Source organism: Lithobates pipiens, unplaced genomic scaffold, assembly GCF_037356315.1.
Source record: "Lithobates pipiens isolate NorthernLeopardFrog02 unplaced genomic scaffold, aLitPip1_a1.2 Scaffold_19, whole genome shotgun sequence".
Taxonomy (NCBI): Eukaryota; Metazoa; Chordata; class Amphibia; order Anura; family Ranidae; genus Lithobates; species Lithobates pipiens.
Genome location: NW_027507764.1, coordinates 134,130,954 through 134,203,042, shown reverse-complemented (window position 1 = coordinate 134,203,042; position 72,089 = coordinate 134,130,954). Strand labels below are relative to the sequence as shown.

Genomic DNA, 72,089 nt, shown 5'->3' with positions numbered 1-72,089 from the left:
CCTGACAGCTGATGTAAACATTAGCTGCGCTGCCGACATCGCTGGACTCAAGGACAGGTAAGTATCCGATTATTAAGGCCTCATGCACACTGGACGTTTTTTGATGTTTTTACAGCAGCTGTTTTTGGCTGTAGACGTTTTTTTTTCTACGGTCATTAAACTCTCCATCATGTTATCCTATGTGTCCATGAACACATAGGCTGTTATCAGCAGTTTTGGGCAGTGGCGTTTTTGAGCAGTAAAAAATAAAATAAAAGAGTGGGTTCTGAGAGACATTTTTGAGCTGTAAAAACGCTCTAACGCTGATAAACGCTAAACGACACTCGCCAGCGGTTTTTAAGCCATGGAAAAAGATCAGAAAAATGCTAAAAAACGCCATTGCAAAAACGTTGAGAAGTTGAAAACTCACTGCAAAGCTACTGACATTTTTATAACGTTATTTTAACGTCCAGTGTGCATGAGGCCTAAAAATCAGCAGCTGCTGGCTTTTCATTTTTGCAGCAGTGAGCTGACCTCCGCTTTAAGAGGAACCTCCTCAGAAGAGCTTACAGTCTAATAGGTTGGAGCAAGTGGTACAAAAGGTTGTAACTATGGGGAATGAGCTGATGGAAGTGAAAGATTAGTTGGAGGCATGATATTAGTTGGAGATGAGTAGAGGTAGAGAGTTCCAGAGGATAGGAGAGGCTTTCACAAAGTCCTGGAGATGAACATAGGAGGAGAAAAGGGAGCCTTAAAGCCCTTTCACACTGAGGCACTTTGCAGGCGCTACAGCGCTAAAAATAGCACCTGCAAAGCGCCCTGAAAGAGTCTCTGCTGTCTCTCCACTCTGAAACCCCCGACGGCTTTCACACTGGAGTGGTGTGCTGGCAAGAAAGTCCTGCTAGCAGCATCTTTGGAGGGGTGAAGGAGCAATGTATACACAGCTCCTGCCCATTGAAATCAATGGGGCAGTGCGCCTATACCGCCAGCATAGCGCTGCTGCAGCAGTGCTTTGCGGTGTTTTTTTGTTTTGTTTTTTTACCCTTCTGCGGCTGTTTTTTTTTTTTTAACCCTTTCTTGCCCGCTAGCAGGGGGGTAAAAGCTCCCTGCTAGCAGGCAAATAGCGCCGCAAAATTGACGGTAAATTGTGCTAAAAATAGCGGTGCTTTACCGCCTACGCACCCACCGCCCCAGTGTGAAAGGGGCCTAAGAGCAGGAGGTCTTGAGAGGAGCAGAGAGGATGGTTTGGGTGATATTTGGAGATAAGATTTGTGATGTACAGCAGCTCGGGGAAGAGTTGTGAATGGCTTTGTATGTTGTAGTTAGTATTTTAACAACATACTGTAAATATGTATATGCGTTTTCAGCAAATGCTTCTAATGGAAAAAAAAAAAAACTTGAGATCAGCCCCGATCCGATCCTCTCCACTAAAACCAGACGAATGCAAACCCTATTTTTCATCCGTTTGGTGGATCGGATGAAAACGGACAGGCGGTCCGTAATCGTCCGATCCCCTATAGGGGAGAGCGGGGCTCGGACTAGTCCGTCCCTGCACAGAGTGCACCGGTGGACTTGTCTTCTGCCGGCTCGGCGGGGATCAATGGAGCAATCCCCACTGAGCTATTTACGGGCTCAATGCGGACAGCCTTGTGTGAAAGGGCCTAAGGGGCCAGAAGAAGGCAGGATGGGTGAAGGGGAGCCGTGCTGTGCATTACAGAAATGATTTCATAGCTTCTGCTGTTCTCGTGTCACTGAGCTCAGATATTGAGCTTTTTACTGCCACCTCTGGCTACTATGTGCACATTGCATGCGCTTGTGTGATTTGTACTGAGCTTCTCAGGAACATGTCAGCTTTGTGAAAATGGGCTGGGACTAGGTAGGAAGACCTTCTTTACAAGTAGAGGCTGTGTGGGAAAGGGAGGGGGGCTGTTTGTGTACAGGGAGGGGCCAGAGCCTTGTGTGTTTATGGATTTGTGTATGGGCTGCCATAGGGGTGAGGGGCTGCAATATACAGGTTTGTGTATGTGGGGGTCTGTATCGCTGGCTCCTGACAAGCATGTGCTATATGTTTTTCAAAGTTAATTCTCCTGAAACCACAGTTGAGTTTTGGGGCTAATTTTATTAAATTATGGTTTCAGTACCAGTCCAGCTAGGTTGCACTGGGTTCTCCTTGACCGCAGGTGTCGCTGTCACCGCCGGCAAGTGTAAGAACGCGGGCTAGCTGGGTGTATTGAATGTCACGTTTCTTTTGGAACCAGCCCAGTGGTAGTGTTCTGCTGTGCATTCTGGGAAGTGGTATTTAACCACTTACAGACCGGACCATTTTGCTGGTCAAAGACCAGACCACTTTTTGCGATTCGGCACTGCGTCGCTTTAACTGACAATTGCGCGGTCGTGCGAAGTGGCTCCCAAACAAAATTGATGACCTTTTTTTCCCCACAAATAGAGCTTTCTTTTGGTGGTATTTGATCACCCCTGCGGTTTTTATTTTTTGCGCTATAAACAAAAATAGAGCGACAATTTTAAAAAAAACGCATTATTTTTTACTTTTTGTTATAATAAAAATCCCCCAAAAATATATAAAAAACCTTTTTTTTCCCTCAGTTTAGGTCGATACGTATTCTTCTACATATTTTTGGTAAAAAAAATCGCAATAAGCGATTATTGATTGGTTTGCGCAAAAGTTATAGCGTTTACAAAATAGGGATAGTTTTATAGCATTTTTATTAATAATTTTTTATTATTTTTTTTTTTACTAGTAATGGCGGCGATCAGCGATTTTTGTGACTGCGACATTGTGGGGGACCCATCGGACATTTTTGGGACCATTGTCATTTATACAGTAATCACTGCTATATAAATGCAGTGATTCCTGTGTAAATGACACTGGCAGTGAAGGGGTTAACCAGTGGGTGGCAGTGTAGGGGTTAAGTGTTCCTAGGGGTGTGTTACTAACTGTGGGGGGGGTTGGGCTTTCATTTAGTGAACACTGATCTCTGCTCCAATCACATGGAGCAGAGATCAGCGTCACTAGTTGCTAGGCAGAATAGAGAAATTGTGTTTTACACGGCATTTCCTCCATTCAGCCGTCCCGTGAGACGATCGCGGGGATGCCCGCGGCGATCGAGTCCGCGGGTCCCGCGACCGGACACACGGGGGTCCCGACCAGCGCAGGAGCGCGACGCCGGCGGCGCGCTCCCGATGGCAGGGCGGCATTGAATATTGGACGTACCTGTACGCCAATATGCCTGCCCGTGCCATTCTGTCGACGTACATCGTCGTGCGCTGGTAGGACTCTTCGGGAGAAGGCTGTGCGCAAGGCTGGCGTCTTTGATGGAGGCTCAGTTGAAGGACACTTCATGGATCTACACTCATACGGTATTGCTGGACCAGCTGAGAGATACTGATAGCTCTTTAAATTTGTCTATGTCCCTCAGTTACATTCAAGTCTGTGGCAGAGACTTTACTTAACACCCTGCCAGCTGCTAGGCCTAGTGAGAGGAGGTCTATCCGGGGGTTGTAAAATCCAGCTGTGAAACGGTTATTCTCTGGATTTTCCTTATAAGAGACTTTCCATTTTTACAGTCCAAAGTACCTGGACTTTATCCTAACCCTTTACCTTAAACTGAGAGACTCTGTTTCTACTTCAAATAAATAACCCAAAAGAAGATTCAGTGTCATTTTCTACATTTCTTTGGGCCATTTCCCACGAGAAACCCTAGACGGAGAAGCAGTCAAGAAGGTAACGGTAAGCCCAATAAAACCAGCAGCTCCTTCGGGGGTCAGATATTTTATATATATATATATATATATATATATATATATATATAATATAATATTCGCAAAAGTATGCAGACATAGGATACGTACGCCCCCCTGCCACACCCCCTTAAAGGAGAATTAAACAAAAAAATGATTAGTTAAACCCACAAGTGCTTTATTTTTACCACAACTATTCCTTTATATTTGTTTTTGAAGTTTAGTAATTGGTTGAAAGATTTAGCAATGGAAAACACTTTTTTTAAAGATAAATAATGTAATTTATATAGATCAGACCAAAATGCGGGACAAATGAGGAGGAATGAGGGACATTGTTCCAAATCAGAGACCGTACCTCCAAATCCGGGACAGTTATGTATACAGGTGTGGGGGGGACCGACATATATTCAGATGTGTGTGGGGGGGATTGACATATATACAAGTGGGGGGGCGCTGACATATATAAAGGTGTGTGTGTGTGTGTGTGTGTGTGTGTGGGGAGCTGACATATATACGGGTGTGAGGGGGGGCTGGGGCGCTGACATAGGTACAGGTGTGGGGGGGAGGGGGAGCTGACATATATACAGGTGCGTGGGGGGGTGGGGCTCTGACATATATATATACAGGTGTGAGAGGGGGGTGGGGCACTGACATAAATACAGGTGTGTGTGTGTGTGTGTGTGTGTGTGTGGGGGGGGTGCTTGCATATATACAAGTGTGTACCTGTGTACCCAACACTGTACCCAAATGAATTTTTTGTCCTTTTTTTCCCCACAAATAGCGCTTTTTTTTGGTGGTATTTGATCACCTCTGGGGTTTTTATTTTTTGCGCTATAAATGAAAAAAGACTGAAAATTTTGAAAGAAAAACGCATATTTCTTTTTTTTTGTGACAAAATTATGCAAATTATTAATTTTTATTTATAAATTTTGGCCACAATTTATACTGCTACATATCTTTGGTAAAAATAACCCAAATTAGTGGATATTATTTGGTCTTTGTGAAAGTTAGAGAGTATACAAGCTGCGGTGCGAATCGCACAAAATTGATCACATCTGATGTACTGGTGGACTCTCATTTCTTGTGACCCGAACAAGCCAGGAAAGTACAAATACCCCCCAAATGACCCCTTTTTGGAAAGTAGACATTCCAAGGTATTTAGTAAGAGGCATAGTGAGCTTTTTGATGTTGTCCTTTTTTTTTTTCCCACAATTCTTTGCAAAATTAAGATTTATTCTTTTTTTCCACAAAATTGTCATTGTAATAGGTTATTTTTCTCACATGGCATGTGTATACCACAAATGACACCCCCAAAAAAATTCTGCTACTCCTCCTGAGTATTACAATACCACATGTGTGGGACTTTTTCACAGCCTGGCCACATAGAGAGGCCCAACATGCAGGGAGCGCCATCAGGTGTTCTAGGAGCATAAATTACACATCTAACTTGTTGACTACCCATTACACTTTTGAAGGCCCTGGAGCACCAGGACAATGACACGTGACACTGATGACAGATGGCACTGATACGTGGCAATGATTACACTTATACGTGGCACTGATGACACGTGGCACTGATGACAGATGGCACTAATACGTGGCACTGATGACAGATGGCACTAATACGTGGCACCGATGACGCGTGACACTGACAGATGGCACTGATAAGTGGCATTGATGACACGTGACACTGACAACAGATGGCACGTGACACTGATAGGTGGCACTGATGACAGATGGCACTGATACGTGGCACTGATGACAGATGGCACTATGTGGCACTGATGACAGATGGCACGGGGGACAAATGGCACTGACAACAGGTGGCACTGGGGACAGATAGCACTAACAGGTAGCACTGGGGCAGGATGGCACTGGGGCGGATGGCACTTTTTTAAAAAAAATTTCACTTACGGCCGCTGCAGCCGTTCATCTCTCCCCTCTCACACACTGTCTGTGTGAGGAGGGAGAGCGGCGCTGAGAGATGATCTCATATGTTTACATATGAGATCATCTCACATTGGACATGCCGATCGCGTTGTAAACGGCTGCTGTGATTGGCCGTTTACAGCGATCTGTGTTTGCCTGTCTCCGGGGGACACGGCAAATACAAATCTTCCCCGATGCGCGCCCGCGGCGGCGCGCATTGCGGAAGTAAACACGAGGATATCCAGGGACGGCCTCCCGGACGAAAGCGCCTGCTCTATAGCCGTCATTCGGCTATAGGGTGGGCGGGAAGCGGTTAATAATAATTTACTTGTTTCAGGTTCTGAGAGAGACTAAGAAAGCATTGAAGCCAAAGGATCAGCATGACAGCCAGGGAGTTGGCATTCAAAAAGGAGAGGTCAGCAATGGCAGTCCTCATATTTTTCTCATGCCCCACTCGCCTTCAAGTCTCTGGCCTGGAACAAGCATATAGCAAATTAAAGCGTATGTAAACCCATAATTTCATATCCCTAATATGTGCCTGCTGTTCCCTGTACCCTGTATGAAAATGTATACTGTTCTCTTTGTATTGCTTACGCTGTGCGAAATCCCCGGTGTTCCTGCCAGTCCCTCTGCTTTCCTATTAATTAAATACTGACCACACTAAGCAGGAGAGCACAAGGTGGTCAGTTCTCTAGCTATTCTGGGAACTGAGTCTGCTCTCCAATGATCAGACCTGTCCTGACATTTTGATTCAATTTTCAGTTTTATTGTACAATGCACAAAGGTTACAACCTTGGTGATTATTTTATTACGGTGTGTGCCTTCCCATCCTGGTGACCCCAATTCTCTTTCTTTTTTTTTGTTCTAGTGTCACAAATGTGTTACACGGTGGGGGGTAATCCTCCCAATGAAGTCCCAAAATTCAATACAAACCTGACAGAGATCTCAACCCTTTGCAGCTCTATTTGAAAAAAAATCCTGGAGTCCAAAAGAGTAAATTCCTACTTGGCATACTTGTTCCACATTAGTGGCTCAGAAAATATTTCCGGTCCATTTACTTTTTTTCAGTGTGTTAACATGTGTTTTGCGTTAGAGCCCATTGAAAAAAATGGGGTCGCCAATGTACAAAAATGTTACGAAAAATTGGACACGACACTATTTGTAACACAATACACCACAACATGGGCTCTCATTTGAAATTAATTCAAAATCACTGCTGCGCATTACTGCAATACAATGATATAACTTCCAGTGGTTCTAAAGCCTAAACAATTTTTACTTTAACGCATTCCTTGCATTAAAGTGGTTGTTAACCCACTTCTACTAAATCATGTAGTCCCCTCTCCAGGGCCGCCGATAGGGCAGTACAACCAGCCCTGTTGTACCGGGCCCGGCCAGCAGGGGGGGCCCGAGCAGCTTTTAACTTCTAGCTAAAAAAAAAAAAAAAAAAAAAAAACGAAATAACTATATTAACCTGCACCCACTTGATTACTAACATATATAAGGAATATATATTCATTTCCTGGGCCCCATCAGGTTACCAGAGGGGCCCAGGAGGTGAAAGCAGAAGAGGGACTTTTTTTCTATTTTCGGGTGCAGGGATACAATGCTGTGCCGCATGCTGTTCTCAGTATACCTGCACAAACTAAAGTTCTTCCTGCTCACTGTATGCCTCCCCGGCGGATGGATATTACTGTTATACGGCTCCCTTCATCCAGTAAGTGCTGCAGCTTGAGGGACTTATCACTGGGACGGCTGAGACAGACAGAGCAGCAGGAGTAATCTGGACAACGGCAGTGGTGCACAGGCAAGCAGTCCCCTGCACACACACACACACACTGACAGGTCACACTATTGTAGCATGTGCAGTCCCTAGACTCTGTGTGCTCATGGTTATTATCATTATGATGATCAGGGCACAGTAGGTGCTGTATGTCTCTGTCAGTGTAACATGACTGTGTGGTGCTGACTTTCCTGATATATGACTGTACTGTGTGTTACAGACTATAACTCTGCACAGCCATAACAAAGTCAGCATCACACAGTCATGTTACACTGACAGAGCCACACAGCACCTGCTGTGCACTGATCATCATAATGATAATGACCATGTGCACATAGTGAGATGCTACTTTTACACATGTGATGGGGGAAGGGACAGTAAAAATACATAGCCAAGCTGCATTTTTACCACCCCCAAACCACTCTCCTTTCATAACCTTTCACCCAAGCTTTGCAATTAGGTCCTTTTTCATGCAGACCTGATTGAAAGCTCCGCATGAAGACACAAACTGAATGGGCACAGATGTCAAAACACTGACATCTCTCCCATTCAGATGCAGTTATGATTGGTGGGGCGCTGTAAATGTTAAATGTTCCAGCTCCTGCCTCCTGCCCTGACAGCGTGGAGGCAGGGGTGGGGTTATGGGCGGAGCCAGGATGGGTTGTGGGCGGGGTCAATGGGGCCCCGTCAGGTAGGCTGTATGGGGCCCCATGATTTCTAACAGCGGCCCTGCCCCTCTCTACCATAATAACAAGTGCCCCTGTGTCTGTGTTATGTAAAAAAAACCTGAGTTAGACTTACCGGTGGCGGTATTTCTAAGAGCCTTTCAGGACAACCCCAGAGAGAGTGTAGCTCCACCTTCTTCTCAGGAAACGCATGCCCACTTTAAAAACACCTCCTCTTCCCCCATGGCTTCAGTTATTGTGGCCTTCCGACACTGGAAAATAAAGCACAGAAAGCACAACACCATGGTAGAAACTTAATGCATTTACTAAGAATAACCTAGGGAGGGAAGTAACGGTTGTCCTGAAAGGCTCTTAGAAATACCGTCACCGGTAAGTCTAACTCAGTTTTTCTCAAATCGCCTTTCGGGATGACCCCGGAAAGGATAACCGAGAAACTTACCCTAGGGTGGGACTACTGCCTGCAGTACCTTCCTGCCGAAGGCCTGATCTGCCGCAGACAGTAGATCTAACCGGTAGTGCCGGAGAAATGTTGAATAACTGGACCAAGTGGCAGCCTTGCAAATTTGTTCAGGCGTTGCACCAGCCCTCTCAGCCCAGGAAACTGCCGTGGATCTAGTAGAATGTGCGGCAATACCTGAGGGAGGTATTTCTCCTTTTGCTTTATAAGCTTCCGCTATAGCTAGCTTAAGCCACCGACCCAGCGTACTCTTAGAAGCTTTCTCTCCTCTGCGTGATCCTGAGAATATCACAAAAAGGGCGTTTGATCTTCTAAAGTCTTTGGTCATCTTCAGAAACTGCAGCAAACATCTTCTCACATCCAATGTGTGGAAAACTTCCTCTCCTGCATTAGCTGGGGTTGCAGGGAATGTAGGTAACACTATCTCCTGTGATCGATGAAAAGTTGAGGATACCTTCGGCAGGAATGGTGGATCCGTCCTCAGCACTACTCTGTCCGGATAGACCCTAAGGAAAGGTTCCGTAATAGCTAAGGCTTGCAGCTCGCTGATCCTTCTGGCCGAGGTGATAGCCACTAAAAAGATTGTTTTCAAAACTACCTTCTGTAAAGAGGCTTCTTATAAGGGCTCAAACGGTGCTCCCGAGAGACCCTGCAAAACTGTCGACAAATCCCAACTGGGAAAGTCTTTGAGGGCTACCGGTCTACTTCGAGCGAGGGCCCTAAAAAAAATCTAGAAATGAAAGTTTCTTTTGATAAAGTCTTTTCAAAGAAAACTGATAAGGCTGCCACCTGAGTCTTCAGGGTGCCGGCTGCTAGCCTCTTCTCCATTCCTTCATGGAGAAACTCCAAGACAGACACCGTGCTCTTGACCTTGAGCTTTCTAGAATTACACCAGTGTAGTAATATGGCTGAACCAGAGTGACTCCATCTTTGTAAGTTCATATGGGATTGTGCTTAGATTCTGTATCTGCAGACTGTAGCAGTTTTTCTGTAAACATGCACATAAGAAAATATAGCTTGCATAGGCAGTCTCGTTCTATGCTGTCTAAATAAAGAGATTGTGTCACAATATGTCTGGGCCACATATCCCATGACTGTGATTCAGAAGCAGATGACATGAGTAATGATATGTAATGAACGCCTCTGTATTAACCACACCCATGTTCTATACAATGATTGGCTGATAAGAGTGCATATAAAATGCAGCCCCTCCTACAATACATTAGACAACTCCTGAACTTTGGTCGTGACTTGTCTCTTATTGTCTTTGTCAGGATGTTTGTCTCCTAATGCTGCAGAATTAGTATAAAGGGTTTCGTGAGTGTGGTAATTGCGTTAGTTACACCTAGCTGGTCTTTGTCAGGTATATAGAAATACCATTTTAATCACAACAACCAGGAGTTGAATTTCTTCCAGACCTTCATGTAAATTGCCTGGGTGACTGCTTTCCTGCTAGATAGCAGGGTCTTTACCACTTTCTCTAAGAGCCCTTTCGCTTTTAAGAGGTCCTCCTCAGAAACCAGGTGGTTAGCTGTAGAAGTTCCACCTCTGGATGATTTACTGTCCCCCTCGGATAACAGATCTTTTCTGGGTGGTAACCTCCATGGGGGCTTCGAAGCTAGGTTTCGAAGTCCCACGAACCAAGGTCTTTTTGGCCAAAAGGGAGTGACTAGTATTAAGACCGTCCTTTCTTCCCCGAACTTCCTCAGCACTAGTGGAATTAGAGGAAAGGGGGGGGAAAGGCGTAGCACAGCTGGTAGTGCCAGGGATGAGCAAACGCATCCAGCCCTACTGCCGCATCTCCTCGTTGAAGAGAAAAGAATCTGTCCACCTTTTTAATTCTGCTGGCTGGCAAAAAGGTCTACCTGTGGAACCCCCCAGGCCTCTGAAATCATCAGGAACACCTCCTGATTCAGGCTCCATTCTGCCTCTGACAAATTCCATCTGCTTAGGAGATCCGCAAACAAGTGCTGAGAGCCCTTCAGATGCACCGCCGATAGCGAGGCCGTGTTCTGCTCTGCCCAGGCTAACAACAGATTGGCCAACTCCATCAGGCTCCTGGTTCCCCCCTGTTTCATTATGTAGGTAACCGCTGTTGTGTTGTCTGATAACACCTGGACCTGGTGACCTCTCAAATTCTGCTGAAAGGCCACTAAACCCAGAAAGATCGCCCTCAATTCCCTCCAGTTGGACGATCTTTGGGCTTCCTGCTTGGACCAGACCCCCTGAGATGTTTGACCATCCAGGTGGGCCCCCCAGCCCCAGGCACTTGCGTCTGTTGTCAGTCGCTTGTCCAAGGGAAAAGTCAACACCAGACCCCTTGAGAGGTTTGCCTGATCTCTCCACCACCAAAGAGCCCTTTTCGTCCTTGACGAGATCCTTAACTGCTTCTCCAACTGATCTTGATAGGACCAGCTTGACAGAATCTCCCTCTGAAGGGGTCTGAAATGGAACCTGGCCCATTGGGCAGCCGGGATTGCTGCCGTAAGCAGGTCTATCACTGCCATAGCCGTCCTGACCGAGACTGCCTGGTTGCTCTGTATCTTCTGTACCGCTAGCTGCAACTTTTCCTGCTTCTCCAGCGGCAGGAAAACTTTCTGGAGAATCGAGTTTATCATATACCCCAGAAATTTCATCTCCTGTGAGGGGATCAGGTTTGACTTCTCCAGATTTAGAAGCCACCCCAGGCCCTCGAGGCGAGACTGGGCCATCTGGAGATTGACTAGGACCTGCTCCCTGGAATCCACAAATAACAAAAGGTCGTCCAGATAAGGGACGACCGAAATCCCCTTTAATTTCAGGGGCTCCAGAGCCTCTGCCATAATCTTTGTAAAGACTCTGGGAGAGGACGAGAGTCCGAATGGCAGAGCCCTGAATTGGAGGTGCCACACCGAACTCCCCAAACTCAATGCCAGGCGCAGGAACTGCTGCGATGCCTGATGAATGGGTATATGAAGGTAGGCATTCCTTAGATCCAGGGATGTCATGAAACAGTTTGGGTCAACAGCTTCGTGATGGAAAAAATTGTATGCATCCTGAAATGCTTGTACCGTATAAACCCATTCAGAACTTTCAGATTCAGGATTAAAGGGTATTTCCCTGAGGGTTTCCTCACCAGAAAGAAATGGGAGTAAAAACCCCTGCCCTGCTGGTTTACTGGGACTTGAATTAGAACCTCTTGCTGTCTCAGCTCCTGTAATAAAAGCTTCATTGCAGAGGCCTTCTCCTGATCCCTTGGCAATGCTGTCACATAAAACCTGCTCGGGGGTGGTTCTGAAAACTCTAACCTGTACTCCTGATCGACAACGCTTTTCACAAACAGGTTTGGAGACAGCCTGTCCCATTGTTCGCGAAAAGCTGACAGTCTCCCCCCCCACTGGGGAGAGAATGTCACTTGCTCTTGGAGGTCTGCTCTGGGGGAGATCTAAAGAGGACTCCACCCCTGCCTCTGCCCTTCTGCGAACCCCATCTGCTCTTGCGATCCTGGTCTTTTTTATGGGACTGCTGAAGAGCAGAAAATTATTTTTGGTAACTTGCTTCTTCTTGGCTGGAAAAGCCTTCTTTTTATCAGCCGTCCTATCCAGCACTGACTCTAAATCGAGGAATCTAGATCCGTTCGTCTAGATACCTGCGAGAAAGCTGCATCGACTCTGGGTTTTTTTGTTCCACACCTCCGAGTCTTTATCCTCCAAGGGAAACTTCTCTTGAGAGCCTTGGAGAAAAAAGGGTCTTTTTCTGGGTCCTTCCACTCTTTTCTCACCGCATCTGAGAGGACCCTGTGGACTGGAAAAACTCTCCGTTTCGTTTCGTCCAACCCCTGGTACATTTTATCATGAACTGACAGTTGTACCTTTTCCTCTTGAATTTCTAGAGTTGTGTAGATTGCTCTAAGGATGTCATCTACCTCCTCTAGCGATAGCTTGTACCAAGAGCCCCTGCTATCTTCTTCCTCTTCATCCTCCTCAGAATCCCTGATGGGGATAAGAGTACTGCCCCCTTCGTCTCCAGAATCCTCGGTCTCCACCTGTCTGGACGACGATGCCCTAGGGCAGTGATGGCGAACCTTGGCACCCCAGATGTTATGGAACTACATTTCCCATGATGTTCATGCACTCTGCAGTGTAGTTGAGCATCATGGGAAATGTAGTTCCAAAACATCTGGGGTGCCAAGGTTTGCCATCACTGCCCTAGGGCTAGGTGGCAAGTTCTGAGGCTCGGTCTGTGCGGAAGGGTTTTGTACCAGGATGGATCTGACTGAACTCAATGAGTTTGTCAGCTCTTTAACCGAAGAAAACAACTCCTTATATTGCTGAGATGTTTCCTCTTCCAACAACTCCCTGATACAAGCTCTGCACATTGCCTTCTGCCATGATTCTCTGAGGGGGTTCTTGCAAGAAGGACATTTCCTCTGGCTTGGTTTAGCTTTTCCTAGTGACCTTTCCTGAAACGACACACAGGTTCAACTCACTAAATGTTTTTAACTACCAGCTGCTAACACCAAGCCAGTGCAGAGACCCAATACCAAACAGACCACTAGTGAGACCCCAGAACTAAGCTGCAAAGGTCAGAGCGAAGTCACCTCTGACCTGCAGCGACAGGCCCCTAAGAAGGGGGAACAAACAAAACCACAAGCATAGCCCAATAGCGAAGCAGAGGGTGCCGCTGCACCTTGCATACCTGGGCTGGACCGGTGCTAGGGGAGCCTGTCTCCGCCATAGCTGGCTTACACTCCTCCATTTCGCCGAGCAAGGCAGCAGCTTTCAGTCAGTTCCGCCATTCTTTTGAATTTTCCCGGCCGCTGCGTCATCAGGGCTGGCCGGAAGCGGAAGCACACGGTCACCTGACCCGCCCCATGGTCCCTGCGTTCCAGGCGCTTGAACCACGGCGCCACGCCCCCTCAGAGCACCTGTGCGTCACCGTAACGACGATGTCGCCGCCCGGGACCCGACGCCGAAAACAGAGCCACGCCGCTGACCCGCAGCGACCTCCGCCAGTGACAGAGCCCTCCCTGCGCTTGACCAGCGGACATCGGGCACACGACACCGGCACTTTACAGAGGGGAGGGTATAGCCAGGCAGGATCAGCCAGGTATTTCAGGTGTTGCAGAGGGCCAAATGACACAGCACAAGCACTGTGCTTTATAACATGCTTTAACTACTTGAGGACCAGCCGCCGTCATTATACTGCGGCAGGTCGGCTTGTTCCCGCGAATCGCCGTAGCTGCACGTCGGTCCACTTTATAGCTATAGCAGGCACCTGCTCGCCGCTGAGGGAGCTGATGCGTGCGCTCAACAGCCACGATGACCGCCGGCCAACCGCGATCGCTCCACAGAGAGCCAGAACAGGAATCTGTCAATGTAAACAAACAGATCCCCGTTCTGACAGGGAAGTACAGCGTAATCGTTCCTAGTGATTAGGAACAGTGATCTCTCTGTAGTCCCAGCCAGCCCCCTCCCCCCCACAGTTAGAAACACCTCCCAGGGAACACATTTAACCCCTTGAAGACCGCTAGCGTTAACCCCTTCCCTGCCAGTGTCATTTATACAGTAACCAGTGCATTTTTTATAGCACTAATCGCTATATAAATGTCACTGGTCCCACAAAAATGGCAAAAGTGGCCGATCTGTCCGCCGCAGGCCTGCTAAAAATCGTTGATCATCGCCATTACTAGTAAAAAAAATAATAATAAAAATGACATAAATCTATTCACTATTTTGTAGATGCTATAACTTTTGCACAAACCAATCAATACACGCGATTTTTTTTACCAAAAATATGTAAAAGAATACATATTGCCCTAAACTGATGAAGAAATTTGTTTTGTTTTTTATCTTTTGGGGATATTTATTATAGCAAAAAAAAAATATATATATATATAAATATTATTTTTTTCAAAATTGTCTAGTTTTTTTTGGTTATAGGCAAAAAACAAAAACCGCCGAGGTGACCAAATACCATCAAAAGAAAGCTCTATTTGGGGGGAAAAAAGGACGTAAATTTTGTATGGGTACAGCGCAACTGTCAGTTAAAACGATGCAGTGGTGTATTGCAAAAAATGTCCTGGTCATTAAGGGGGAAAATCTTCCAGTCCTCAAGTGGTTAAGGGAACAGGATCTGTTTGTTAACCCCAAAAGAAATGCTTTAAGGTAAAACATGTTTAGGCATCAGTTAACCCCCCTTTTTTAATTACCTGGGCCCTTCATTCGATCCAGCGCCATGTACGTCTTCCTCCCCTCACTTCTGGGTCTCGCTGGCTTTGCTAGTGAAAGGGGGGGTCTGTCTGTGTCAATGGACGCAGCCGAGGGACTCGGGAGCGAGCTTGCACAAGTGCCCCCATTGAAAGCGACTTCCCGTGGGGGCACTGGACATGGAGGAACCAAAAGTGCCAGCAGGGTCCTGAGGAGGTTCAGGGCTCCTCTGTGCAATTCCATTGTAGGTATAGCTATGTAAAACATTGCATATAAATGCCTATGCTGTTTAACCACTTCAATAATGGGCACTTTTACCCTCTTCCTGCCCAGGCAAATTTTCAGCTTTCAGCGCTATTGCTCTTTGATAATTGCTCGGTCATACAATGCTGTACTCAAACAAAATTTTTCAGAATTTGTTTTGAGACCAATAGAGCTTTCTTTTGGTGGTATTTAATGACTACTGTGTTTTTTTTTTTCTTCACTCATGTGCACTGATGATGCAGGACTAATATGCAGCACTGATAGGTGGCACTGATATGCACTAATTGGTGGCACTGATAGGCGGCATTGATGGGCACTAATAGATGGCACTGATATGCACCACTGATGGGCACTGATAGGCAGCACAAATAGGTGGCACTGATATGCAGCATTGATGGACACTGATTGGCATCACTGATCGCTGTGAAGAAAGCTGCTTATTGGCTCTCCTCGCCTCACACGCTGTCAGTGTGAGGAGAGGCATGATGATAACCGGCACTTTGTATTTTAACTGTGATTGGACACAGCTGATCACATGGTAAAACACCTACATCATAGGCTCTTTACCGTGATCAGTGATGTGGTGTGTCTGAGCGACACACTGCACCACGGATCGATGCATGCAAGCAGCTGTTCTGAAGGACGCCATGTGACGTCCACTCACAACAGTGAAATCTGCTATAGACCAGGTGGGAACTGGTTAAAATCCAGTAATACATTGTCCCACCCTGCTCAGCACATGCTCACTTGCTCTCTATTTTTAGGCACTGCCAAGTTTGTAGAGACCGATCTGCTGACAGCCTTAAAGGAGAAGTACTGCCAACGCTCGTTTGGCTGCACCTCTCCTATGGATCACAGGAGTGCAGTTCATTCTGCATTCCTGTGACTTGTTTTCAGCAGAGGGCGTCCTGAAGTTCGCTCTCTGCTGATGTCACAGAAGCCGGTCCAGGCTCTGCGTCATCTCGACAATGGAGTCGGGATCTGCCAGATCCCTGGACCAACACCCGGCTCAGCCTCTCAGTGAGCCCCTGAGAGGCTGTACCGCTGTAGTGGCGATACCTCACATGTGTAGTTTGAACACTTTTCATATGCAAGGGGAACTAACGCATGTGTGTTTTTTTTTTGTTGCGTGAGCTTGCGGGGATGGGGGCGCTTTAAAAAAAATTGATCACTTTTATTGCTGTCACAAAGAATGTAATTAGTAATAGGTGGTGACAGATACTCTTTATGGAGGGATCGGGTGTCTATAAGACCCCAAATTCTTCCTTTTGCACTTCAAAGTATTCAGATCACCAAAAAAGGTGATTCTGAATACTGTAATTTTTTTTTACCACTAAAATTCTTATCACTAAAAAGCCGACCGCCCGCTCTAAAAAACGGTACCGGGGTGATGCTTGCAGCTGCAGGCATCATCCTGGTATAACCCCGTCAAGCCGATGCCGCATAATGTGAGTATGGTCGGCAGGAAGGGGATAGACAAAAAAAAGACTGACAATTTATTTTTAATAAAAAACAATATTTTTTACTTTCGGCTAAAAAACATTCCCCCAAAAAATGTAAAAAATCTAATTTCTTCATCAATTTAGGTCAGTATGTATTCTGCTACATATTTTTGGTTAAAAAAAAATCTCTTATATTAATTGGTTTGGGATAGAGTTAAGGACTTTTTATTTATTTTTCATTGTTTTTACTAGTAATGACGGTGATCAGTGATTTTTAGTGGGACTGCGACATTGTGGCGGACAAAGGGTGGGCACATTTTTTTTTTTTTTTTTTTCAGGTATCCGAGCATAATGCATTATTAACATAAAGAACGATTTTATATGTTTACTAGTGGATGTTGATAATATATTTATTTTATACTCACAACTTTAGTTATCCTCTTCTGGCCATTGCCATGATGATTGTGGACATATGAAGCCCAATCGCAATCTCTTCCTGGATTACCGATAGAGAGGTGCATGCTGGGTAACCAGCATGCACCTCTCGATATCGCGCATGTGCGATGCTCCGGCGGCTGTAGCGCTGATTGTTTAGAAAATTGCTCTAACAATGGACATCGACGGAGGACGGTCCCATCCCGTTGTTCGGGCAACCGCCTTAAATTGCTTAATTTCCTGTCGGGAAATAATGCAATTTTTGCTCACAGTATTGCCCACTGACTCACATTTCCCAGGAGCACAGGCGAGGGAGGAAGTGACGAGGAGCTCAGTGGACCAGGAAGTGACAGATTAGGAGCCACTACATAGCAACAGGGCATTTCTGGTAAATAAAAAAAAAATTTCCTCCCAAATGTTTAACGGCTTCAGCCCCCAAAGATTTTACCCCCTTCCTGACCAGAGAACTTTTTGCGATTTGGCACTGCGCCGCTTTAACTGAGAATTGCACGGTCGTGCGACGTTGCACCCAAACAAAATTGACATTCTTTTTTTTCCCCCACAAATAGCTCTTTCTTTCAGTAGTATTTGATCACCTCTGCGTTTTTTATTTTTTACGCTATAAACAAAAAAAAAAGTGAGAATTTTGAAAAAAAAAAAGCAACTTTTTTGCTATAATAAATATCCCCCAAAAACTTATAAAAAAAACAAATTTTTTCATCAGTTTAGGCCGATATGTATTCTACATATTTTTGGTAAACAAAAACGCAATAAGCGTATATTGATTGGTTTGCGCAAGTTATAGCTTTTTACAAAATAGGGGATAGGTTTATATCAATTATTATTATTATTTTTTTATTACTAATGGCGGCAATCTGCTATTTTTTTTTTCCCCGTGACTGCGACATTAGGGCAGACACATCGCACACTCATGTATACAGCGATCAGTGCTATAAAAATGCACTGATTACTATGTAAATGACACTGGGGTTCAACACCAGGGGCCGATCAAGGGGTTAAGTGTGTCCTTGGGAGTGATTCTAAGGCCCCTTTCACACTGGAGGCATTTTTCAGGCACTTTAGTGCTAAAACTAGCACCTGTAAAAAGCCTCAGCTGCAAACCCAGGTGCTTTCACATTGGTGTGCTGCGCTGGCAGGGCATCACAAAAAGTCCTGTAAGCAGCTACTTTTCACTGTAAAATGGCCCTAAAACGCAGTCGCAGCGGCGTTTTGCCGCTCCTATAGCGCCCCTGACCGTTGAAATCAATGGGCAGTGCCGCCATACAGCCGGCAAAGCGCTGCTGCGGCTGCGTTTTGGGGCAGTTTTAACCCTTTAGCGCTGCTAAAACTACGGTAAAGCGGCGCTAAAAATAGCGCCGCTTTACCGCCGACGCCCGGGCGCTTTCAGTGTGAAAGGGCTATGACTGTGGGGGGCGGGCTTCCACTCACATGACAGCGATCACTGCTCCAGATGACGGGGAGCAGTGATCTCTGTCATGTCACAAGGCAGAACGGGGAAACGCATTGTTTACATAGACATAGCCTGATCTGTGGCTCAGTGACATGATCACCGAGAGACTGGTGGATATCAAGTCCGCGGGTCCCGTGGGCATGGTCATGCCAATTAAAGAACATCTCATTTCATGTTTCATGGGCTCCTGGAGGGTAGGGACCGATGTGAGTGTTCAATGTACAGGGATAGGGACAATTGTAGACACTTACTCACTCACTCACTCAGGTTGAACTGGATGGATTGGTGTCTTTATTCAACCTATGTAACGGGGATGTACATGTATGCCTGAATATGCAACAAAAATTTTCAGGTTTAATGCCTCCATAGACGTCTATGCCAAAGTTTGCTTAAAGGCTCGTCGAAGCCCTATCAAAGCCTCATCAAAGCACCAAGCTAAAGCAAAATGTAAACAGGACTGTAAGCTAACCATTTTATTTAGTGACAGGCTTTGACTGGCGTTCAGAGAGCTTTAACAAAGCCTGTCTGAAGCCTTGTTTTGAAGCAAGTGTAAATTAGTTAATGTGTGTTAAAGCCGAAACAAGTTTAAATGAGCCCTTACAGTCAATGAAGCTGCTTCTGTTTGATCTGCAACTAGTGATCAGTTATGACACCAGCCATTGGGTGGTTTGACAGTTTGGTTGAGAAAACAAGCAAATGTGACAGTTAGTAATCCTGACATTCAAGGAATATAAGTTTTTTTTTTTTTTTTTTTTTAAACTGTTAAACGGATAGGTTTAGTCCCACTTTATGATTTACTACAGGGCTCTGCGCTTCAGCAAAATGAAGAAGAAGAAAGGAGAGCAATGCTGGAGGCAGAGTACAACACACACATTTGGTAGCACAATTATCAATGTGGAATGTTGGCTTCTTACTAAAGAACATTACTTTTTCTCAGGTTGTTATGTGTAAAGTTCTGCTTTAAAAGTCAGCAGCTGCAGTATCTGCAGTTTTCTTCAAATGACTGGAGGAGCTCAGGGAGGGTGACAAGCCCTCAGCTAGCCCCATAAGAAGCATGTAGAGAGGGATAATCCAGCAATGGCCGCCTCCCCATCTACACACAGGAGCCCCGCCCAGCCCCCCGCTTACTGGAAAGTCCCCGCCCACCCCTCCGCTCCTCCTTATGAACCGCCAGAAGAAGAGCCAGGCGCCATTTTGTGAAGCGGCACACAGAAGAGAAAGCGGGTCACTTAGCGGCGGATACGGACGGAGAGAGGTCGTGGAGGAGGAGAGAAGACCGAGCACCGGCACACTCCTCGTCTCATACACAAGCGGCAGCCATGAGCGACGCAGAAGGGAAAAAGGTGGAGACCAGAGTAAGTATTATCCCCGGGGAGCTGCCCACCCCGAGGGCTGAACGTGTGTGTGTGTGGTGTGAGGCAGGATGGGGTGTGAGGCAGGGAGAATGTTCGAGAAGAAGCCGTGGCTTTGTGTCTGCAACAAGATGGCTCCTGTGTAGACAGACGGCGGAGAGCGGCCTCGGGGTATGTATAGTGTGTGTGCGGGCACATTCACCCCGGGAGGGGGCGACAAACTGGGCAGAATGCCCCTTCCATCACTTTGCGGTCAACCATGCAGTGAGGATCCCACAGATCAGAGGAGGTCACCAGAAGGAGATTTTATTTTCTGTCTCCAGTGAGGTTTGTGGATCCAGTCCCATGGCTGCTTATCTTTTCATGAATGGACCTCTTACACACAGGGGTATGATTATTACTGGTTGTCTATGGCACTGTGTACAGATCAGTAAGCACTATATTGAGTACAGAGCTATACAATAGTCTGTACATTGCAACGCTGGCCGTTAAGACGAGAAGGAAGAACATGCGTGTATTCTGGTAAAATCATCGAGACCTTTACTGATCTGTCAGTGTGATCTGAGTATAGACGTCAGTAAGTTAATACATCTGTGTGTAACTGGCCTAAGGCAGGCTATGCGTTAATCATTCTTTTTATTCAACCAGTGGGTTAAATAAAATAAGAAAAATATCCCCCATTCAAGGTGGCTAAGGATCACTTTGGCTGGTGACTTCCCAGCCATCATAATAATACACTGATCACAGCTGCTTGCTATAGTTGGCAAAGCTGATCCCGAGGACTTTTTTTGACCAGACTGCTTGTGTAGAAGTCGTTTTGGAAGACTGACTTCTGTTCATCCAGCCTGCCCATGCATGGATCAAAAATTGTCTATTTTAGTACATTTTGCCTCATGTATTGCTAGCTTTAGCCTAGGGTCATATGTGCAAGTCAGGAACCAGTACATAATCCCACTGGTCCCTGAACCTGCACAAAGGATGCACTGCTTTTTTTAGCAGAAATGCAGCAGGGGACATTCCTAATGGCACCTCCACACATCACAAAACAGTGCTTTTTTTTTTTTTTTTGCAGGAAACCTTGTGGTGCCACAGCACTTTGCCGGCATGTTTGTGGGAAAAGGTGTGGTGCGCTTTTTGACACACACACACACACACACACACACACACACACACACACACACACACACACACACACACACACACACACACACGTATAGCAGCCCATTCAAATGAATTGTCTGCTGTGCTCATAGAAATGCACCCACACAATAGTTGTGAACCTATTTGAAGCCTCTAACTTTCCTCTGGGCTGCTTGACCCAAGAGAAGTCATCAATTGTTAGGCTATTCTTAACCTTCTCTTCATCAGTTGGTTATCTACTTTTGTGCGTGCACATTTTCTGTCCCATGAAGCTTTGTCCTGGTTCTTTAGGGACTGCGGGGGATCTTGGTCAATAAAGATTGGTAAGTATAAGGCTGCCAGTTTGTGTTCTCTCTGCTGAAGTCGCATCAGGTCATGTTGGGTTCGAGTTGGCTGTATGCCCAGGTTCACACTGATGGTGGGTCTGACATAGTTTGGGTTCAGCTGAACTCGCACAATTTCAAACAGGCATTTCAGTCTGACTTCAGTGGAAATTTGACAGACATCTGTGCAGGTTCATGCACGGATGTCTATTGAAATCGTCCCAAAGTCGCCAATAGTAGTGTAGAAACTACTTAAATTGGCCCAATGTGAACGTGGGCTCATGCAGAATTGACAGCCTTTATTGAAGTACACCAGACTGGTGGGGTTGTTGGGGGCATGAGAAGGGGAGTACAGGTGATGGGCTATGGTTATCAGTGTACACAATATGAAGGGTAGTTTCAGGACTGGAAAATATCTGGGGTGTGTTTTTTTATTAGATTCTTAGAACTTGGCAACCTAAAGCATATCTTTCCTCCAATAAACTATAACTTGTAGACGCATGCTGATCTGTAATCACTTTACACACTCTTGCAAAATAAAGGCTTTCTTTGTGAACGTTACCTTTTTATTGTATTTGCTTGGCACTGATGCAGCCAGGGCCTTCCAGCCGCGTGCTTCCAAGGCTATATTATCCGTGCCATTCAGAGAGATCCAGGGGGGCGGGGGGTGTTATGGCAACACCTAATCAGAATGTATTCTTGCTAGAGTGCTATGCACACAGGTGTGGAATCTTCCAGTGGGATGGGGCCAAGAGACAAAAGTATATAAGGGGAGAGCTATTCTGCTCTTGAAGTATAACTAAGGGGGAAAAAACTATTCTATCTTTGCATAGTGATTGGAATGCTTGTCAGGTTTTTATTGCTATCTGTGCCCCTATTAGAGTGGATGTAAAACCTCTCCTATACCCAGTGAAGTGAACAGCCTCAGATGATGCACAGAGATGAAACAAATCTTCCTACATCTCCATACATAGTTGTACATGTATATCTGCGGTGTTCAGCTTTCTAAGACTTTAGAAAGTGCCCAACGTGTTAGAATTTTTACTTCCTGTTTCAGTAGTAGGAGGGGAGTCTGGGCATACACTGTTACAGCTGATTGGAAGAAAGGTGCGCCCCCCCCCCCCCCCCCCGCTTTTATCTCCTGTGTCAGAAGTTATGTTGATAAAAAAAAAAGATGCCGAAGCAGTAAGACACGAGACTTGGGGATTTGGAGAGAGATAAGTAAACACTACACACATGTGCCCAGCAAATTTCAGGGATCTGGTTCACATACACTTTAAAGTGGTTTTAAGGGTTTGTCTCTTATTTATTTATTTATTTATATATATATATATATATATATATTAAAAAAAAAAAAAAACATACTTCCACTGTGCAGCTAATTTTTGCACAGAGGAGCCCCGGATCTTCGTCTTCTGGGGACCCCCGGCGGCTCCCGCAGTTCCTTCCCACATCAGCCAACCCCCTAGGAGAAGCACTCTCCTGAGGGGGTTACCTTGCAGGTGTGTGCCCGTGTTCAGCATCTGTAGACTCGGCGCCCATGTCATTGGATTTGATTGACAGCAGAGGGAGCCAATGGCTGCGCTTCTATCAGTCTATCCAATTGAGATGAGAGTCCCCCATGCAGAGAGACAGCGAGTCGCTGCTGGGTCAAGTTCCGTGGCTCAGTTAAGTAAAATGTGTGGCGGGGGGGTGGGGCGGCTACATGCAGTTGGTCACTTGCCAGGCGTTTTTCACCTTAATGCATAGGATGCATCAAGGTGCAAAAACACCCTCTTACACCCTCTTACAACCTCTTTTTAAGGAGAATCACTGTATTTGTCCTGTTTACCATTATCAATGAAGGTAAACACAAATCTGATTCTGGCTGTCCCCATAAAAATAATAGAGGGTAATTCTACCAATGGGGACATTAGTTCTGGGGACCGGGGATCCCCAAGAAATTTCCCTTAATTTGCTGGGATTTCCTCACTTCCTGTTTGGCAATGGGACAGGAAGTGAAGGAAAGTACGGGCAATGGGTGTCCCATGAAGAAAATAAATCTGACGAGGGTCGTACTCCCTTGATCATTCCAAAATTGGAACCTTCTTTTGCCTATCAAAACTTGGCTGGTTCAGCAGGGGCTTTCTGTGGGGAAGACTCCCTCACTCAGTGGGAGTGATTCACACATTTGATGTGGATGAGGAATCTGTTGCTTTTTATTTTGGTATGGCTGCCAGGATATGAGCAGTGCAGATTGATGTTTCAATTTGGCGTTACACAGCAGTTGGGATGCTGCTTTTGATTTTGGTGGTTCAGGTGATGTTCCTCTAACAACTTCAGCCCCGGAAGGAGAGATCTCTTTTGGTGGTACTTGATCACCTCTGGTTTTTATTTTTTGCGCTATAAACAAATTTTGAAAAAAAAACCCACAATATTTTGTACTTTTTGATGTATATAAATTTCCCAAATGTTTGAAAAGAAAACAAACACATTTCTTCATCAGTCCATATGTATTCATGTTTTTAATAAAAATCGCAGTGAGGTGAATATTGATCGGTTTGTTCTAAAGTTAGTGTCTACAAAATGGGGTATAGATTTATGGCTTTACTGTATAAATGTCATTTGGCACGGAAGGGGTTAACACTAGAGGGCGATCAAGGGGTTAACTCTGTTCCCTAGGTGTGTTCTAACTGGGAAGGATGGGACTGACTAGGGGAGGAGAGCGATCAGAGTTCATACTTGGTCTGAACACACATCTGTTTTCTTTCCCCTGAGAGAACTGGGATTTGTGTGTTTACAAACAGATCCAGGTTCTTGCTCTCGGAGTCATCTCGCCTGCCGGGCATGCACATTGGCTCCAGGGAACATGCCTTGGACACATGCCTTGGACACATGTCTTGAAGAGCTGGCTTACAGCTGCGATAGGTTGCGCAGGGGCACCAACCTGCTGCAGTGTAACTGTGGCGACAGGTCGGGAAGGGGTTAAGGTTCCATAACACAATCTGATTTGAATCCACTTCTCAGAGTATTTAACAATGGTCTACCTTTTTTTTTTTTTTTTTTTTTTTTTTTTTTTTTTTTTTTAGCTCTCTAAAATACCAGTGAGTAGTTGGTGTATGCAAGCGTTAAGGTTTTTAACCACTTGCCGACCGCCGCACGTCGATGTACGTCGGCAGAATGGCACGGGCAGGCATAAGCACGTACATGTACGTGATTTGCCTCCCGCGGGTCGGGGGCCCGATCGGGCCCCCGCCCGGTGCCTGCGGCGGTCGGTTTTCGTTCGGGAGCGATCCCGGACGAGGGGACGGCCATTCATTCATGGCCACCCCCTCGCGATCGCTCCCGACGAATGGAAATCCCCGGTGACATCACTTCCTCTCCTGTAATGTAAACACAGGAGAGGAAGTGATGTATTCTCTCCTCCGTGTCGGTATTTTTCGTTCCGACACGGAGGAGAGCGGATCAGTGAGTTGCACCAACACATCCCACACACAGTAGAACATGCCAGGCACACTCACACCCCCCCTTTACCCCCCGATCACCCCCCCAATTACCCCTGCCCCCCAGTCACAGTGACACCAATGTCATTTTTTTTTTTTTTTTTTTTTTTTTTTGCATTGGTGTCATTTGTGACTGTAATAACTGTTAGGGCAGTTAGGGTTAGCCCCCTTTAGTTCTAATGTACCCCCCTAACCCCCCCAATAAAGGTTTAACCCCGTGATCACCCCCCGTCGCCAGTGTCACTAAGGCTGGGTTCACATTGCAGCGGTTTATGAGAACGAATGTGATTCGCACCGCACTGCAGTGCAAATCACATCCGATCTCTGTGCGATTCGAGTTAAGCCATTCGCCGCACCCGCCACACCCGCCGCACCCGCCGCAAATTCGCACGGGACCCTTTTTTTGGCCCGCAGCAGAATCGGATCGCATGGGTGTTCACACCATGCGATCCGAGTTTGCAGATCGCACTGCGATATGCGAACTGATCTGGGGGTGTCAGTAACATTTCACTGACACTCCCAGCAGTTCGCATAGGGCAGTGTGAACTGCCGCCGGGAGGCATGCGATGCGGGAACCCGCCGCGGATTCGCGGCGTTTCCGCATCGCTCCAGTGTGAACCCAGCCTAATAAGCGATCATTTTTCTGATCGCCGTATTAGTGTCACAGGTGACGCTAGTTAGGCAGGTAGGTATTTAGGTTCGCCGCAGCTTTTTATAGCGCTAGGGACCCCCATATACTACCGCATAAAGCCCCCTGATTGCCCCCTAGTTAACCCTTTCACCAGTGATCACCATATAACTGTTACAGGTGACGCTGGTTGGTTAGTTATTTTTTTATAGTTTCAGGGCACCCGCCATTTATTACCTAATAAAGGTTTAACCCCCTGATCACCCGGCAGGTGTCATTTGTGACTAATAACTGTTAGGGCAGTTAGGGTTAGCCCCCTTTAGTTCTAAGGTACCCCCCTAACCCCCCCAATAAAGGTTTAACCCCGTGATCACCCCCCCGTCGCCAGTGTCACTAAGGCTGGGTTCACATTGCAGCGGTTTATGAGAACGGATGTGATTCGCACCGCACTGCAGTGCAAATCACATCCGATCTCTGTGCGATTCGAGTTCAGCTATACAGATAGTATGGCTGAATTCGTGTCGCACCCGCCGCACCCGCCGCAAACTCGCACGGGACCCTTTTTTTGGTCCGCAGCAGAATCGGATCGCATGGGTGTTCACACCATGCGATCCAAGTTTGCAGATCGCACTGCGATATGCGAACTGATCTGGGGGTGTCATTAACATTTCACTGACACTCCCAGCAGTTCGCATAGGGCAGTGTGAACTGCCGCCGGGAGGCATGCGATGCGGGAACCCGCCGCGCATTCGTGGCGTTCCCGCATCGCTCCAGTGTGAACCCAGCCTAATAAGCGATCGTTTTTCTGATCGCTGTATTAGTGTCACAGGTGACGCTAGTTAGGCAGGTAGGTATTTAGGTTCGCCGCAGCTTTTTATAGCGCCAGGGACCCCCATATACTACCGCATAAAGCCCCCTGATTGCCCCCTAGTTAACCCTTTCACCAGTGATCACCATATAACTGTTACAGGTGACGCTGGTTGGTTAGTTATTTTTTTATAGTTTCAGGGCACCCGCCATTTATTACCTAGTCTCACTAGTGTACCCCTAAATTTAGGGGTGTCTACTTTCTAAAATGGGGTCATTTGGGGGGGGGGTTTGTGCCATCTTGGCATTTTATGGCCTTCAAAACTGTAACGCCCTTAGAAAGCCTGAAGGCGGTGCTTGGTTTTTGGGGCCCCGTACGCGGCTAGGCTCCCAAAAAGTCCCACATATGTGGTATCCCCGTACTCAGGAGAAGCAGCAGAATTTATTTTGGGGTGTCATTTCACATATGCCCATGGCATGCGTGAGCAATATATCATTTAGTGACAACTTTGTGAAAAAAAAAAAAAGTTTGTAATTTTCCCGCAACTTGTGGCAAAATATAAAATATTCCATGGACTCAACATGCCTCTCAGCAAATAGCTTGGGGTGTCTACTTTCTAAAATGGGGTCATTTGTGGGGGTTTTGTGCCATCTTGGCATTTTATGGCCTTCAAAACTGTAATAGGTAGTGAGAAGTGAACTCAAAAAATTACGCCCTTAGAAAGCCTGAAGGCGGTGCTTGGTTTTCGGGGCCCCGTACGCGGCTAGGCTCCCAAAAAGTCCCACATATGTGGTATCCCCGTACTCAGGAGAAGCAGCAGAATTTATTTTGGGGTGTCATTTCACATATGCCCATGGCATGCATGAGCAATATATCATTTAGTGACAACTTTGTGAAAAAAAAAAAAAAAAAAAAAAAGTTTGTAATTTTCCCGCAACTTGTGGCAAAATATAAAATATTCCATGGACTCAACATGCCTCTCAGCAAATAGCTTGGGGTGTCTACTTTCTAAAATGGGGTCATTTGTGGGGGTTTTGTGCCATCTTGGCATTTTATGGCCTTCAAAACTGTAATAGGTAGTGAGGCGTGAAATCAAAAATTTACGCCCTTAGAAAGCCTGAAGGCGGTGCTTGGTTTTCGGGGCCCTGTACGCGGCTAGGCTCCCAAAAAGTCCCACATATGTGGTATCCCCGTACTCAGGAGAAGCAGCAGAATTTATTTTGGGGTGTCATTTCACATACGCCCATAGCATGTGTGAGCAATATATCATTTAGTGACAACTTTGTGTAAAAAAAAAAAAAAAATTTTTTTTTTGTCATTATTCAATCGCTTGAGGCAAAAAAATAAAATATTCAATGGGCTCAACATGCCTCTTATCAATTTCCTTAGGGGGTCTACTTTCCAAAATGGGGTCATTTGGGGGGGTTTTGTACTGCCCTGTCATTTTAGCACCTCAAGAAATGAGATAGGCAGTCGTAAACTAAAAGCTGCGTAAATTCCAGAAAACGTACCTTAGTTTGTAGATGTGACAACTTTTGCGCAAACCAATAAATATACAATTATTGACTTTTTTTTTACCAAAGACATGTGGCTGAATACATTTTGGCCTAAATGTATGACTAAAATTGAGTTTATTGGATTTTTCTAATAACAAAAAGTAGAAAATATCATTTTTTTTCAAAATTTGCGGTCTTTTTACGTTTATATCGCAAAAAATAAAAATCGCAGAGGCAATCAAATACCATCAAAAGAAAGCTCTATTTGTGGGAAGAAAAGGACGCAAATTTTGTTTGGGTACAACATTGCATGACCGCGCAATTACCAGTTAAAGCAGCGCAGTGCCAAAGTGTAAAAAGACCTCTGGTCATTTACCAGCAAAATGGTCCGGTCTGAAAGTGGTTAAATGTTCAAATCTTCAGAATTTTAAGGGTGCATATATCTGCCCTTTTAGATTCTATGTCTAGTTTGTCTGAAGACTGTACTCTGAGATAAGGAGTCAGAAATAAAGAACTCTCCTCTTACATGACTACAATATCAAATACCTGAATTTGTACTGAGACATCTTGCAGCTCCTACATAATGGTTTTGAACATTAAGCCATGTAGGCGTTTTACATGCCTTCTAAATACTGGGCTTTTATATGTTCTATTGCTACACTCCAGACTCTGTGTGATGGCTAAATGTTATGTGACCTCAACTTCCAAATTGTGAAGTCCTCGGACAGATTAGTGATTCTTTCAGCAGTCACTTATAAACTATCCCCAGCCTGTAAAAGGTCTATTCTCACCTTTCCTGCAACAGCATCTTCAAACCTCATCATTTGGCTGCTGCAAGTATTCAGTAGTCAGTGAGGAGAAATTCAGCATGTGGTGGGAGGAGTGCTACACCTGGAAGTGTGGAATACCTACAGTGAGTCAAGAACAGCCAAAGCAGCAATGTTAAAAGCCAACAGAAAGGCAAGTTTAACCACTTCAGATCCGCGCTATTGCCAAATGACGGCATTAGCGCGGACCTACATTTTCAGGACTACGTCTATTGACGTCGTCCTGGTTACGAGCGGCCTGCGCGCCCCCTGAGGGGCGCGCGCGGCGCGCTCTGTGATCGGCGAGTCCGTGAGACTCGCCTGATCACCGATCCGTGTAAGGGGTCGATCCCGACCCCTTATCACGTGATCAGCTGTCAGCCAATGACAGCTGATCATGTGATAGAACGGAGCCGGTAATCGGCTATTATTCCTCCTCGCGCTGACAGCGCGAGGAGAGAAAAAAAAAGCCGATCACCGGCGGCCGTGATCGGGACATCAGTCCCGATCACGGCCATCAATACAAGGGACCACCTGCCACCTGCCTGTGCCCACCTGCCTCCCGCAGTGCCATCCTGAAGTAAAATAAAAGAAAAAGTCAGTGCCCCCTGTCAGTGCCCCCTGTCAGTGCCCCCTGTCAGTGCCCATAGTGCCCACAGTGCCACCCACAGTGCCACCCACAGTGCCACCCAATCTGCCTCAAAGGTGCTGCACCCCAGTGCCGCCCATCAGTGCCCAGCAGTGCCGCCCATCAGTGCCCAGCAGTGCCACCTATCAGTGCCCATCAGTCCCATCTATCTGTGGTACCTATCAGTGCCCATCCGTGCCACCCATCCGTGCCACTTATCCGTGCCATCTTATCTGTGCCCATCTTTGCCCATCAGTGCCGCCTTATCTGTGCCCATCGGTGCCGCCTTATCTGTGCCTATTAGTGCCGCCTTAACTATGCCTATCAGTGCCCACCAGTGCAGCCCATCAGTGCCCACCAGTGCAGCCCATCAGTGCCCACCAATGCAGCCCATCAGTGCCCACCAATGCAGCCCATCAGTGCCCACCAATGCAGCCTATCAGTGCCGCCTAATCAGCGCACTTCAATGAAGGAGAAAAATGACCCGTTTGCAAAATTTTATAACAAACTATTAAAACATGATTTTTTTTTTTTTTTTTTTTTGCATCTTTTTTTGTTTGTTTAGCAAAAAATAAAACTCCGAGCTGTAACTAAATACCACCAAAAGAAAGCTCTATTTGTGGGAAAAAAATGATAAAAATTTCATTTGGGTACAGTGTTGTATGCCCGCGCAATTGTCACTCAAAGTGCATCAGCGCTGAAAGCTGAAAATTGGTCTGGGACTGAGGGGGGTTTAAGTGCCCAGTAAGCAAGTGGTTAAATGCTGTTGTACATGTGGGGGTTACAGTGGTTACCCTGTAGTGACTGTGCCTAACTTGGTTACCATGTCATAACTTATAAGTGAAGATTCTGAATGTAAATTTTTGTATAAGCTAACAAGTTGTCTTGGGTGTGCTGCCTGAGGTCTGGATTACGGACACTTGTAACTAATGTCGTACGCAGGCAGCCCAGGCAATTTTATACAAGAGCTCTGGCTGCTAAAGCAGATGGAGAGGCATGCAAATCTGACACGTCAACTGTTGGTTTTCATGCACCCCCAATACATTTCTGTACATGCATAAGCAAACTTCCGCAATGGGGTATGCAACTGCAAGTATGTGAGCGCTTTATAAAAACTGCATTGAAGGCGAATTTAATGCCAACCTGAAGCTTTCCCACTTTTGCTTTGCCCCAAATAAGTTATGCTGGCTGACTTCAGAATTTGTGTTCATGCATTGGATCCCTCTGGCTCCTGAAAACTGTTCTCCATTTATGGTGCTTGCTAAAGACGTATGTTAAAATTCTGTGGCCTGGCTGGTTTGGTTTTTCTTTCACGTGGTTTTGTGCTTGCTGCATAAAGAAGTTTGAGTTTAAAACAAAATTGTACTCGACTCTATGCTGCAGGATTGGTGCGATGTTGCAGCTGTCTGGGGTTTTGCTCTAAGACTGAGAACTAATCGATCACATGTTTGCTGTTAGCTCAGCTCTTTGTTCACTTAGAACGACTGTCCTGCTGACCGACTTGAGGGTCGGGCAGGAGAGGAGCGGGCACAGCTGGCTATAGTTGGCTGATCTGAGTCACAGGAGAGCATAAGTGGACTTTGGCCATGCTTGAGGTTTTTAACTAGGTCTTTAGTCTGGACACAATTTAAGTCAGCAGCTACAAATACTATAGCTGCTGACTTTTGAAATGAGGGCACATGCCTGTCCAGGGATCCAGGGGTATCGGCACCCCAAGCCGATTTTTTTTTTTTTTTTTTTTTTTTTTTTTTTTTCAGTCTGCTTTGGGTGCAGGTGCCACCATCTACACTAAGGGAAACCAGTAGTGAAACCTTCCTGTGTTCAGAAGGCAGCAGCAGGGGGAAAAAGGAGGGTTGGAAATACTCAGATCGCCATGGTGCTCTTACTCAGAAGTGGGAACAGGGGTATCTGTCAAAACTAGGCACCTGCTGAAGATTTATGTTAACCCTTTCATGACTAAGCCTATTTTTGGCATTTACAAGTTAAAATCCATATTTTTTGCTAGAATATTACTTGGAACCCCCAAATATATATATATATATATATATATATATATATATATATATATATATATATATATATATATATATATATATATATATATATATATATATATATATATATATATATATATATATATATATATATTGGCAGAGACTAGAGAATAAAACGGCGATTGTTGCAATATTTTATGTCGCACGGTATTTGCGCAGTGGTGTTTTTTGAACGCAACTTTTTGGGAAAAGGGACACTTTCATAAAGTTAAAAAAACGAAACCGTAAAATTATCCCAATTTTTTTGCTTCATGTGAAAGATAATGTTATGCCGAGTAAAGAGATACCAAACATGTCACACTTTTTATCATTGCACGCACTCGTGGAATGACGACAAAGTACGGTACCTAAAAATCTCTATAGGCGACACTTTAAAAAATTTTTTTATGGTTGCCAGGTTAGCGGAGGTCTAGTGCTAGAATTATTGCTCTCGCTCTGACGATTGCAGCGATACCTCACATGTGTGATTTGAACACTGTTTACATATGCAGGAGCGACTTCCGTATGCGTTTTCTTTGCTTCGCGGGGACGGCGGGCGCTTTAAACATTTTTTTTTTTAAATTTATTTTAAAATGAATAAATTGTTTAAAAAAATAACAAAAAAAAATTGATCACTTTTATTGCTGTCACAAGGAATGTAAACATCCCTTGTGAGTAATGGGTGGTGACAGGTAGACCCCCGATCCCTCTTTTACACTTCAAAGTATTCAGATCGCCGCGCGAAATTCTGAATTGTGTGTGTGTGTGTGTGTGTGTGTGTGTGTGTGTGTGTGTGTGTGTGTGTGTGTGTGTGTGTGTATATTTATTTATTAAAAACCGGCGCCATTGGCAGCCGAGTAAATGGGAAGTGACGTCATGACATCACTTCCATGTTTTACTATTAGGAGGCTGGAACGAAGGCGATTGCGGCTTTGTTCCAGTTCCTCCCCAGCACCCGGAGGCATCAGATAGTGCATCGGCGCTCCCGATTGAACGGGCGCAGCGGTGAGAGGGGGGGACGTCCCCTCCCACTCCTCCGGCATAACATCCGAGCGGCTTTTAGCCGCTTTGGTTGTTATGGCTGGATAGCCAATCGCCCGCTGTAAAAAAAAAAACGGTACCAGGATGATGCCTGCAGGTGTGGGTATCATCCCGGTATACCCCCCAGAAGCCGTGTACGCACCTCTGCGTACGCTCGGTGGGAAGGGGTTAACATGCCACCATGTATCATGCCTTTTTGGTATGACCACGACAGAGGCTGGAACATGCCACTGGCATACTTAACCAGTTCCCGACCAGAGCATGCCGATGTACGTCAGCAGAATGGCACGGGCAGGCATATTGGCGTACAGGTACGTCCAATCTTCAATGCCGCCCTGCCATCGCGAGCGCGCAGCTGTGAGTCCGGTTGCGGGTCCCGCGGACTCTATCGCCGCGGGCACACCCGCGATCATCTCACGGGATGGCTGTAAACAGCATTTCCCCATTCTGACTAGCAACGCTGATCTCTGCTCCATGTGATTGGAGCAGAGATCAGTGTTCACTAAATGAAAGCCCAGCCCCCACACAGTAACACACCCCTAGGAACACTTAAACTCTACACTGCCACCCACTGGTTAACCCCTTCACTGCCAGTGTCATTTACACAGGAATCACTGCATTTATATAGCAGTGATTACTGTATAAATGACAATGGTCCCAAAAATGTCCGATGTGTCCGCCGCAATGTCGCAGTCACAATAAAAATTGCTGATTGCCGCCATTACTGGTAAATAATAATAAAAAATTAATAAAAATGCCATAAAACTATCCCTATTTTGTAAACGCTATAACTTTTGCGCAGACCAATCAACGATCGCTTATTGTGTTTTACCAAAATCATGTAGAAGAATACGTATCGGCCTAAACTGAGGGAAAAAAATGTTTTATATATTTTTGGGGGATATTTATTATGACAAAAAGTAAAAAATTTAGTTTTTTTTTTTTTTTTTTTTTTTTTTTCAAAATTGTCGCTCTATTTTTGTTTATAGCGCAAAAAATAAAAACCACAGGGGTGATCAAATACCACCAAAAGAAAGCTCTATTTGTGGGGGGAAAAAAAGGACGTCAATTTTGTTTGGGAGCCGCATCGCACGACCGTGCAATTGTCAGTTAAAGCGACGCAGTGCCGAATCGCAAAAAGTGGTCTGGTCTTTGACCAGCAAAATGGTCCGGCCTGTAAGTGGTTAATCCTGTGTTCAGGTAAACCAGATGCCTATTGTCATGTGGTAAAGTTTAGTGTGTGATTTAAAAATGTCTTGCTTGACTTGAGATGGTTTACTACCCACTATTTTTAATGCACATCTCCTACATGCTCCCTTATTAAGGTGTGGTAGAGTTTAAATTTGTGCATTTCCATCTTTTAACTGAACTATATATGCAGCAATAGTCTTGCATTTTTGGTATTTATGAATTTCTGTATAACTTGGACATATTCAGTTTTGACTACTCACCAAGTTTGATTTGGTTCTGCTTCAGGCATTTATACTGCTGCAGTTCTTCTGGACTGCCAGCTTACTTGTATATGGCTGCCAACTGTTTTGCAAAGTTTGGGCTCAGTACCAGCTGTACTTGTTTAAATATCTTACTACTGAGTGAGCCCAGCTTTTCAGAACTTTGTCTTTTAAACATTTATGCATACTGGAATTTAAATGAACAAAAATAGATAAGCTTAGGAAAGCGACCTTTTGGAATGTCAGTTTTATAGCCCCCAAGAACTTTAAGTGCTACAGGAGTCTCTTGGCAGCTACACTATATGGCCAAAAATGTATGGACATCTGAAACTGCACCTCCTGAGCATGTAGAACAGTGGTTCCCAACCTGGGGGTTGAAATGATGATTGGCCAGGGGCAGCTGAAACCCACACTGCTCTCCCAGCCTTTTTGCGGCTTCCAAGCTGGGCTGTTCCTGGAGCCCACAGCCACTCATGTCCATGGGTTAGGGGTGCAAATTACTCGTCTTGCCTTGGGTGCTGACAACCCACTCTACGAAAATAATTTTACTTTGGGGGGGGGGGGATTTTATCAAGGGGTAACGGCACTAGAGAGGTTGCACTAGAAATGGCTTTGCATTTAGTGATGGCTACAGTCAGTTTGAGCACTGGGCTTATTGTATTATCTTGTGTCTTTTTTATAAAATCTCCATTGTATGAGGAGTTGGTGCAGAATCCAGTGTTTTGAAATGTTTAGGTGCATGGAATGTGTACGCTCAAGGAAATCAGTTTTTTATAGTGCAGCCTACAATTTGGTTGTAAAACAGCAGCCAGGGTTAGGCAGGCCATACATGGGTCGAAATTTCAAAAGACTTTTCTGTAGAAAATCTTATCTAAGAATTTTCGTTCGTATTTTGCACAATTAGTGGGCTGCAGCAACAGCCGATTTCCATGCGGCAATCAAATTTGAGTAATTGGACATGTTGGAAATTGTTTTAAAAATCAAACTATTTTCTTATCAATGATGGGAGAATCTTGCGAGAGATCAAAAAAAAAAAATGCGCATGTGCAAGAAAATAATTCCTAGAAAAAAGATTCCTAGCCACAAATTCTTTTCGGTAGCAACATGAGTTGAAATTGAAGGCTTGGTTGGCCGGCCGTATTTGGGAAATCAATGGGGGCACCATCTGATTACAAAACGCACAAATTGTCAGATTTTTTTTTTTTAAAAGGGAATTCTTTTGAAATTTGACCATGTATGGCCAGCCTTAGTTGACCTTTTTGCTGCATTCAGTTCCTTATGGTTTAATTGCAGAATCAGGTCAGACACACCATGTACCCTTACAAGAAACCCGATGGAATAGAAACATGTAAAGTACAATTGCTATTTTTTAAAAGTAATTCTCAATGCTATAATCTCTATCCATTCTTCAGTCCAAGTCTGATATGAATCAAATGTGGTTTGATGGCTCAGAATACTTATTACTTGTGTAGCGGTACCCTTGTAAGGGCTGCTGATTTGGTAACTTGGCAATCCGCCAATCACCCTGCTGCCAGACTCTCCACATTCAGAGGAGACGAGGAACGGGATTTTCACGATTTTGTTGCTTTTTATTGAAGGGGACAACTTGGATGAAACAAAGGGGTGATATGAGAGGGCCATAGCAGTTGGTTTATTGTTTGACAATACTGACTAGCCTTCGCTTGAAAGTATTCTCAGCAAATTCCTGAAACGCTACTTCTTCACTTCCAATTTTGACTATTCCACCTTGCAGACTGACTGTTTCTGTGCATCAAAGATCCAGAGGCCTAACACAACCTCTCCCCGATGGATCAATGAGTTAGACAGCCACACAGTCTTTGGAAGATATTACCAATGTGCTAACCAGTCCAGAGAACATGGTATCTTCTGTCCACACCCGTTGGCCTGACACATGGTAATGAGCAGACTACTGCTCCCAGACAGTCCTTTGCTGTCAGTACTGTTCCCTGGCCACAGCATTCTACACTGTTTTTGATAACTTCTCTTGTTCTGTTACACTGACCTTTTGGTTACTTGACCATTCTGTGTCCCCCAGTCATAGAACGGTACTCTACTCTTCCGCTTTACTGCTACTTCTATCCTGATCTTGTCCAGCATTCAAGTCCTGTGTTCCCCGGTGACAGCAGCTTGATGCCTTTTTTTAAAGACTAAGATCTTTATCTGAAACACTTCCTCCATCTCTCCTCCACGCTCAGCGCATCCCCTCGTGGGGATGCCCAGAACAGCACCTCACTACTCCATGCTGTCTTTCCTTGACTCCTCCCTGGCTGCATGTGACCCCAGCTTATATGGGAGTCCTACCCCCTGCCAACACGGAAAGATATTTGGTTATGGCTCCTCACATGAGCTGTCTGCCACTCTGACTTCAGGTCCAACCCCTGTTCCGGAACCATCTTTCTGAACAGGGGAAGCATCTCTGAATCAGCACAGGTGACCACACCCACCACTGCACTGAACACTCCCAGTCCCAAATCAAAATAACTAGGCCTAGCCTAAAGCACAGGCCTGGCTATAAATTTACCTGCACTTGGGCCCGGAGGTAGAAAAATCCTATTCTGATGACCGCTAATCTTAAAGTTTAAAAAAAAATGATCAGTGGAAGTTTTGCGAAAAGGAACTAGTCCAAACCAAATTCTAACAGCACATTTGTTACAGTAGTATGTAGTTTGATTTCTGACCCCACCTCTTCTGCTAGATTGTCTGTTTCTAATCCCGTGTCTTTGTTACTTTCAGCCACTAACTAGTGCACAGTAATTTAGTCTGGACAGGCAGCTAGTATTTCAAAGGTTAGAAATGACACCACTATGTTGTATGTTACCCAAAATTAGGGTTTCAAGGGTAATCCAATGTTTAACTTTTGCCGCAAAAATCACTGTTCTGGCATTCAATGCATCAGGTATGTGACCCCTGCTGAATGGGAGCACCAGCAAGTAGACATCTGTCTTTAAGCCTAGGTTCATGCTGAATGTGGGTTTGAAATTGTGTGTGTGTTTCACTGTTTTCAGATGGTTCAGTTGCTGGAAATAGCTTCCGATTTGGCATGCGATTTTTAACGTCAAATTGTCCCAGTGAACAAGGGCTAAAAAGACATTGAGGCTGGGTTCACACTGCTGCGGGGGGAGATCCGGATGTGATTCGCACCGCAAATCACATCCGATCTCCGTAGCGATGCGAGTTCAGCCATACATATAGTATGGCTGAATTCGCATCGCTCCCGCAGCAACCTCGCACGGGACCCTTTTTTTGGTTCGCATTGGTTTCGGATCGCATGGGGGTTCACACCATGCGATCTGATTCCTGTGCGAGTCGGCAGATCGCACTGCGATATGCGGACGGATCTGGGGGTGTCATTAACATATCATTGACACTCCCAGCCGTCCGCATAGGGCAGTGTGAACTGCCGGCGGGAGGTGTGCGATGCGGGAAAACGCAGCGGATTCGCGGCGTTCCCGCATCTCAGCAGTGTGAACCCAGCCTGAAGGAAATTTTATCAACATTTGAGTAGATAGAATTAGGGGCAGCTGTGCATGGTGACCAGTTGGTTATCCTTAGCTTAAAGGGGAGTATGTGGGGAAAGCTTTTTTTGGTGATCTTTCTCCTATGGTTCACAGAAGTGCCATTTTGTCTGCACTCATGTGATCTGTTTTCAGCCAACAGAAGGCTAAGACGTGCAGTCTTTACAGGCAGCATCTACCCAGATACCTGGGCTGGAAACTGGCTCGGTCTCTCTGCTGCTGATAGGCTCAGCCAGCTCTCCTGCCTCAGGCCAGCACTCCAGTGAGCACTGGAGGAGCAGAGAGCGAGTGACTGACAGTCACAGCTCTCTGCTCAGAGTGGAGAACTGAGCGATCAGCAGTGTTCACTCAGTGCAGAAATGATGAGGGACAGATCATCGGATTAATGCCCCCCATCCCCCCCCCCCCCCCCCCCCCATAGATTGCATTAAGGTAAAAAGCCTTCTGCCATTAGAACTACTTCAATACTGGGCACTTTTACACCCTTCCTGCACACTCATACTTTGACTGAAAATTGCACGGTCATGCATATCTTTTATATGTAAATAAAAATAAAAAAAAAACTTCGGACAAGATAAGTGTAGTGTCCCCACATACATAAAGATTAAATATCACAATTAATGAGAAGGCGCTAAACCAGGGGTCTCAAACTGGCGGCCCTCCAGCTGTTACAAAACTACTCAGCCCGTGGGAGTCATGCTTGTAACTGTCAGCCTTGCAACGCCTCATGGAACTTGTAGTTTAGCAACAGCTGGAGGGCTGCCAGTTTTAGACCCCTGCGCTAAACCCATACAGAACTGTGCTCACGTGCTATCTATCTATCTATCTGTGCTATCTATGAATATTGAATGAAGAATTAAATAAAATGCTAAGAATCTATGTAAAACAAATGAATCCAGTGAAGTAGTCTCTTCAGGTGCAAAAATTGTGTTATTACATACACACAATAAAAATAAGTGTAGAAAATCCAAATCCAGTGATGTTATGTTAAAGCGGAGTTCCACCCTAAATTGGGACTTCCGCTTTAAGCACTCCTTGCCCCCTTACATGCCAAATGGGGGGTGTGTGTTTTTTTTTTTTTTTTTTTTTTTTATTTGATTTTTTTTTTTTTAAGACTTCCTCCTACTTCTTGGCTGCCTAGGCGGCCCCTCCCTGCAGTCTTCTGGGATACTGAACAGGTCCCAGAAGATTGCCTGGCCAATAGCAGAGCACGCCCGGTTGCCCCCAGTTACTATGACAGCAGAGAGGAGCAAGGCTCTGGGCGGCCACATCACTGCACAGTGGGACAGGACCGTGTTTATTAAGTCAGCAGCTACACTTCCTGTATCTCTTTTTATAGTTTATTAAAAAGTCAGTGGAACTCCGCTTTAATTCATGCATTCCAAAATATCTGGGTTATCAATCCACAAGTAAGTGCAATGGCCACTCGCCTCAATTGAGAGCGTCGGTGAGCGGCCACTGATCAACATGATCCAATCCCCATTAATCCATTAGGTGATCGACCCACGAATAGGGGGTAATAAAGGTAATAAACTCCTCGTAGTATGAAAGTATATTTGAGTAACTTAGTTAACATAAGGATGTCCAGCACAAGAAACACCAAGGGATCACCAAAAAACCTGAAGCAATCGCATACTTCCGGTCTCAGCTGTGACCGGAAGTGACGCCACCTGACTTCTCCCAATGCTTTGTCACTGACATGTGACTATCAAGGGCTGGGTGACTGTCACCGGGATATATGCTAGCAGTTACCATAGCAACTGCATGCTGATGCACTAACACAATGCTGCATCTGAATTACAACGCACAGCAACTTAAACACTCCCCTGTATCAAATATTTGTGTGCTTCTGAGATATAAATAAGGCAATAATAAAACATGGTAGAACGATATTGATGCCACGTAAAAAAATAAAAAAATAAAATAAAATCAGCACTTAGTAATACATATTCAAAGGAAGAATTCGTTGGTTCTAAAAAGCAATAAATCAATGAAGGCGAATAACTAACAAATTAACCACACAAACCATATATTGATAATGACATAAATAAAGCCGCTTTGGAAAAATAACTTGAATCGGAGGAAGCAACCCTGTAGGGTTATTTATCAACAGCCACAATATTGCCATCAAGAGAGAACCCCACCTTGTCAATCTGATTACCATCTTTAAAATCGAGAAAGATCTAGTTTGTGATTATGATTACAGTAGGAGTCCTTCTCGCCCATATGGTAATTACCATCATGAAAGAAGAGAACCTACCCCTTAATTGAGTAGATATGAACCCTTGAGGAGAGATGAGGATTATGATGGCATGCCTAGACACCAGCAAGGAGGGAGACATTATGACTAGTATAAACATACCTTGCATCGTTTTTAAGAGTAAAGACAACACGGACCCCCAGGAAGATCAGGCGGAGGAAACAAAAGCAAGAGATCACCTGCACCAGAACTGAGATGGAGAAAAGGGCCAGAAAGATGTGGATGTCGAGCAGGGTTCAAAAGGCAAAATAACTAGAGTAGAAGGGGGTAGGAATCCTCAACATCAGTGGAGTTGGCTTGAGCATACAAGAAATTAAAGCTTTAGATAATGGTCTCAAATGTGCTCCTAAAAACTTGAATACATTTTATACATATGTCGACATACAAAAGTTTACATAGACTGAATATCAAAAAATATCTGCTAACTAGACTGGGAGAACCCTCAATCACTAGGTTTTTGGAGAGTGATAACCTACATACCACGTTGAGAAATCTCTATTCAATCCACTACAAACAAATGAAGGACATATGGAAGTTTTATAAAAAGTTGGTGACCCAAGATTTGAAAAAAAATTACAGGTTAAGAAATCATGGGATACTAAAGAAATCAGAAGGTATACAACAACTTGAAGGAAGAATATTGTGATCTTACCTGCAGACAAAGGAGCAGCCACTCTGATGCTTTCCAAAGAAGCTATACAAATGAGATGTCAACTGCTACAGGATTATGAGTAATCCCACATTTACGTTTTTTTTTTTTATTTTAAATTTTTTTTTTTTTTTTTTGCAACCAGTGGTTCAGAAAAACAAAATCTTATTGAAGATACTAAACATCTTATACAATTATATTAAATTGGATTCTGTACAAGTTGTTTTATCTTGCAACAGCTGATGTGACTTTGTTGTACGCAATACTTAATCACCATAAACCCTTGCAGGCTACCAGGTGGGCCTTGAAAGAAATTAGTAAATTAAAATGTCCACAAAGGGGGTTTCATTTGGAAGTGCCTGGAATGTAGTTTGGGACAATTTATTTTGGTATGGTCATATGTATTATAAACAAATACAAGATATAGCAATGGGGGCCAAATATGCGCTGTGTGGCTAACTTGTATATAGCTCAATGGGGGGAAGATGCCACTTATGCTAATAGACCAGAACAATTCTTAATGTATGTACAAAAGATATATTGATATTATTGTATAGGCCGGGACTAAAGAAAGCTTACTGGATTTGTCAGTATCTCATCGATAATGGAAAGAATATTAACTTTGTCATGGGAGATAGCTGAAATATACTTCTTAGATTTGGAAATTTGTCAGGAAGAGGGAAAAGTAAAGACCAAAACACACTTTAAAGGGTTTGTAAACCCTCGCGTTTTTTACCTTAATGCATCCTATGTCTTTTTTTTTTTTTTTTTTCCTTCTTCTGGATTCATTTGTTGCTTTTTAGAAATTATTATTCAGGATTTATATAGCGCAGACGCAGTGTGTGGGATGTGTATATATATATGTGTGTGTGTATATATGTATATGTATATGTGTGTGTATGTATGTGTGTATATATATATATATATATATATATATATATATATATATATATATATATATATATATATATATATATATATATATATATATATATATATATATATATATATATTACACACACTTTTGGTGTCACACCACCATAAGGATTATTTATTACCTTATGTGTGCTTTCGGATTGAACGCTTGATGGGTTCATGGAGATTGGATCTCATGTTGCTCAGTGGCTGATCTGTTGACTGTGCTCTTCATTGAGGTGAGCAACCATAGGACTTACTGGTGGATTGATCATGTGATCGTTGTGTTCAGAGGTAGAACGGGGATCTGCCTTTTTGTCAGGCAGATCCCCGTTCTAGCAGGGGAGGACATAAGCTTTCTTTGGGCACGCCTGCGCAATTGTCAGTCGCAGTGCCATATCGCAAAAAAATGGCCTGCCTTTAAGGGGGTAAATCCTTCTGATCCTTAAGTGATTAATAACACTATTTTTACTGACTGAAACTGGTTCATTCAGTGTCTTTGTTGTGATTGGCCAATGCTAATTGCATGGTACGCATGGGTTGTAATTTGCCTGGTCTCGTCAGTGATTGCATGGTACAATCACGGCTTGCTAAACACTTTTATACAATGGATGACATGAAATGAAGCATCCATTGCTTACACTTGCCATGTGATTGGTCTCAGCAATTACATGGTGTTGGATGGCAGCAGGTCAGTACAATCACCAGTCATTGGTTCTCTCCAGTGACCAATCACACCAGGAAGTCATATGATGTACTCCGGTTGTCCTTGTACTATAGTTATATTGGTAGAGGGCAATTTTCTCAAAATGCCCACTTGACATTAGTCTAGTGTCTCTTCTCCCCCCCCCCCCCCCCCCCCCATATTTGTGTGTGTGTATGTTTACACACACCTGATCCACTGAGTGTACTCATTAGTTGGTGACTTATTAAAGGAGTAGAGGCTGTTGACTTGGCAAAACAATAACTGGTAAGCCAGTTTTACTCTGCATACCTAGTCATCTGCATAGTAATCTTAGTGCAGAATCTTGGCACGTGAACACAGCTTCATCTCGCTACTGATAACTTGACCCTCCCTTCTTAGTAAATTGACCGACTTCTTGTTAGATTTACTAGTTCTAGGCTACTAATTTTGTACTCCAGTAGGATGGGGAATTCTTCAAACCACCTTGCTTGTGTGGATGGAGTCTCTCGGGCTGTTGGGTGGTTTTTTTTTTTTTTTTTTTGTAAAAAAAAAACTGAGCCCAGCTTTTACCAAGCCACTGTCCAATTCTGGTTGGGTTAAAAATGAAATAATCCTTTGTTTCTTAAAGTACAATTGCCACTATGTACCGTCAACTAAACAGACCCTTTTTCAAGATAAGACATTCTGGCATGTACCATTGCGGACTGTAACAAGCTTGGAAATTCAGGTTGCTCTAATATGCAAATCTTAACATTTGCTGAAAACCCATGGCTGGCCCTTTGGGATGATGGGCAACCTTTTGTGAGATTTATGTATTTGAGTACCCTGGGTTTCTCCAGAGACACTAAATATCTCTGCACGTGTATGAAGGCCTGCCAGCTTTTGAGTTGAGGCAGATTTGGTAAATGGTACATGGGAGCATGTGCACTTCAAGCGGACAAATAGCCTCTACCCCTTTTTTTTTTTTTTTTTTTTTTTTTTTTTTTTTTATAGCCCAATGCTAACGAAGTGTAAGATTTAGAGGTTAGCATTTTAACGACCGACCCTAGGGAGTGTAAACAAAATTGTTACTGTGGTTTCAGAGACTGTAATTTTTAAGGAGAGTAGGGTAGTATAACTTAAGTAGTCGCTGTGTTTTGAGTGACTTTTTTACAGAGACTTGGTTGGGTAATTCGCCCTGGCAAAAAATACCAGACTTGTCTATACTCTACCTGCTGGCTTTTTGTAATTTCAGTGCCACAGAAGAGTATTTAGTCGCTATATGCTTAAATATACTAAATGTTCTTTTTCCATTAAGGTTAATATTCGTGAAGAGATGGAAGAGTTTATTCCAAGAATGTTGAAGAGAAGGCAAGATAAAAGAAGGCTAATGAAAAGTTGTAAAGATCAGAAAAATTCATTTGGGGGAAAATTTGAACAGAAGATTGTTCAGATAGAAGCTGAACATGTTAAGGCTTTAATGAATTGGTTGTATTGGGGAAGAATACACGAAGTTGAGAAAAAAAATGAAGAATGAAGAAAAGTTTAAAGCAAGAGTGGCGTAGAATTAAAAGAATCTGGAAGAATGAATGGGTCCTAGGTTAAGTAAATGTATGGTTTATGTTCCAGTGTCTGTATGATCAAATTAATGCATTTGCATGATTTTAGTTAACCAAAAAATTTGGTCATCTGGTACAAAATAGGGTGCCGTTAGCGGAAAGAGTGGATTAAAAAGCAGAATTTTGGAGGGTTATTTTTGTTACCTAACCACTTGTTTTCCAGGTTTATACATCGTTTTGTGTTCGCTATACCAAGGTAGGCATTGTTAGGGCTTTCAGTTTTTTTTTTTAAAGCTTTATTTGTTCCGTTAGGCATCCCGCTCTCGAACCAAGTCACCTACTGAAAGTGCTGCCCGTGCAAAAACGGAAAGTCGGTCTCGTTCTCGCAGTGGATCAAAGGCTTCAAAACGGTCTGAGTCTCATTCTCGATCAAGGTCAAAATCTCGGTGAGTGGCTTTTGGTTTTGATAAATATATTTTATTCCACTCAGACTATGAGCAAGCCAGTGGTTATTAAACCGAGTTTTATTTTTTTATTATTTTTTTTCCAATTTGCTGTCAAATCTGTATTCTGTACAACAAAGGGAACATGAGGTTTTAACTTCATGGTGCTGAACTTTTTTCAGTCGCCCCCTGTAACGCCCAAAATACTTGGCTGATCCTGCCTGGCTATATCAATCCCACTGACCCTAGTATATCATGGCTGCTGAGCCCCTGACACTGGTCAGTTTACCCGCCTCATTCATCCACTGCTATCTACAGCTCTCCCATGGCTCTAAGCCCCCACTGTTGGCTCCCACTATCGCCACTCTGTTCCTCTACCCACTCTTAAACTATCTACTAATTTTTATATCGTCCCCTCTGTTAGATAAACAAAAAAACCTGTATCTTAGTGCCTGTGCTTTACAGAAATTAAAGCGGCTTTCTACCTGTTTTTAACATGGTGTTAAAAACTCAGAGGTGTGTATGTGTGAAATATATATACGGTATATATATATATATATATATATATATATATATATATATATATATATATATATATATATATATATATATATTTTTATACTATTCCAGCGGGCGGGGCTGAGACCACCCCCACACTGTTAGCTGGGGAGGATCTGGAGGCTATGTAATAATGGGCAGCAATCGGCTTTTATTTATTTATTTTTTTATAAAGCACTAGGACACAGGTGCTGAATTTCACCTCTCCCTCCTCATACATAGAATGCATTAAGTTAACAAACTTGATTTTGGAACCTTTTTAAAGCCTGCTCCTGTTTGTGAAATAGTTTTGGGGGGGCTGGTTACCTGATTTTGACAGGTAGCCACCTTGAAGCGGAAGGATGTCTATCTGCTACAGGATAGAGCTGCACAATTCTGGCTGAAATGAGAATCGCAATTATTTTTTTTTTTTGCTTAGAACAAAGATCACTATTCTCGCAGCGCAATATCTTTCACATTATACAAAAATGTTCGGCTAACTTTACTGTTTAATGAATAAAAAAAAAAAAACTGAAGTATATTTTTCCAAAAATTGCTTTTTTAAAAGACCGCTACGCAAATACCACGTGACATAAAATATTGCAAAAATTACCATTTTATTCTCTAGAGTCTCTGCTCCAAAAAATATATATACAATTGTAGGAGTTCTGTGTATTTTTCTAGCAAAATATTATAAGCAACAAGTGTCAGAAAAAAGGTTTAGTCTTTAAGTGGTTAAACTGACCTTATTTAAAGGACCGAAGTCCATCCATTTTGATCTAAAAGGAGATGTTGCAATCTTTATTTTATCTTGCCTGAGCCATGTTCTAAACTTGGCAGGCCTTTTTATTTTTTATTTTTTGACAGCTGTGAGCAGAGGACTCTCTGCGCTGAATCAGAAAAATGCTGTGTTAAGATTGGCGTGGGGGGGGGGGGGGTGTTAGAATTACGATCTTGCTTCTTTGATGATCATGTAGCTCTACTACAGGGTGGAAGCTGTACACTGGATTGTGTTGTGATTTGGCCTTTGCCTGCAAGGAGGCTTGCTGCTTCTGTCAATATTCACAGCAGGGGGTGGTCTGCGGGTGCCAGGCACTCCCATGTCCTCTGGCACCGTCCGATCGTCGGTAAAGAACACAAAAGGTCATCTCTAAACAAGGCAGATCACCGTTCTGAGTTCCTGCAAAGTGGGGACTATAATGCTGTGTATAAAAGACAATTTGGCGCCACCTTCCTAAAGTGCTATAAACTATTAAAAGAAAAAAAAAAAAAACTGCAAACTATAAGAACTAATATATATGCACCTCAGCTGTTGTATGGTGAGTGTACATCGGATAAATAAAATATAAGGGCAGCGATTTATTAATGGTGAAAAAAATTATATCCGGTGAATATAAGAAGGTTTTAAAAAAATCTATATAATGTGCTATATTAACCACTTCAGCACAGGAAGCATTTACCCCCTTCCTGACCAGAGCACTCTTTGCGATTTGTCACTGCGCCACTTTAACTGACAATTGCACGGTCGTGCAACGTGGCTTCCAAATAACTGACGTTTTTTGTTTTTCCCCACAAATGGAGCTTTCTTTTGGTGATATTTGATTACCTCTGTTTTTTTTTTTTTTTTTTTTTTTTGCGCTATAAACAAAAAGTGAAAATTTTGAGAAAAAAGCATTTTTTGCTATAATATCCCCCAAAAAAATATAACTTTTTTTTTTTTTTTTTTTTTTTTCTGCCAAAATATTACTATTTGTGGGGGAAAAATTTAAAATTTTTATTGGCTACAGTTCAAAAAGTGGCCTGGTCATGAAAGGGGGTGTAAGTAGTCTGGTGTACGTGGTTAAAAGTCTGCAGTTTTTGTAGCTGCTGAGTTTTTAAATTTTTACACAAATTTAGGTCGAACCTAGGAAAATGTCTGCAGAGACATGCATGTTAATTTTCTTTCCTTGTATTCAGATCACGGTCCAGAAGACGTTCACACAGAAGATATTCCCGCTCTAGGTCCCGCTCTCGTTCACACAGAAGGCGCTCAAAGAGCAGATCCTACACTCCAGAATATAGGAGGCGGAGGAGCCGCAGTCACTCTCCTATGTCTAATAGGAGGCGACATAATGGTAGTCGGGTATGGTTATGTTCTTGATCTGCTGACTTTCTTTACAGCGGTTTGCCTTCTATTGTAAATATTTATTATTTTGGTTTTCTTTGTAACTTTTTTTTATTTGCTTTTCTTAGGCAAACCCAGATCCTAACATGTGTGTTGGTGTCTTTGGCTTGAGCTTGTACACAACTGAGAGAGATCTGAGAGAGGTGTTTTCACGTTATGGTCCCCTTGCTGGTGTCAATGTAGTGTATGATCAACGAACGGGACGATCAAGAGGGTTTGCGTTTGTTTACTTTGAGCGCATTGAAGATTCCAGAGCAGTAAGTGGGGTATTTTTGGTCTATATAATTTATTTATTTCATATAGCGCAAATATATTCCATCCATAGACTTGTTCACATTTCAAAATGGTTAGGACAAGTGTCTTTACAACAGTCACAAATGGAGTAAAATGTCACCTGACTTGACTAGAAAATGTTGTTTATGTGCTAGTTGCAAGTTCCAAGTCTTGGTATCTATGGCTTTGGAAATGTGGTATCGTGACCTTTTTTATTATGGCATATGTAAAATTGCAAATATTGCAGAAAACTTCTTCTGGTATGTGATATTTGTAGATGGCTTTGTATGTAATCCATTTTTTAATTTTTCTCATGAGAACGTGGCTGATCTTCTTTTTTTTTTTTTTTTTTTTTTTTTTTTTTTTTCCCCCCATCACATCATTTTACAATTAATTATGCTACCAAAATGTGTGTTATTTTTAAATGGCCTACAGCATTATTCCTGTTCTTGCTGGAGGCTGCTGTGTTGCTTAAGCCCATGAGCAGCAGTAAATCTTTAGGCTGTCAGCAGATCACCCTCTACGTTTTTAGGCACAGTGCCAAACGGAGCAAGAAGGTGGTGTATTACTGTATTTTAAGCGGTATAGCCACTTACTGTATTTTATTTTTACATAGTTTTACCTGCAAAAGGGACCAGCATGACGTAACCTAGCAAGACTTAATTTTTTGACTAAATTTCCACTTTAAAAAACGCTGCACATTTTATAAAAGCACTGTGGTTAGTGCTGGATTTAGGAAAGTCAGCAGTGTTACACTTCTAAATAGCATAGTTAAGAACTGAGCCTGCTTATGTGACACGTCACATGAACAGTCTCCAAGTAGTGATGCTCTGGCCCAGTATTAAGTGGAGAGAGAAATTGATTGGCCGTTGCGTGCTCTACACCACAGGCTGCGTTTTTGTTTTTTTTGAGTGGGCATGGTGTGTGATGATCACTTTCCATTGTATATCTGCCCCTAATAAGCAAAGCATTATGGTGTAGTTTGAGCATGTGTAGATGGTTAATCTCAAGTGTGAAATTGAAATAACCCTGTCTCTGAATTAAAGGGTGGGGGGGTGCAAAAAGGCACAAATACTTGGCCTGTCCTACTCATGCCCCAAATCTTTGCTAAGGCCTCGGGTAGGTTTGATAGCCTTCAACACTCATAATTAAGACTTATTCACGGTATGCTATGTCCCAAGGGTACACTGACATCTCAAGCAGCAGAGAGATAGTTGGTAGCTATAGCTTTGCTGTAAACCAATGATCGGAGCCATAGATGGCAATACAGTTAAAATGTATGTCCAGCCAAAGCTTTGTTTTTTGGAGTGTGGAAAGTTTGAATGCTTGATTGTCCTAAGTCTCCATCTGCCCTAGAAATGGGCACTATACAGAAGCAGTTTACTTAGGAAGCAGCTGAGGGACCCTGTCACCAAAACCTAGGCTATGTTGATAAGGTGGTGTGTTATGTACAATGCCCTCTTATGGTAACCACTTTATTACATCACTGTTAAAGCCATTGTTTCATCACATATGACGACCCATCGCATTTGGCTACCCGCTGGACTGTGCATGCGCAACGCCGCTATATGCGTTCCACACCTGAGTCCAGGTTCAAGCCCCACCATCCAAGTGGACATAGAGCTAGATTATAATTATGCCAAGCGAAGCAAGACGCCCTGTGTTGGAATGCATATGGCGGCGTCGCACATGCGCACTCCAGCGGGTAGCAAAATGTGATGGGTAGCCAAATGTGACGTCATGCCATCACTGCAGCAGGTCTCCATTACACAACGTAATGCAATTGACAGCTTACAGTGTTTTGAGACTTTGTGCAGGACAAAAGCTACTGATCACATCCCCAATGCCATCTGTTTGCACATGGTGAGGCTGTCAATGAAAACTGTTCTCCCTACAATCTTAGCTGTAAGTTGCATCTGTGGGAGGAGTAGCAGAGGAGAGTGGAAAAGTAGAACCCGGCACATACAGAAATATTGGGGGTTCTTGTTTCCTGCAGGGGATCAGTTTTGCAAATTAAGTGCTGTCATAATCTAATTGTTCAAAATACACACTTGCACGTGTGCCTACACACACTTTTATAGTTAGTATAATGGGCATAGTCTGTTAAATGACAAACACCTTAAATGTACTTGGCTCATCTAAATACAGTAATTATTATTAAAATTATACTACCTTATAAAACCTTGGAATGTGCCATCATTAGGCCAGAACAGGATGTCTAACTTTAACAAAATATATACTAGTAAAGCTTCTGGTCAACGCTTTGCAGTTAATTTTTTAGCATGTGTGATGTAATCAATGACCTACCAATTGGTGAAAGCAACATAAAGTTTTGTAGTTGTAATCAGCAGCCTCTAGGTGGCAGACAGTGAATGTGCTTGCAGTTTGCACTCACGCTTCTCCCGGTATGCTGTTCTTCCCAACTGTAACTGTATGCGTGCTGAAATGGCATAGTCAGTCCGTTTGTCCTTTACCAACTGTAATGCAGCTTCTGTGGATGTGCTTGTTCTTGGTCATTGCAATGTTTATGTAATGGAGCCTCTGCTGGGTGTGTGGTTTTTTTTATTTTTACTTTTTTATTTTTATTTTTTCTTCTTTGTAACCTCTTTGGTGTTAGGACATTTTGCATTTCTTGCATTTTGCTGGCTTGTCCTTTAAAAATGGGGGGGGGGGGGGATTTTTTTTTTTCAGCTGTCTGCTGAAGCAATTGCTCATTCTAAGTTCAAGTGGTTCTAAAGCTTAAACCTTAAAATTAATGCATTCCCTGCCTTAATGTAAAAATGTTTTACGTAGCAGAGGCCAGCCATTGAATTTTAACAAATTTATTGCTGCCTTTGCACTAGAGAGATTGAGTTTAAAACTGCAGTATACATTCCTGGTAGGTAGAGGGGGACAACCATGGCATATGCAAAACCTTCATACACAAAAAAAAATAAAGTAATTCAGTTATTTTTCAGTGCAAGGTAGACTCCTGCTCAGTGCACAGCAAGGTGGGTACTGCAGCAAAATCCCACCTCTCTAGGAATGCGTTTGAGACCGGTTTTGTTTGCCTGCTTGCCACAAGATGGTAACGCGGAATGTTGCATGATGGCGCCCCAGGCTGGCCAACACTGCCATTTTAGCAAAGAGGGAAAGGCTGGTAGGTCAAAGTGAGATGTCATAAACGAGCTGAGGAGAAACGTAAATGACAACCAGATCCTGTGCAGGGTAGTGCATCTGAGCACATAAAGGGGAGATTAATTTGTTCACTGCTGATGCCGCCTTGTTTAGAATTAATATCTGTAATTGTAAAGCGTAGGTTTTATCTGAATTTTGTATACATTTTTTAGCTTTAATGCTTTTTCTCCTAGGCAATGGAGCATGCTAATGGTATGGAGTTGGATGGCCGAAGGATTCGCGTAGACTATTCGATAACAAAGCGAGCGCACACTCCCACCCCAGGCATTTACATGGGAAGACCCACACAGTGAGTGAACTTTCTAGAGCATGTACTTTCCTTGCTGCTTTAAAATACATACATTTATTTTGATCATGTTCAACTTTTAAGAGGATAGTTTATCTTGCAATTTGTGGCTAAAATCGTAAATGCATGAATATATACATATCCATAAATAAATAAAAATTTGTAACACATGAAAAACTTTAACTTGTGCTACATTGCTGTTATAAATGGGGCCCATTCCTTCAGAATTTGTGTGCAGTTTTGCTTGTTAAAGTGTTACTAAACCTAGGGCCCTGCATTCACGATATTTGGTCTCCCACAGTACTAGGAAAATGCAATTTTTAGTAAATATAAGCTATTTAAATGCCTTTTCTATCGGTGTCTGGTTAAATCGTGTAGGAGGAGTCTTCATTCTACTCTGACTGTCTTATGGGGCTGCAGGACCCCGACCCTCTGTCTGGACAGTGCTGCTTGGCCCCACGCCGATCACATGCACGCTCCAAAAAAAAAAAACTAGCCATACACTCTCTCAGCTGGACATTTGCAGTAAGCCCCTCCAAGACTGTCAGATGGATTGGGGACTGTGGAAGAAGGGGATGATCAGAATACGTGATCAAACAACCTTTATATGCCATGCATGTCCCCTCTCACTGCCTATAAGAACCATCAAGTGTCTGAACAGCCGCTATGATCATTCTTATGGTGAAGGGAATTGCTGGCTCTAAAAGACTATCTGATGCCTGTAGCCGCAGGCATCATTCAGATATTGCCGCTCAAAGTCTGCAACATATGTTGATGCATGGGCGGCAAGCAGTTAAGGAGGTTGTAAACCTCTTGGGGGGGGGGGGGGGGCACACGACCCTGCAAGACAAAGGCCTAATGCGCTCGTATGCATTGCTTACCTCGAACGATGCCCTGGATTGGTGTCGGCCCTCTGAGTACAGTACAGTGTGGACATCATCCACCGGAATTGTTTACGGATTTGCAGCTCCGGGGCTGTGATTGGCCGTAGCCACAATGGCCCTGCCGGTCATGGCATGACTCGTGAAGAAACTGCACCAGTAGCCCCTTTCTTTAGTGCGCATGTGCCGATGACGGCTGCAGTGCATCTAATGAATATCCTCTAAACTGTACAAGTTTAGGAGATATTCAAGGTACCTACAGGTAAGCCTTGTTACAGGCTTACCTGTAGGCATAAGTGTTGTAACAGGGTTTACAACTATAGGCTGGTTCTGGATAATTCCTACTAACAGCATCTTTTTTTAGCAAGCATGCAGAAAGCATGATTGTGAAAGGTGGAGGGGTAGCACTGAAGGACACTGGCTGTCTTCACCTTCAGGGCAAGCAAAAGTAATCAGAGGTGGGCAACACAATTTAACAGTGCAATCAAGCCCAAGAAAAGAACTGGATACTGTCTGCAGATGCTGGCATCGCTTGAGGTCTGAACATCTGGTCAAACTTGGAAAATGCGTGCATCTCTAAGTCGGTACACCCCTCACATTTTTGTAAATTTTATTATCTTTTCATGTGACAACACTGAAGAAATTACACTTTACATTGTAGCAAAGTAGTGTGTACAGCTTGTATAACGTGTAAATTTGCTGTATCCTCAAAATAATTCAACACATAGCCATTCATGTCTAAACCACTGGGAACAAAGGTGAGTACACCCCTAAGTGAAAATGTCCAAATTGGGCACAAATAGCCATTTTTCCCTCCCCGGTGTCATGAGACCTTAGTGTTAAATTTGGTGTTATGATTCTTAATGGTCCCTGGAAGTTTGCACCTCATGGCAAAGAAATCTGAAGATCCAAAAAAAAAAAAATTGTTGCTCTACATGAAGATGGCAGAGGCCATAAGATTACCAAGACCCTGAAACTGAGCTGCAGCATGGTGACCAAGACCATACAGTGGTGTAACAGGACAGGTTCCACTCAGAACAGGCCTCACTATTGCCGACCAAAGAAGTTGAGTGCACGTGCGCAGCATCCTATCTGGAGGTTGTCTTTGGAAAATAGATGTATGAGTGCTGCAGAGATTGAAGGAGTGAGGGTTCAGCCTGTCGGTGCTCAGACCATACGCCACACACTGCATCAAACTGGTCTGCATAGCTGTCATCCCAGAAGGAAGCCTCTTCTAAAGATTATGCAAAAGGGAGCCCGCAAACCGTTTGAAGATGGGCAGACCAAGGACATGGCTTACTGAAACCATGTCCTGTGGTCTGAGACCAAGATAAACTTATTTGGTTCAGATGGTGTCAAGCGTGTGTGGCGGCAGCCAGGTGAGGAGTACCAAGACAAGTGCCTTGCCTACAGTCAAGGATGGTGGCGGGAGTGTCATGGTCTGAGGCTGCATGTGTACTGCCAGCACTGGGGAGCTACAGTTTGTTGAGGGAACCATGAATGCTAAAATCTACTGTGACATACTGAAGCAGAGCATGATCCCCCCCCTCCCTTCGGAGACTGGGCCACAGGGCAGTATTCCAACAAAATGACCCCAAACACACCTCCAAGACTACCACTGCCTTGCTAAAGAATCTGAGGGTAAAGGTGGTGGACTGGCAAAGCATATCTCTAGACCTAAACCCTATTGAGCATCTGTGGGACATCCTCAAACGGAAGGTGGAGGAGTGCAAGGTCTCTAGCTCCGTGATGACATTGTGGAAGAGGACTCCAGTGGCAACCTGTGAAGCTCTGGTGAACTCCTTGCCCAAGAGGGTTAAGGCAGTGCTGGAAAATGATGGTGGCTACACAAAATATTGACACTTATGGGCCCAATTTGGACATTTTCTCTTAGGGGTGTACTCACTTTTGTTCCCAGCGGTTTAGACATTAATGGCTGTTATTTTGAAGGGACTGCAAATTTACACTGTTACACAAGCTGTACACTCACTACTTTACATTGTAGCAAAGTGCAATTTCACATGAAAAGATATAAAATATTTACAAAAATGTGAGTATACTCTTGTAAGATACTGTAAATATTATAAAAAAAAATTGTATTTGTCTTCAAAAAAGGCATTGCATTGACTATCCAGCTATCCGAAGTGGTTCGATTAAGACTTTGTGCACACTCTCACAGACTCCTTTCTTAATGGTAACAGTGTTTTTTGGCAGAGAACCACTCGTGTTAAGTGTCCCAAGTGCTTGGGAATTAATTCGCTTTGGCCAGGTTAATAATTCTGGCCATTGAAATTAATGCTGAAGTGCCAAGCATGCCTAGCGTTTAGGTGTGTTTACCGGTTTTTTCTGCCAAAACTCTGTTGCTCCAGGATGCACTCAGGGTATGGGGTTGCTTTCTGCCGCTACACGCCCCTGCCTCTAAATTCCTGTAAGCGCCACTGTGTGAATTGTCACATAGGCTAACATGCAAGGGTGTTAAGAGGCAGAAAAAAATAAAGCCAAAAGTCCAGTGTGCATGAGGCCTTAGATTTAAACCGTATTTGTAGCTGCTTTTTACTGTAGAAACGGGGCTGTAGTGTTCAAAATGCTGAATGAAGGGGTTGCGTAACAGTGTATGTGGTGGTGAAATGATGGCAGCTGCTTAGTGACCTCTACCTGATGTTGGACGTGGCATCTTTTTCTGGTCTGCGGTTGATCCCATATAACCTCTTCTCTTTTTTTTTTTTTTTTTTTTTTTTAAGTAGCAGTAGCAGTGGACGTCGTCGAGATTATTATGACAAAGGCTATGACCGAGGCTATGACAGATATGAGGAATATGACTACGGCAGCAGCAGATATAGCAGCAGGTACAATATTTTTTATATATATTATTTTTTAATTTTATTCTGCTTTCAGTTAAAATATAATTTTAAAGACAACTTTTTTTCAGTTTGGGATAGAGTAGAGTGGGTTTAGAGCAAGTCCGATTTTAATTGCAGTTTTTACTGGTAGTTTTACCCCATTGTCTTGTTTACTAAAATGAGTTGTCACTAGAATGATGTAAGGGAAATATTCAGATGGGGACACTTTCTAGTTACCTTGGTGACGACCTGAAATTCCTTCATCTGGCCTAGAGGATCGAATTGTGGAGGGTATGCCTATGATCCTCCATATCTCTGTACTGGCCCGGGTGGATGTGGTATGCCTACTCGATCTAAGTTCTTGCCGATCTCCTTGCTCTTTTTTTCCAGGGACTAATTTATCATGTTTCACAATTTTGCTGACCTTAACAATAGAACTGCTGAAGCCCCGCTTCGAGACAGTCTGAGGCCAATGCCAATGATGCTGAAGACTGCTTCTCACAGAGCCCATATTTGAATGTCAAATGTATACATCAATTGATGTCTCACAGGACTTGGACCCTAGAAGGTTATCCTCATGTTCAGCTGCTGGGTCTGGACGAGTGTTTGGTTTTAACTTTTGACTGGGGCCAGATTTGTGCTTTTTGATCTTGGAGACTCTTGGCCTCATTCGTTGGTTGAGCTTTTTCTGTACTAAGCATCTCCCATTTAGTCCCACCTGACATTCCCCTAAGGCATAGAGGTTTTTGAGGCACAGAGGGAATCCCAAAACCAATCCCAGTGCTTCAGCCCGTGTAAAAAATAAAAAAAACACCTGCAAGACAAAGGCATAATGTGCTAGAGTGCATCACATGTTATGAAATACCTTAGAACAAATCACTCTCTCAGTGGCCCCCAGTCACCACTGAGAGGGCTGACATCATCCTTTCTTCCGGGATCATGGGCTCTGTTACTGTGAGTGGCCTGAGCCCTCTGTTCTGGCAAGAAGATCTGAAGTTCCGCCATGGCAAGCTGGACCTTCAGAGTGCGTGCGCCACTGACTTCTGCGGCTGCATGCAGGGTGAACATCTCCACCGTGCATGTTTAGGAGATATTAATTTTTTACCTACAGGTAAGCCTTATTTTAGGCTTGCCTGTATGTAAAAATCAAAAAGACGAGTTTACAACCGCTTTAACCACTTGCTTACTGGGCACTTAAACTCGGCTCCTGCCAAGACCAATTTTCAGCTTTTAGAGCTATCACTCTTTGAAAACTACACGGTCATACAACACTACCCATTTATTTATTTTTTTGGTGTTATTTGATCACCTCCTGCGTGTTTTTAAATTTTAAAAAGGACAAATAAAAAAAAAATACAAAACCGTTTTTATATTTTGTTAATAAATTTTGCAAACGGGTAATTTTTCTCCTTCATTGATGTATGCTAATGGCATGCATTGATGGGCACTGATTGGTGGGCACATATGAGGCGGCTTTGCCTCTCCCTACTCGAAGACCGATGTCCCTTCAACAGAAGTCAATGAGCGGCTTTTTTTTTTTTCTCCTCCTAATGTCGGCTTGAGAACAAAAAATATTACCGATCCTCTGTTTACATCACGTGATCAGCTGTCATTGGCTGACAGCTGATCATGTGGTAAGGGGTCGGGAGGGATCTCATTGACTTGGGTGATCACAGCATACCCTGCAGGGGTGTGTGGCCAGCTTGCAAAGAGGAAGACATCTGTCGCCCTCGGCAAAGCAGATGCGCGCTGTAGGTGTCATTTGGCTATAGCGTGGATCTGAAGGAGTTAAGTGAAGAACAAAAGTGTGTGATGTGTTGGGTTTTTTTATTTTTTTTTACGCCATGACTATACATGATCCTAGGCTTGGCTGTGGGAAAATGTAATTTTAGTATGCGTGCTTTGCATTCGAGAGGTTATCAGTTGAGGTGTGAGGCACGTTTAAACTATTAATCGCTTCAAATTCTTGTCTTATACTTTTTTTTTTTTCTCTTAGCAGGAGACGTTCACCTTCTCCATACTACAGCCGGTACAGATCTAGATCAAGATCCCGCTCTTACAGTCCAAGTAAGTGTTTTAAACCAGCGTTTTCAAGCATGTCATGTATTTGTATGACATTTTCTATCTTGATCTGGGAAAATTTCAGTCTGTACAAGGAGGATCTGTCCAACCTTTGTTCAGCGCTAGTCTTCAAAATCAAATTCATATCTATACTTGGTAATCCATACATGCAAATTGTGTTTTACACAATTTTACATTTAAGTGAAAGCCAAATCTTTCAGTCTTGCTTTTATCCATGTGTACACTAATCTACCCTTAAAGAAGAACTGCAGTCTGCTCGCATAATTTGTAATAAATCTTTGCCATTCTGAAGCTTCCCTCCAACCACTTTATAGATTTTATATATACTTGTGACTCTCTCTGCTTTTCAAATATGCTGCAGAAATCTCCCTCCACTGATCTGGCTGCAACCGCTTTAATTTTAACTGTGTGGGCTCCTGTTCACTTCCTGGATTTACAGACACACACTTCCAGCTCTGCAGCTATGACAAGGGAGCCCGCAAACCATTTGAAGATGGGCAGACCAAGGACATGGCTTACTGAAACCATGTCCTGTGGTCTGAGACCAAGATAAACTTATTTGGTTCAGATGGCGTCCAGCGTGTGTGGCGGCAGCCAGGTGAGGCGTACCAAGACAAGTGCCTTGCCTACAGTCAATGATTGTGGCGGGAGTGTCATGGTCTGAGGCTACATGTGTACTGCCAGCAGTGGGGAGCTACAGCACTCTAGGGCTGGAATTATTGAGCTCGCTCTTTCCCGCTTGCAGCGATGCCTCATGTGTGGTTTTAAGTTTTCATAGGCGGGGGCAACTCACGTATGCGTTCTTCTGCACACAAGCTTAGCGTGATGGGGCGCGTTTTTTAAAATTTTTAGCTTTTTATTTTTATTTAAAAAAAAGGGTCACTTTTATTCCTATTACAAGGAATGTAAACATCCCTTGTAATAGAAAAAAGCATGACAGGACCTCTTAAATATGAGATCTGGGGTCAAAAAGACCTCAGATCTCTTATTTGGACTTGCATGCAAAAAATTTTTTCATTTTGAAAAAAGATAAAAGTGCCCTTTTCTTAAAAAAAAATAAATAAAAAAAAATAAAAAAGTTTGCTGCTATGGTATGGAGACGGGTGGGGACCATCTTTTCCCTCACTTGTCTCCATACCTACCCATGACAAGGACACGATCGCCTCCACCGCTGCTGACAGCTCCAGTAAGTGGTGGAGGGCCAAACACGGGGGTACTGGGGTGATGGCAGCTAGCTGCTGCCATAACTATATCTGTCCCCAAATTGGGGACGTACATCCTTGTGGCGGTTGGCAACAAAATACGCGTCAACAAGGGTGTATCATCTCAGCTGGAGCTACGAAATATTGGGATACACATTTCATGCAATCACTAGTTGTAGGGCTCTGTATTGTGACATTGCGTAACTGCCTTTGTCTGAATCCTTCATACTTGACACTAGGTGGGTGGCACTGCAGGCCATGGTTTGCGTGGGCACAGCAGCCTATTAAGTTGAATGGCCTGCGGTGCCTCCTGAAATGCAGGAAAAGGGACCCTGCAGCAATTCAGAAATTGCAGCCAGAGCTGCAAATGCAGTGCATGAGTGATTTCCAGTGCGTGCGGCTTGCCTTTTTAATGCTAGATTAATGGCACCTGCACATGTTCCTGCTTCAGGAACAGGTAGTTAAAGCCAATTTTTTTTATTTAACCACTTCCAGACCGCCCGCCGTCATTAGAAGTCGGCTGTCAGATAAAAGTTGTCTCTGCGGCAGATTCGCCACGAGATCACCTTTAACGGGAGAGGTGCCCCTCTGGCCGCTCCCTAATTGTCTCTGCTGCTTACAGGAGTGGTGGAGACTATCTGGTCCATTCCCTTGCAAGGCATGGAGTCAAGTGAGGGAAAGATGGCACTCGGTCATCTCCGTGCCATTGGATGACGTCAAATGTCACCGACTAATGGTCTTAAAGGGGACATTTTTTATTTTTATTTTTTTCATTGCATTTAAGTGTAAATGAGATCCGAGGTCTTTTTTTGACCCACAATCTCACATTAAAGAGATCCTGTCATGCTTTTTCCTATTACAAGGGATGTTTGTTTACATTCCTTGTGATGGGAATAAAAGTGACCCTATTTTTTTTATTTTTACACGGTCCATAAAAAAAAAAAAAAAGTTCCTCATCCTGCCAAGCTCGTGTGCAGAAGCAAACGCATACCTAAGTCGTGCCTGCATATGAAGACTGTGTTCAAACCATGAGTGGGGTATCGCTGGAGCGAGAGCAATAATTCTAGCACTAGACCTCTAACTCAAAACTGGTAACATGTAGACATTTTTAAAAGTCGCCAGTGGAGATTTTTAGGTGCCAAAATTTGTCACCATTCCAGGAGCGGGTACAATTTTGAAGCATGACATGTTGGGTATTGTATTACCTGGCATAACATCTCACAATATAGAAAAAAAATTGGGTTAACTTTACAGTTTTCATTTAAAGTGTCCAAAAAAATGGCACTTGTAAGACTGCTGCGCAAATATGGTGTGACAAAGTATTGCGGCGACTGCCGTTTTATTCTCTAGAGTGTCTGAAAAAATGTATATAATGTTTGGAGTTCAAAGTAATTTTCTAGCAAAAAAATGGTTAACTTGTAAACAGATTTTAAGAGGCTCAGTCCTTTAAGTGGTTAAGGCTCGGTTCACACCAGACGCGGCACGACTTGCCGCGACCTCAGCGGCGACTTGCAAATGACTTCTGTATAGAAGTCAATGCAGGTCGCCCGAGGTCGCCGCAATAGTACAGGGACCTTTTTTCTAAGTCGGAGCGACTCGAGTCGCTCCTACTAGAATGGTTCCGTAGTACAGAACGGGGGCGACTTGTCAGGTCGCGGCGCGGCAAGTCGTGCCGCGTCTGGTGTGAACCGAGCCTTATGTAATCCCTGAATTAAGATCCATGCCAAATTGTCTAGAGTGCCAACCAACCACCATTTAACAATGCCATTCCTGAATGGGAATTTTCCCTCCTCAGTTAAAAAAATTACAAACTGATGCATTGTTATATTTGAAAACTCATCTGTGTAAATACAACTGTTGGCAAAAAGATATTGAGGTTCTATTTTTTTTTTATTTTTTTTTATCCTTGTAGGACGTTACTGAAGGTATGAAGATGAAGACCTTAAAGGACCTTTAAATATCTGATGCATACGTTTGGCCCTACCCTTTTTTTAAGAATTTGTAAAATTTTGCAGAGTTCTGTTGTACTGTTTATGTGACTTAAAGCAATGGTATTGCCATAAGTATGGTGTAGGCCGAACTTCTGGAGATGTTGAAACTACAGATTTTCAAAGCGATTTAGTCTTTGTTTTGCAAACCGGAATACATTTTTGTTTTCTTATCCCTTCTGTTAGGAGGTTTTTTCATTTATTTTGTGAACAAGCTGTATTTAATGAGCGTTCTACTTACAAGGGAACTATTTTGTGATAGTAACTGCGTGTATAATAAAAAAAAAATGGAAAAATACTCGTCATCTTTTCCAAAAAGCCAATTTACACGTACTGGTTAATCTTTCCTTCCAAACTATTCTCAGCTCTCTCACTTTACTTCTATATTGCAGAATTCTGAATTTACATATAAACATCCGTCATTTTTGGCAGCATAATCTTTAGGCAACGCTAAGACCACTAAAAAGCAGCTTTAGTCTTCCCAAAAAACTACTGTTGCTTGCTTTTTTTTAATACAAGTACAGTTGCCTGTCCAGGGATCCAGCATTGTCCTAACACTGCAAAATCTTATTGCAAAGTTATAAAGGGTACTCAAACTATCATTTTACTTGCCTTGGTTTTTTTTTTTTTTGTTGTCCCCTTTCCTGCAATGCTGGATCTACTGTAAAATGTCAGATGGGATGCAGATTTTCTGTTTAGTTGAGGCCACTTGGCACATGCCACACAGCCCTTATGCTCTGCAGAGTCCTATTTAGTCTAAGCTGCTCACTGACGTGTTCAGAAGAATTGGGAGACTACCTCATGTTGAGTGCACCCCTATTAGCTTCACTTTATGTGGCTGATGGTAGAACAGGTTTAAAAAAAAAAAACTGGACTTCTGTGAATTTTTAATTCAGTATCCCTGGATTACAGCCTTAATGCAGCCATTTATGCCCAGGGCTCAGACATGCTTGTCTCTTCTACTCCATTTCTCAACTGGTGTCATGTTCTGATATGCCGGTCCTAGAGGACGCAGAATCTAAAGAGGATGTTGGGGTGCAGCATTGGTAGGAAGCTGCAGAGTCCTCCTCTCCCACATTGTCACTATTACAGTTGAGCTTTACTCAACATGCTTACTAACATTCAAAAGCATATTGACTGTTCTCAAAAATCTTAGCATTGTACAGAGTGACTCCTGATTTGTCTCGCCACGCCCCCTTTGGACAATAGACCTGCAAAAGTTTGAGCTTCCTTTCATGAGCTTATAGAATGTGCAGTCTGACAACTCGCTATACTGAAGAGATTTCCTTTTTTGTTTATAGCGCCAAAAATAAAAACCGCAGATCAAATACCACCAAAAGAAAGCTCTATTTGTGGGGGAAAAATGTCAAATTTGGGTACAACATTGCCTTACTGCGCTATTGTCGGTTAAGTAGACGCTGTGCCGTATCGCAAAAAAATGGCCTGTTCATTGAGCAGCCGAATCTTCTGGGGCTGAAGTGGTTATAATGTAAGCTTTCTTGTGGTGAACTTTGAACATTTTAGTGTCTTATACCATAACAAATGTTCAGTTCCTTTTTAAAATGGGAAGACTCAGTATGTGGTGGAAGCCCTTGGTGATGACCAAATAAAGCTGAACGCTAGTGTTTGTCCCTTTTTTTTTTTTTTTTTTTTTTTTTTTTTTCATGCTTATGTGGTATTCACTATTGTATACCCCCTCCTCTTTTATTTTTTTTTTATTTTTTTTTTATTTTATTTTCTTTACGATAGTTGTGCATGCAACTGCCTAAGCCCTCGTTTAATCAGAAAAGCTTTTGGCAGAATCCATGGAACAGGTTTGAAAGGGAAGAAGAGAATGCCATCATGCCCTTCAATTAGCCAAAAAGTGTCTAGTGAGGGAAAATGCACACTGCATATCTTCTAAAGTAGGGATCCTCAAACTAAGGCCCCATGTTATAAAGAATAGCTCAAATCCCAAGCCATATATATGAATGTTGGTCAATAGTTTTTAATATCTGCTTAACCTATATTCATAATTTAATGTTTTTTAATCCAGCATCTGTTAGTCGACATTCAAAGAATATTGAACCAGCTGCATTCATTTGTTACAGCTCCCCCTATTTGATATGCTGAGAAGTTCTCTTAAGATTTACATCAGCAGGAGCAAAACTTGGAATTTGAGAATTTGCACTAGAGTCCCTGAAGTATATAAAATGGGTTAAAATTGTGCAAATCTATGGAAAAATATTAGCTTTGGGTCAACCTGCAAGGTTAATTTTAATACTCCATCCAAAATAATTTGGATAGTGTGTTTTTTGAAGGTTAAATTTTAATAGCACACGGTTTGTCATCCCAACCAAATATTGGCAGAGTGGGTTCACTAACATAATGGTATGCATAATGCAACACAGTGTATGTGGGAAGAGTCTGGCAACGCAAAACTATTCCTTCTGCTGGGCAGAAGTAATGGTAAAGTGAAAAGATGTACTCTTATTTTAACCCCTACAATGCTGTTGTCTGCTTTTGCTTTGTATACATGGAAGAACCATAAAAAATATTAAACTGTATTGGTTAAGACTATAATGGCCAGTTAACATTTGTGTTTGAGAGCACAGATGAAGAAACATGGCTGTTCAGCCAAGGGTTATGGACTAAGGCCATTAATGCACGACTTTCAGCTTAAGTCTAGAACAAGCATGGTGTAAGCTAGTAGTCATTCATTGCTTGTCTCTATCAGACTGTGTATGGCCAACCTCAGACAGTAGAAGCAAATACACTTTTTATATATATTTTTTTTTTCTTTGTTCATTGAGGGACAGAGGAATTATTCAGATACTACCATCTAAGGAGGAATGGACTCCGGCCCCCAAAAATTGTGGGCTAGCCAAAAAAGACTTGAGGACAAGAAGTTATTTTGATTTCTAACTTTATCTTTTCTCATTTTTTTGAATTATGAAAAATATTTCTTGGATGGAGAGAGATAGATATCTAATTCTCAGAGAGAGGTTCTGTGGCTGACTGCATGGTGGTGTGGTTTTTTTCCCCTAATAGTCTTCAGCACAGCCACCTGAGACCTTGGCCCCTCCCCTCTCTAGGAAACACCTGCACCATCTTTCCATAAATTTGCTCCTCCTCAGTTATTTGTGTTTTCCTCCAGGAGGAGAGACACCAAGGAAACCAAGCCCAGGAGCTCAGGCAGATGTCCTGGAAAGCAGCAGAGGCTGCTTGGGCGAAAACTGACCTGTAATGCCGCCCCTGCATCACTGAGTGCAGATAGAGGTGGGGGGGGGGGGGGGGGGCTTCTGTTCAGCTCCGAGGGAGGTGCATGGCCCGCTGTCTCATACCCCCAGCAGTGTGAGGCACTCATTCATGCAAACCACGTTTGGTATTGTGATCGGCGGTGGCTGTTAATGTCACGTCCGGCGAAGGGGGCGCACGCTTCTGGTTTCCAGCCGCGTAACATTAAGAGTCTGGCATGGGCTAGAGGAGCCACATACGCTGTAGAGACAGCAGAGGCTGCAGTGGTGACGCCAGCACGTCGGACACCGAAGGAAGGGATACTGCTCCAGCCATTTCAAGGTAAGGGGAACCTAGGGTGGAACTCCCCTGCCCTAAGCCACCCCCCCCCCCCCCCTCCTCAAGGGTACGTGAGAAGGGGGGGGGGGAATAGTCAAGGTCCTTCCAGTGTCAGAGGGTGGTTCATGGGGCCCCTGGTGAGGGTAGCCCACATGAAACATGCTGTGCACCTGCAATGTTGCAGGTAGGAGTATGGCAGTTTTAATATGGGGTTTTCTTTGTCATTGCAGTAAACAGATAAAACCAAGCCCTCTCACAACTCAAAAGGGGTGCCCTTCTTGTAAAAATACACTTAAAGATTTCTGGGGGAAAGCATTGTGTAAGGAATGTATTACTAAACTAGTGCAAGAACATTCCACTGAACAGGGCAATGATTTAGCGGCATCTGTTAAGGAACTATCCAGTACCCTTTTTTTGAGCCTTTCAAAAAAAAAAGGATTTCAGATCCCACAGCTGCAGACTGCTCCTCCTTCAGTACAATCAGCACTTCCAAAGACAAGCACTACCCTCCACTAGTGCAAGTCCTTTAGTAGCCCCTAGGGAGGAGGCAGAGGACGAGCCTGGCTCCCAAGAATCAGAGGGGGTGAGGCACTGGAAGGGGATTCCAGAAAACCCTCCTGATTCAAGCTCTCCCCCCCCAAGGCATTGAAGAGGAAGTAAACCCTGGTGAGTTTACTTCCTCTTTCATTCCCTGCAAAGGTAAAGCATAATGGACTACTATGCATCGCATAGTAGTCCATTATGTGTCACTTACCTGACACAGGAGCCAGCGATGTCACCGCTGTCCCCTGTAATCCGGCACATCCATCTTCTCAGTGGGTCTCGCCGCTGTTATTCGGCAAAGCCGTGATGACGTCACTCCCGTGCATGCGCACGGGAGCAGCCACATCGCCATTGACGCCAGTGCGCCTGCGCGCCGCTATCTATGGCGCATGCGCCTGTCTTCAAGTAAAGATATTTCTTGGACCTACAGGTAAGCCTTAATCTAGGCTTACCTGTAGATCAAAGTGTGTTGTAAGGTTTTACAACCACTTTAAAGAGATAGGGTTTTCATTTGCAGATGACGAATCCAGTATGGAACAAAACCCAAAAGTTAGATGCAGCCTTCTCACAAGTTTCCCGGCACACAGATTTAACTTTTGAGGATATGGGGGTCTTATCTGAAGCAATGGATAAGAGAATGGACTCTCTATTAAAGAAGTCATGGGACTCCACAGTGGGAAGCCTAAAACCAGCAATGGCAGTCATGGTGGTGGCCAGGAATGTAGAGTTTTGGTTAAACCGTATTCAGGCACTTATCGAGGAAGGAACTGCAAAGGAGCAGATTTTATCCTCATTTCCCACTCTTCTACGAGGCATTGCAGCCAGATCTTCGGCTCTAGCCAATTCTACCAGATGGTCCCTATGGCTAAAGACATGGCAGGGGGACTGCGCATCCAAAGCCAAACTGTGCGGGATCCCGTTCACAGGGGACCTGCTGTTTGGGCCAGGATTAGAGAAGGTACTGGACCGTACAGCGGATAAAAAGGGGTTTCCGCTAAAACGGAAAGCAGCTTGGAGTCAGCCTCAACGGAATAAAAAGAGGGGACACAAAATCCCGCTTCTGAATGCCCAAGACCGATAACCAAAGGAAACCTTGGGTCCAGAGAGGGAAAAGCAAGGGAGGAGCGCTTTTTTGTCATCCTGAGCAAACCTGCAATAAACAATGAAGTAGTCCCTGGGGGAGGAAGACTGGGGGCCTTCATCTCACATTGGGAAAAATATCCTCCAATCAATTTATTTTAAGGTCAATAAGAGAAGGGTATTTTCTAGAGTTCTCAAAATCACCCCCAAACAGACTTTACACCACCAAACTTCCAAAAAAACAGAGAAAAAGCCAGAGGGTTAATGAGGTCCATAAAGGATCTCAGAAAACAAGGTGTAATCATAAAGGTACCAAAAGAAGAAAGAGGACAGGGCCTCTACTTCCACATATTTGGAGTACAGAAACCCTCAGGAAAGGTCAGGCCAATCCTCAACCTCAAACCCTTAAATCTATCCATAACTTACAAAAGATTCAGAATGGATTCCATATACTCAGTAAAGGCTCTGTTACCCCCATACTGTTATATGGGTTCACTAGATTTAAAGGATGCGTACCTACACATACCGATACATCAAAGTTGTCAGAAGTTTCTAAGATTAGCAATAGAAACAGGAAAGGAGACCATACACCTTCAATTCCAGGCTCTACCCTTCGGCCTATCATCTTCGCCCAGAATTTTTACAAAAATTCTAGCGGAATCTCTGGCACCATTGCGACTAAAGGGTATATCAATCATTGCCTATTTAAACGACCTATGTATACAGACGTTCTTAGAAAGTCTAGGTTGGTTGGTAAATGTAGAAAAATCAAACTTGCAACCCATGCAACAAATAAAGTATTTGGGATATATAATAGACTCAGTCCAACAAAAAGGTTTTTTTTTTTACCCAAGGAAAAAATAGGGAAAATTCAAAAAGAAATAAGAACAATGCAGGCCAATCTACTATGTTCAATAAGAAAAATAATGTCAACACTGGGGTTGCGAACGTCTGCAATCCCAGCGGTACAGTGGGCAAGTTACATTTTCGGCCGCTGCAGAGTGTTAGTACCGGCAAAGGTAAAATAAGACCCTATGGTGGTGGAGAAGGGCAGAAAACGTAAACAAAGGATGGGTATGGATCCTACCCATTTCCCGAATCCTAACCACAGATGCAAGTGGCATAGGTTGGGGAGCACATTTAGACTCCCAGATAACACAAGGGACTTGGGGGAAGGAAGAGTGGACAAGGTCATCCAACTGGAAAGAGTTGATGGCAGTATGGCTCGCACTTCAGTCCTTCCAGAAAGAGTTGAGAGGACATCACATACAGATCAGATCAGACAACTCATCGGTAGTAGCCTACATAAGCAAGCAGGGGGGAACCAGAAGAAGAGCTCTATGGTCTTTAGCAGAAGAAATCTTGAAATGGGGAGAGAAAAACATACTCTTTTTTTTTTTCAGTAGTCCACTTAAAAGGGGATTTAAACAGTGGCAGATTTCCTCAGCAGGAAGAAAGTAAGAAAAGGAGATTGGATACTAAAACAGGAGGTATTCGACAAGATTACAAAAAGATGAGGAATACCTCAGGTAGACTTATTTGCTTCAAGGGAAAGCAGGAAAGTTCAAGCATTCTTCTCCCTGATAAGAGAGGATGGAGCGCTCGGAGTAGATGCATTAGCGCAGAAGTGGGCATTCAGCAAATGTTATGCCTTTCCCCCACCAGTGCTACTACCAGCAGTAATAAGAAAATTACGTACAGAAAACGCATCATTAATTCTCATAGCACCTCAGTGGCCCAGGAGACTGTGGTTCTCTATGCTCAAAGAACTCGCCATAGAGCCCCCTTGGTTGCTACCAGTCCAGGAGGACCTACTATCTCAGGGCCCAGTGTAGTGTCCACAGTTGGAAAGGTGGAAATTAGCTGCCTGGTATCTGAGGAGCAGCTGCTAAAAGCAAAAGGGTTCTCAAGCCATTTGATAGAAACACTGCTGAAAAGCAGGAAGGTTGAGACACATAATATATACCAGAAAGTATGGAAATGTTTTAGCAGATGGTGCACAGAGAAGAACTTCAAAACACCAGTGCGCAGTAGCAGTCTTAGAATTTCTACAGAGTGGGTTAGATGAAGGACTAAGCCTAAGTACATTAAAGAGTCATGTGTCGGTTTACCAGGAAAGAAGTTTAGCTTCAAATCCATGGATGATCAGACTCTTTAAATCCGTGAGCAGACAGAGGCCGATACAGGGTTGGACCTGTCAAGTGGGACCTGTCACTAGTGTTGCAAACTGACAGCAGACCCCCTTGAACCACTAAAGGATTGCAGCCTGAAGATGCTGACGCTTAAAGCAATCTTCTTGGTAGCAATTACTACAGCCAAAAGGGTCTGTGAGATAGAAGCACTATCAATCAGACCCGCCTTTTTCCAGATTTTCCCGGACCGCATAATCTTTAAAATGGACCCGGGATTTCTGCCTAAAGTAGTCCCAAGATTTCAGAGGCCAAGAAATTGTGTTGCCATCATTTTGTCCAAATCCTTCTCAGGAACAAGAAGTAAAATTCCATAATTTAGATGTTAGGAGATGCAGCCTACATTATTTAGAAGCAACAAAAACAATTAGAAAGACAAAGTCTTTATTTTATTTTCTGGAGCTAGGCAAGGGCACAAAGCTTCAAGAAGCACAATAGAGAGATGGCTAAGAGAAGCCATAGAACAGGCTTACAAGTTAGGAGGTATGCAGATCCCAGAGGGAATCGGGGCACACTCTACAAGGGCAATGGCAGCATCACAGGCGGAGAGAGCTGGAGCAATGCCGGAACAGATTTGTAAAGCGGCAACATGGTCCAGCTTTACCACTTTTGTAAAGCACTATAGAGTGGACTTATGGTCAGCTAAAGATCAGACCTTTGGACGCAAGGTCTTGCAAGCTGTGGTCCCGCCCTAAGGGTAAGTGCTCAGTTATCCTCTCAGGTGGCTGTCCTGAAAGACGATTAGGGGAAAAACAAAGTTACTTACCGGTAACGTTCTTTCCCAGAGTCTTTCAGGACAGCCGGGTACCCACCCAGATGTATATCAAGACATAAAGATTTCATTACAGGAAATATGATATAATTGAGTATGTGTATCATATGTTCTTGTCTCCCCAGCAAACTGGAGGTGCTATTTAAAGAACTGAGGAGCAGCAGGGGAGGAGGAAATTTATGGAAAGCTGGCGCAGGTGTTTCCTACAGAGGGGAGGAGCCAAGGTCTCTCAGGTGGCTGTCCTGAAAGACTCCGGGAAAGAACGTTACCGGTAAGTAACTTTTTTTTTTGTTTTGTTTTTTTTAAGTCCTAATGCCTGGCATATAGATCGAAATTCATCCGGTTCAGCATTGACTGTACACATTTTGATTGATAGGTAGGATGATTGTACTCAAGTTGATCCATCGATTGACTTGGGTACAACTAGCATGTGTGTTTTGTAATTACTGGCAGCAGCTATAGGCGCTAGTAGTGATCTTTGTGTTCTGCAGGCCAGGAAGTTGGAAGGAAAGAAAATTGTCCCGATTCCTTTGTGACTAACATGAAACCGTCAGCTTTTCCCCAACAATTTTTTTTTTAAAGTCTTAACATTTTTAAAAATTATACATGCACAAAGTAAAGTGGGGTGGGCGGCAGAAACGCAGCTCAACGGCACATTTTTTTGCTGACCCTCGACCCCTGCCAACCTCTGGTCTAAACAAGGTCTAAGACCTTGTTCATGCGGGTCATACCATAGCAAGGGTGTGTTTTTAGCGGTGGGATGCCTAGGTGTTCCATTGCTCTTATGCAGGCAGTCAATAATGTAACTTGGGACACAGGAATACAGCTGCTGTGTGGATGTGAAGAGCAGGGCCTGGTAGCAAAAGGGTTAAATCTAGTTACAATTGATAATGAAGATCTGCCTGCACAGTACAGACAGGTTTAATTATGGCAAACAACTTGAAAGCCCCCTTATTGCCAAAGGGAACTATGTAGGATTATTCCTTGCTGGAGGGTCCAAAATATAGCATCTAAAAAAGTAAGCAATTTTTTTAAATATTTATTTTTTGTAATATAAAAAAGGACTTCTGCGCTACTACACAATGAATAATAAAGTAAGCAAAATATATGGAAGTGCTGCCAAATCTGAAGTGATCAATCACATAAAACTAAGAAAGCTGAATGCATAAAATGTATGTGACTTAGCGCATAACCTACATGATCTAATAACCACAAAATGTATTAAATAAATCACTGAAGACAATAATTAAGGCTGGTAGGAATAAAGCATAAACAAGAAAGTGCATTAGCAACAGTGCATACAATAATCAATATGTTATAGAGTGTTCGTAAAGTGCGCTCACTGTGGGAAAAAAAATAAAGTGCTACCTGTTGTGCAAAATACAAATCTTACAAGGTGCAACAAATTATCCAAAGGTCTGTGTCCATTCACTCCCAATTCCTGTGATTAAAAGTGCTTTGTGAATCCTATAAAATGCTTTCAGTGCCCTTACCTCATGGGCTTGGGAAAAGCGCTCTTATAAAAATCCTATCCCCACCTCTGTGAATATGGGTCAATCAATCCAGCAATACAGGTTAGGTATGGAATCGAATGGTCACTCAAACTCCATAATGGTATCCACATGTAAAATAGTGCATTACCCAAATAATATAAACTTTATTAATAAAAATGGCCACGCCACAGACCTTTGGACTTTGGATAATTGGATAATTTGTTGCACCTTGTAAGATTTGTATTTTGCACAACTGGTAGCACTTTTATTTATTTTGTGTGAAAAAAAAAATGAAGGTGTCTTTCAGGACAGCACCTGAGAGATATTGACTCCTCCCACTGATCCTTAGGAAACACCTTCTTCCTCCAAACTTTAAAGGGAGGTACCTCCCTACCATACCTCCGTTCTTGTGTTTCCTCCAGCCCAGAGGGAACATCTTTTGGGAGGGAGTCAATGTCTCTTGGGTGCTCCTGAGGGATGAGGCCTGCTTCCCAATTTTTTTCCTCTGCTAGGGACTCGCTGTCCTCCTGACCTACCCAGGCTTCTGCAGCAGTAGTAATCTGGCTCCTCTTCCCCTCCTTGTGCTCGGAGAGAGCCAATGATGCAGAAGTCCACAAAGTCTCAGGAGCTGCGGCATGCGTGTGCTGCCGCCATGTTTACCGGCATTCTCTCCGAAAGTGACAGAGCGGGTCACTAGGTCGGCGAAAACTTAATTTCTGGTGTGGACACAGGGGGGAGGAGGGAGGACAGGAACTGGTGCCTATTTCCGCTCCGGTGCAGAGGCACTATGGGAGTCTGAAGGTGGCGTGTGAAGCCACAAGTGGAAAGCTGCACACCTGTTATGGAGGAATCGGCGGCTGCAGCGGTGGGGACAGGCACCAGCAAGGCTCAGGTAGGAGGCATCGGTTAAAGTCTGACTTTTTTTTTCCCTTATCTGGGTTTTGGTGTCTCTCTTTTTTTTTCTCTCTTCCCCCCCCTAGTGGCAAGGGGCCTGTCTGGGCACTAGAGGCTGGCTGGTTTCTTCTTAGAGCACCTGTAAAAAACTGAAAAGTGGTGCGTGCAAAATGATTCGGCCTCTTTACTTTCAGTGCAGCAAACTCACTCCATAAGTTCAGCGAGGATCTCTGAATGATCCAATGTTGTCCCAAATGATTGATGGTGATAAATAGAATCCACCTGTGTGTAATCAAGTCTCTGTATAAATGCACCTGCTCTGTGATAGTCTCAGGGTTCTGTTGAAAGCGCAGAGAGCATCATGAAGACCAAGGAACACACCAGGCAGGTCCGTAATACTGTTGTGGAGAAGTTTAAAGCCGGATTTGGATACAAAAAGATTTCCCAAGCTTTAAACATCCCAAGGAGCACTGTGCAAGCGATCATTTTGAAATGGAAGGAGTATCAGACCACTGCAAATCTACCAAGACCTGGCCGTCCCTCTAAACTTTCAGCTCAGACAAGGAGAAGACTGATCAGAGATGCAGCCAATAGGGCCATGATCACTCTGGATGAACTGCAGAGAACTACAGCTGAGGTGGGAGAGTCTGTCCATAGGACAACAATCAGTCGTACACTGCACAAATCTGGCCTTTATGGAAGAGTGGCAAGAAGAAAGCCATTTCTCAAAGATATCCATAAAAAGTCTCGTCTAAAGTTTGCCACAAGCCACCTGGGAGACACACCAAACATGTGGAAGAAGGTGCTCTGGTCAGATGAAACCAAAATCGAACTTTTTGCCCACAATGCAAAACTATATGTTTGGCGTAAAAGCAACACAGCTCATCACCCTCAACACACCATCCACACTGTCAAACATGGTGGTGGCAGCATCATGGTTTGGGCCTGCTTTTCTTCAGCAGGGACAGGGAAGATGGTTAAAATTGAGGGGAAGATGGATGGAGCCAAATACAGGACCATTCTGGATGAAAACCTGTTGGAGTCTGCAAAAGACCTGAAACTGGGACGGAGATTTATCTTCCAACAAGACAATGATCCCAAACATACAGCAAAATCTACAAAGGAATGGTTCACAAATAAACGTATCCAGGTGCTAGAATGGCCAAGTCAAAGTCCAGACCTGAATCCAATCGAGAATCTGTGGAAAGAGCTGAAAACTGCTGTTCACAAACGCTCTCCATCCAACCTCACTGAGCTCGAGCTGTTTTGCAAGGAAGAATGGGCAAGAATTTCAGTCTCTCGATGTGCAAAACTGATAGAGACATACCCCAAGCGACTTGCAGCTGTAATCGCAGCAAAAGGTGGCTCTACAAAGTATTAACGCAAGGGGGCTGAATAATTTTGCACGCCCCACTTTTCATTTTTTTATTAGTTAAAAAAGTTTCAAAAATCCAATAGATTTCGTTCCACTTCACAATTGTGTCCCACTTGTTGGTGATTCTTCACAAAAAATAAAAATTTTATATCTTTATGTTTGAAGCCTGAAATGTGGCAAAAGGTTGAAAAGTTCAAGGGGGGCCGAATACCTTCGCAAGGCATGGTGTATATATATATATATATATATATACATTATACAAACATTGTACTAAAACTACATAATCATAATACTAAGAATAATACTTAAAGTGGTTGTATAGTCAATTTTTTTACTTTTACCTACAGGAAAGCATATAATAAGGCTTACCTGTAGGTAAAAAAAATATCTCCTAAACCTGTACGGTTTAGGAGATATTCCCCTTGGTACGCGCCGCTGACTGCAGCGGCGCATGCGCACTAGGGGATTCTCGGCTGAAAGCCCGGCAGCCCCCGGACCCTGCCGGGATGAAATCTCCCGTGTGCATACTAGCTCATTATGCCTTTTCCTTTGCAGGTGGCAAAAAAAAAAAAACATTAGCGGGTATACAACCGCTTTAATCCTTAAAGCGGAGTTACACCCAAAAGTGGAACTTCTGCTTTAAAGCCTCCTCCCCAGCTCCTGTTTGTGAAATTGAGCTTTTGGGGAGGGGGGCAGTGGGTACCCACTTTTGACAGGTACCCGCTGCCACTTCCGTTCTGGCTCTTCCCCCTCTCTCCTGAAGTCTTCTGGGACACATGTCAAGTCCTAGAAGACTTCAGGACCAGTCACAGAGCACAGTGCTACACGTGCAGTGGACACCCGCCTATAAAGCCGCAAGCTGTCACAGCCGGGTGCCCATAGTAGAGATGCAGCGGGAGGAGAGAGTGTAAAGGCTGCTGTGGATAGAGCTACAGTTTTTGTAGCTGGTGACCTTTAATAAACACAAAAATGACTGGAGCTCCGCTTTAAGGAAAGATTTTTTCAGAAAAGAGGTATAGCAGAGAATCTTTTGACTTGGCCTTTGACAGATACCTTGCCAAATATGATGATACTTCTGAAATGTCTACAGTGGCTTCCAAGAGGGCTGATTCAAGCACAATTGGACTGATCTTCAGTATTCAATTTAAAAA

The 72,089-nt window shown here is 43.7% G+C and overlaps 1 protein-coding gene across 2 annotated transcripts; it reads left to right on the top strand.

Annotated features, from left to right (window-relative positions):
• The first annotated feature begins 19,552 nt into the window (after positions 1-19,552).
• Positions 19,553-59,333, top strand: TRA2A (transformer 2 alpha homolog). Of its 2 annotated transcripts, none has more exons than XM_077491292.1 (8): positions 19,553-19,748; positions 43,477-43,610; positions 46,101-46,266; positions 46,377-46,565; positions 49,932-50,047; positions 53,670-53,771; positions 55,765-55,832; positions 58,962-59,333. In XM_077491292.1, the coding sequence occupies exons 1-8, from the start codon at positions 19,713-19,715 to the stop codon at positions 58,970-58,972; spliced, it is 822 nt and encodes a 273-aa protein (XP_077347418.1). In that variant the 5' UTR covers positions 19,553-19,712; the 3' UTR covers positions 58,973-59,333. The 2 variants fall into 2 exon arrangements, with proteins under 2 accessions (XP_077347418.1, XP_077347417.1); XM_077491291.1 differs by having other exon boundaries at positions 19,555-19,748; positions 55,762-55,832.
• Positions 59,334-72,089: the final 12,756 nt, after the last annotated feature.

Coding starts and splice junctions, on each gene's coding strand:
- TRA2A (XM_077491291.1), top strand. CDS start 19,713: ATGAGCGACGCAGAAGGGAAAAAGGTGGAGACCAGA. Junction 19,749..43,476: donor GGAAAAAGGTGGAGACCAGA/GTAAGTATTATC, acceptor TTGTTCCGTTAG/GCATCCCGCTCTCGAACCAA. Junction 50,048..53,669: donor TACATGGGAAGACCCACACA/GTGAGTGAACTT, acceptor TTTTTTAAGTAG/CAGTAGCAGTGGACGTCGTC.